We start from the raw sequence: 60,193 nt of genomic DNA on the forward strand, positions 1-60,193 counted from the left end.
CCATGGGCCTTCAGCAGACCGAGTAACCCCTTGCTTGAGCCAGCGACCTTGGGACCTTGGGTCCAAGCTGGTGAATTTTTGCTCAAACCAGATGAGCCCACGCTCAAGCTGGCGACCTTGGGGTCTCGAACCTGGGTCTTCCGCATCCCAGTCCAACGCTTTATTCACTGCGCCACCGCCTGGTCAGGCAGGGAAAATATTCTTAAAAACGAAGTTCAGGAATTCTGAGTTCCAGACTGCCAGCCCTCTCATTACTAGCCTTGCTTTTTCTTTTCTTTCCTTTTTTTTTTTTTTTTTTTTGACAGAGAGAGCGAGAGAGTCAGAATGAGGGACATATAGCGACAGACAGGAAGGGAGAGAGATGAGAAGCATCAATTTGTATGAGTGAGACGGCACTCGATAGACCTGCCGGGACACTCCTCCAGGAGAAGTGCACCGGGTTACAGACTAGGGGTGAGTTATATAGTGTTTGGGAAAGCCTGAGGGGATACTGATGCAAAAGTCCTGGTATGTCCGGAATGCTCCTCCTTGGGGGGCTTCGAGCATGTGGGTGTTGAATCAAAAGTCCTGGTATGTCCAGAGCCCCTCCTTGGGGCGGCTTGTCAGCTTTTTGGAATTTCCTCAGTCTCAGGGGCGATAGTCCAGTAAGGGTGAGGTCTGACAGATAAGCGGAACATCAAGAAGGCAGTTTAGAATACACATATCTATCACAATTCTTTGTTGCAGCATCTTAGTTGTTTATTGATTGCTTTCTCATATGTGCCTTGACTGGGGTGGGGGGTGGTGGCTACAGCAGAGCGAGTGACCCCTTGCTCAAGCCAGCGACCTTGGGCTCAAGCCAGTGACCTTGGATTTCAAGCCAGTGACCTTTGGGCTCAAGCCAGCGCCCCCGACCCCATGCTCAAGCCAGATGAGCCCACGCTCAAGCTAGTGACCTTGGGGTTTCAAACCTGGGTCCTCCGTGTCCCAGTCTGATGCTCTATCCACTGAACCACCGCCTGGTCAGGCTAGCCTTGCTTTTAATTTTTTTTTAATTTTATTGACTTTAGAAAGAGAAAGGCAGGGGGAGGAGCAGGAAGCATCAGCTTGTAGTTGTTTCCACATGTGCCTTGATGGGGCAAGCCCAGGTTTTCGAACTGGCGACCTCAGCATTCCAGGTTAATGCTCTATCATCTGTGCCACCACAGGTCAGACTCATTACTACCCTTATAAACCTGGGTAAGCCATTTCATCGCTAAACCAGGGGCCTGGGAAATGGGTCCTTGCAGGGGTCGTCAAACTTTTTATAAAAACCGCCCACTTTTGCAGTGCTGGTCAACCTGACCAGCACTGCAAAAGTGGGCGGTTTTTATAAAAAGTTTGAAGACCCGTTGTGCATGGTGAGTTTGCCAGCAGTGGTTGGTGCCTTCTTCCTGGTACATTCCACCTCTGGGCCCCACCTACTGGAGTGCCTGTTTGGCAAATGCTGGGGTTAAGCTTTACAAAGACCTTTGTAGCTGCTGCCTCCTCCCTCACAATCACTTTGCCAATTAATGTTTTCTACTAGCAATATATAACTACAGCCTGAACTGTGGTGGTGCAGTGGATAAAGCGTGGACCTGGAAATGCTGAGGTTGCCGGTTCAAAACCCTGGGCTTGCCTGGTCAAGGCACATATGGGAGTTGATGCTTCCAGCTCCTTCCCTCTTCTCTCTCTCTGTCTCTCCTCTCTCTCTCTGTCTCTCCCTCTCCTCTCTAAAATGAATTTAAAAAAAAAAGAAAAAAGAAAAAATATATATAACTACAGTATTTTCCCACACTTTTGCCAACATTTGATATTAGCAAGTAATCATTTTTTACAATTTGATGACTAAACAATTATTGAACTTTTCACCTTGTTTTCCCCATCTGTTGGAATGAGCTGTCTGAGGATTAGATAAGCTATTGTATATATTTAAAATTTGTTTCTTTCTTCCTTACTGGGCTTTGGATTTAGAGTGATGTTAACCTGATTTTGAATATCAGCTCTGTCACTTTCAAGCTATATGACCTTGGACCAGTCATTTAACTTTTCTGAGCCATAGTTTCTACTTCTGTAAAATTGAGTTAATACGGGAAGTTTACAGTTGTTTGATTGGAAAATAATACAATAATTAATAAGTAATACAAGAATAAACTTTCATGTGCTCACAAGTGTAAACCTACTTTTTTTTTTTTTTTTGGTGAGCCATTTGCTTTAATCCTAGCTTGCACCCGGCGGGCAAGAAATACACACAGTGGGAAAACACTTCCCTTTCCATTCAGGGCTCCCAAAGCCACTGACTTATCTGAGTTTCCTAGAATAAGAGGTTTCTAGCTCACCAGACTTACTCACCTCTGTTTCCCATCTCCTTCTCCCTGCACAAACTGGCTTCTTCCTCAGCACTCCACCATCTTGGCTGCTTCTACTGGCCTCCTCCACGTGGACTTTCTCTGTTCTCCTCTCTAATGCTAATCTCAAGAACCGAGAGAGCAAGCTCCCGATCTGCCCTACTTTATAGTGTAGAAATCCAAACCTTTAATCCAATATACAAACAAGGAAGTCTCTGATACAAAGTCACTTATCTGAGGCATAATGGAATTCCTCATGAGAGTGCACAACCTCACATCATGCAGTCAGTCCAGCGTGCGGGGAAAAGCTTAGTTTTAAAACTAAGCCTTAGGCTGTAACCACCCTGCCTGCTTACAGCCTGTCTCCACACCCAATGCAAAATATAAGTGAGCAAACATATATATCATATTTACAAACTTATTTGACCAACAACCTGTTCCCCATCTCCTTCTCTCTGCACAAACTGGCTTCTCCTTCAGCATTCTGCCATCTTGACTGCTTCTCCTCTCCTTCACATGGCCCTTCTCTACTCTCTTTTCTCTGCTCTCTTCTAATGCTAATCTCAGGAACCGAGAGAGAGCAAGCTCCCGGTCTGCCCCATTTTATAGTTTAGAAATCAAAACCTTTAATCCAATATACAAACAAGTCTCTGATATAAAGTCACTTATCTGAGGCATAATGGGATTCTTCATGAGAGTGCACCACCCCACATTATACAATGAGTCAAGAGTGTGGGGTAAAGCTTAGTCTTAAAACTAAGACCCGGCCTGCTTACAATCTGTCTGCCACACCCAATACAAACTATAAGTGAGCAAACATATATATCATATTTACAAACTTATTTTACCAACACCCCTTAACCAGTTTGAGTTGGGAATTTTGTTCTTTTTTTTTTTAAATTTTTTTTTATTTATTCATTTTAGAGAGGAGAGAGAGACAGACAGAGAGAGAGAGAGAGAGAGAGAAGGGGGGAGGAGCTGGAAGCATCAACTCCCATATGTGCCTTGACCAGGCAAGCCCAGGGTTTCGAACCGGCGACCTCAGCATTTCCAGGTTGACGCTTTATCCACTGCGCCACCACAGGTCAGGCCGGGAATTTTTTTCTTTATGTCAGTGTTTGGTTGCTGGTCGGCTGGCATCAGTTTGTAGACAAGCAGTTGAAAACCACCACCTTAAGTCAAGGATTACCCTCTCCCAAAGAATGCTCAGGGCAAGTCTGGTTTATAGCTTGATTCAACCACTCCACAGTCAATAGGAAGGGCACCACGTTGCCATAAAAACACTGAACACTCAGTCTGGACGCATCCTTACCCTCCTCAGGTTAATCTAGATTTGTGAGCTTTGAAACAGAGTCAGTGGGATAGTGTCAGTCTCTCCTCATGAAGGGTCATAACATATCCAATGCCAAGAGATTAAAATAGAGCCCTTCACTCTGAGAACCAATGGCTTTGAGGGCTTCCTTCTGTTGGAATCCATGGGAGCTCGGAATGACCAGAGTAACAGGCTTTATTGAAAGGAAGAAAGGAACCCTGCCAGACACTTCTCCAGGGAGAAGGACACCAGTACAGACTAGGGGGAAAATTTTTATAGGGTTTGGGAGAGCCTGAGGAGGTACTGAGTCAGAAGTTCTGGTATGTCCCCTCCTGTGGATTTATAGTTTCGGCTTTCTGGAACGCTCCTCCTTAGGGTGGTTGACCAGCTTCTTGGAACTCTTCCGCCTCCGGGGCGATTATCCAGTAGGTAAGGGTGAGGTCAGGCAGTCAGGCAGAACAACCAAAGGGCAGTTGGAATTTCTGGTGAATTCATATATCTATCATTTCTCAACTCTTCTGGTCTGGCAGGGATTCAGGACAGGTTAGACTGCCGGCCAATCAACCTACAATTGCTTGTCCAGGCTTCATTCGGACAGCAAAGAGGGATCATCCAGGCGGTTAGTACCCTGTCCCAGGTTTCAGCACCAAATGTTGGAATGCATGGGAGTCTGAAAAGACCAGAGTAACAGGCTTTATTGAAAGGAAGAAAGGAACCCTGCCAGGCACTTCTCTGGGGAGAAGGGCCTGTAAACCTACTTTTGCCCACTTTGTCCTTCAGAGTTTTTTTTGTTTGTTTGTTTGTATTTTTCTGAAGTTGGAAACAGGGAGGCAGTCAGACAGACTCCCGCATACGCCCGACCGGGATCCACCCGGTGCGTCGCTCTGTTGCATCCAGAGCCATTCTAGCGCCTGAGGCAGAGGTCACAGAGCCATCCTCAGCACCTGGGCCAACTTTGCTGCAATGGAGCCTCGGCTGCGGGAGGGGAAGAGAGAGACAGAGAGGAAGGAGAGGGGGAGGGGTGGAGAAGCAGATGGGTGCTTCTCCTGTGTGCCCTGGCCGGGAATTGAACCCAGGACTCCTGCACACCAGGCTGATGCTCTACCACTGAGCCAACCGGCCAGGGCCCCTTCAGAGTTTTTTTTTTTCCTTCAGAGTTTTTATGAGGAGGAATGAAAAAACTATGCCTAGCACCATGCTGTCACGTATTGGTGTTTGATACATGCTATATTATTTGATATTATTTGGACTTGAAGTGTCGTCCCTTTCCTAAGCGACAGGAAGTGAGGGCTCCTATGTCTGCATACAGAGTGTACCATATGTGCTACAAAAAAACCTCTCATGCCTGACCTGTGGTGGCGCAGTGGATAAAGCGTTGACCTGGAAATGCTGAGGTCGCCGGTTCGAAACCCTGGGCTTGCCTGGTCAAGGCACATGGGAGTTGATGCTTCCAGCTCCTCCCCCCCTTCTCTCTCTCTGTCTCTCCCTCTCCTCTCTAAAATGAATAAATAAAAAATAAATAAATTAAAAAAAAAAAACCTCTCACGATGAGCTTTGACTGCAGATTACCACATTTTGTCATGGATCCCAAAACTCTCAACTACCTGAAAAGCTGTTTATACAGCATTATCTGGTGGTTTACCTGAGCGAATGAAAAGTCCCAGCTTCTCAGGGGTTTCTGAGGAGGGCATACCCCCTTTCCTTGCTTGGGCTATACCCTGCTTCCTGGGCCAATAGGCAAAAGAATATGGACTTGAAATCAGGGAGTCCTGGGTTTTAGCCCTAGCTGTGTGACCTTGGGCAAGTTACTTAACCACTCTGAGCCTGTGTCTGAGAAATGGGAAATAAGGTTGTTGTGAGCATTAAATGAGATAATCTTTATAGAGAACCTTAGCAAGTTGCCTGGTCATGGTCAGCACTCCATAAAATTTAAGGATGTGCTGTGCTTGCTGTCCATGCCAAAGGAGGAAGAAACCCAATTAGACATGCCTTTCTAAGCCATCGAGGGTCTCTCTGGATCTTTGTAGGAGTTTTATATGGTAAGGAGCAAAAGGAGAAGAGCTTAGCAGTCTGGGAAGAAGACAGGTTAAAACTTGGATGCCTCATTTTCAAAATCCCTTGTATATCTAAAGGGGTAATTTGGTATTTCATTGTGTTTTAAAGATCAAAGTCTCCATATTTGTAGTTCTTCATATTGTTAATGGCAAATGGCACCAAATGTTAGACCTTGAGTTTTTTTTTTTAAACAGGGTTTTTATTTATTTTTTATTTTATTTTATTTTTTTATATATTATTTATTGATTTTTTTTTTTTTTTTTTTTTTTTTTTTAGAGAGAGAGGAGTGAGAGAGAGAGAAGGGGGAGGAGCATGAAGCATCAACTCCCATATGTGCCTTGACCAGGCAAGCCCAAGGTTTCGAACCGGCGACCGCAGTGTTCCAGGTCGACACTTTATCCCACTGCGCCACCACAGGTCAGGCTTATTTTTAATTTTTTTTATTTTTACAGAGACAGAAAGAGAGTCAGATAGGGACAGACAGGCAGGAATGAGAGAGATGAGAAGCATCAATCATCAGTTTTTTGTTGTGACACCTTAGTTGTTCATTGATTGCTTTCTCATATGTGCCTTGAACCGTGGGGCTACAGCAGACCAAGTAACCTCTTGCTCAAGCCAGCGACCTTGGGTCCAAGCTGGTGAGCTTTTGCTCAAACCAGATGAGCCTGCGCTCAAGCTGGTGACCTCAGGGTCTCAAACCTGGGTCCTCTGCATCCCAGTCTGACGCTCTATCTACTGCGCAACCACCTGGTCAGGCTAGACCAGGGGTCGGGAACCTATGGCTCACGATCTAGATGTGGCTCTTTTGATGGCTGCATCTGCTCGCAGACAAATCTTTAATAAAAAAATAATGTTAAAAATATAAAACATTCTCATGTATTACAATCCATTCATTTCCTACTGCTCATGTTCATGGTTGCGGGTGACTGGAGCCAATCACAGCTGTACTCTGGGACAACACCAAATTTTTATTGGATAATGCATAACGTACATGGGTCGGTCGTTGTATGGCTCTCACGAAATTATATTTTAAAATATGTGGCGTTTATGGCTCTCTCAGCCAAAAAGTTTCCCAACCCCTGGGCTAGACCTTGAGTTTTGGCTAAGAAAGAATTCAGAGCCAAGACTCAAATACAAACAGAAGTTTATTTATAAAGTGACAGAGGTGGAAGAAGTGAGCCATAGAAGAAGGGACCCAGTTGGGCTCTGAAGACTCAGAAAACAAGTAACAGAGGCAAAAGAGGGGCTCTTGGAAGGAGTGGGAAACACGCCGTTGAGACAGAGAGAGTGAGAGCGCACGCATGTGCACTGGGACCTTCATCTTAAGGGCTTTTATCTGGAGGTCTCAGAGGAGACCAACAGTTAAAACTTTCATCCACTTTCCAGGTGTGTCTCCTCAGGGTTGGGTCTCCACTGATTGGTTGGCACCAGGACAGTTGATCCTGATGTCAGCCAAGGCATCACCTCGAGGTCCCACCCTACAATTGTGTGTTACTAGGCACCCGGGGCTTTTTACCTTGGTGACCTTCTGTATCTGGCCTATCGTTCCTACTCTGCTCATGTTTAACTGCCTACTGTATCAATATCACTACTAAAATCTATATTTAATGTTGAATTTTATTTGAAAAATCGTACAGTATCGAAGAGTACAGAATGAAAACTAAGCCTTTCTTCTACCCAGGCCCAAGTTCTCCTGGCCAGCAATCATTAACAGTTCTTTTTTTTTTTTTTTTTTTTGCAAGAGAGATAGAGACAGACAGGAAGGGAAAGAGATGAGAAGCATCAACTCTTAGTTCTGTCACTTTAGTTGTTCATTGATTGCTTCTCATATGTGCCTTGACTGGGGGCTCCAGCTGAGCCAGTGACCGACTCCTTGCTCAAGCCAGCCACCTTAGGCTTCAAGTCAGCAACCATGGAGTCATGTCTATAATCCCATGCTTAAGCCAGTGACCTTGGGATTTTGAACCTGGTCCTCAGTGACCCAGGATGACCCTCTGTCCATGTGTCACCACCTGGTTGGGCTACAGTTTCTTTCTTTTTTTTTTTTTTACCTTGTTGCTGTCTTCCAATCACCAGCTAAGGAGCAAGCAGGGAATGGAGTGGGTACTGCTGCCAATCATGAACAGTGTCTTGTGATTCCGTTTAGACATGACCTGTGCATGTACCCCAGGACCATACAGGAATGTGTATAAGCAACTAGCAATACAGTATGTCAGAATAGAAATAACTGCCCCAGGATATCCCTCCCGCTCTTTTACTCTTCCCATTATTCTGCACTTCGTTTACATTTATCAGTATTTCTTAGAGATCATTCCATAACTGTACACATGGATCTGCCTCATTTCCTCTATGGTTAATGATGGTCCACTGTAAGTGTGCATTCTGCTGTAGTATTGTATCTAACCAGTCCCATATAGCTTGACAGCCGGGTTGTTTCCTAGCTCTTTCTACAACAAGCAATGCTGCAATGAATATCACTCACTAGGTCTTTGTTCGTAAGTGGGAGTTTAATCATGAAAGTTACACACAGACACATATGTATATTTATAATCACCTGTCGTGAAGGATTAGCTATGTTTGGGAAGCTGATCTAGAAGATATCCTTAGAATAATTCCTTACCAAATATTTCTCACCACCCCCTACTCCCCCCCACCCCACTAGACTGTATTTTCTGGGGTTTTGGCCAGGTTTCCCACTCTGATTTTCGGAACTTTGGGGAGAATTGGCAGAAAGAGAAGGGTGAACTAGCGTCCTGGAGGAGTTGCAGAGCTTGGCAGTGGGAAGACCAAAGGAGGCGGGTGGGACTCTTCCTTAATGACTAAGATAACTAGAAGGTTCTCTATTGATTTTTTGGCTAGATCATTGTTTGTCACGTAGGGCTCTCCTGTATGTACCTAGCCTCTGCCAACCAGATGCAAATAGCCCCTCTATCAAGTTGTTGGCCATGTCTCTTGGGGCAGAATCTCCCCTGCCTCCCCTACCTTGAGAACCAGTGCTCCTGGTGAATTACTTATTGAACATTCACTAAACATCGAACATCTGGATCCTGAGGGTTTACAATGGCAGTAGGGAAACGACCGTAGGAAGATGTCAACTTGCTCTCTCCTGTGGAAGACAGCAACAGCCACCTGAGGTCTTGTTCACATTTTACCTCTGGTATTCCCTCTCTTCTTCCCATTCTTCCCTCCCTCCCTCTTTTTCTCTTCTTCCCATTAACCAACACAGTACTCTGAACAGTCTCATTGTAAAACCTGCAAATAATACATTATCCTTATTGCTTCCAGCCTAGGGGATTCCCTAGGTAGGGGGAATGACTGTTGTTTTAAATCTAGACTTCTTCCTATGCACTTAGATACTATTTTAACCTACAGACATCAGGAGGGTTTGTGTGTTTGTGTGTGTGTGTGTGTGTGTATTGTATTTTTCTGAAGTGAGAAGTGGGGAGGCAGGCAGACAGACGCCTGCAAGTGCCTGACCCGGAACCACCCGGCAAGTCCACTAGGGGGCGATGCTCTGCCCATCTGTGGCATTGCTCCACTGCAACTGGAGCCACTTTTTTAGTGTCTGAGGTGGAGGCCATGGAGCCATCCTCAGCGCCTGGGACCGACTTTGCTCCAATGGAGCCTTGGCTGTGGGAGAGGAAGAGAGATAGAGAGGAAGGAGACGGGGAAGGATGGAGAAGTAGATGGGCACTTCTCCTGTGTGCCCTGGCTGGGAATCGAACCTGGGACCTCCACACGCTAGTTCAATGCTCTACTGCTTGAGCCAACCAGCCAAGGCCTTGTTTCAATTTTTTTTTTTTTTTTTTTTTTTTTTTTTTTTTACAGAGAGAGAGTCAGAGAAAGGGATAGACAGGGACAGACAGACAGGAACGGAGAGATTGAGACGCACCAATCATTAGTTTTTCGTTGCGCATTGCGACACCTTAGTTGTTCATTGATTGCTTTCTCATATGTGCCTTGACCGTGGGCCTTCAGCAGACCGAGTAACCCCTTGCTCGAGCCAGTGACCTTGGGTCCAAGCTGGTGAGCTTTTTGCTCAAACCAGATGAGCCCGCACACAAGCTGGAAACCTCGGGGTCTTGAACCTGGGTCCTCAGCATCCCAGTCCGACGGTCTATCCACTGTGCCACCGCCTGGTCAGACACCTTGTTTCAGTTTTTAACACGAATGAGGATTCACTATGTTTTGTTGAATTTGATTTTTTTTCAATTAACAATCCAATTAACAACTAGGGACCTATCCACCTCTGCACAACTCTCATTCTTTTAAAAACTGTTTCACTCCTGGGAAACGGGCCACGGCTGGAAAGGGGGCCACCCCCTTGCCCGTCACGTAATGCATGTTTGTGGGGAACCTGGTGCTAAACCATTCGTAGACGACCTGCTTCTGGGTCGGGGTTTCGTACGTAGCAGAGGGAGGTAGCAGAGCAGCTCCCTTGCTGCGATCTATTGAAAGTCAGCCCTCGACACAAGGGTTTGTTTTTTTTTAATAAAAACTGTTTCACGCCTGACCTGTGGTGGCGCAGTGGATAAAGCATCGACCTGGAAATGCTGAGGCCGCCGGTTCGAAACCCTGGGCTTGCCTGGTCAAGGCACATATGAGAGTTGATGCTTCCAACCCCCCCCCTTCTCTCTCTCTGTCTCTCCTCTCTGTCTCTCCCTCTTCTCTCTAAATTGAATAAATAAAAATTTTTAAAAAAAATAAAAAATGCTTCATAGTACTATATTAGGTGCATATCAACAGTTAGTTTGCAAAGCGATGAGCAATTACTCTTTCAGTTTAAATAGTCTTAACAAAGCTGACAATACTGTAATGTACACCCTGTACATGCTTCTTTTATATTAAAAAATATGGCTATCAACGAAGAAGTGGGGTATACACAATTTAGTAGAGATTGCCAAACAGCCTTACAATAAGAGCTGTAATCGCTTAAAATTAACTCCAAATGAAATTAACACTAGTCTTGACCCCTATCACAGGCCACTTGGGTTAAATTACCAACCTGTGACTTTATTTATTTATTTATTTATTTTTAAAATTTGAGAGGGAAGGGAGGGAGGAAGAAGAGTGGGAAGCATCAACCTCTAGTGGTTGCTTCTCTTCTATGCCTTGCCCAAGCCTGGGGTTTTGAACCAGCAACCTCAGCATTCCAGGTCAATGCGTTATCCACTGCGCCAGCACAGGTCAGGCCCAACCTGTGGACTTAAGTTTCACCAATTTGCTCTCATTAGCATTTCAGTTTGGAGCATCATTTTGTAAAATGCAAATTTATTAGTCAAACTTTAAAAACTCTTTCAGGAGCTCTCTGCAGCTCTCAGAATAAAGGTCAGCTGGACCTGTGGTGGTGCAGTGGATAGAGCGCTGACCTGTAATGCTGAGGTCACTGGTTTGAAACAGCAGCCTTACCTGGTCAATGCACATATGGAAGTTTTTTTAATTTAATTTTATTATTTTTTTATTATTTTTTTATTTTTTTTACAGAGACAGAGTCAGAGAGAGGGATAGACAAGGACAGACAGACAGGAACGGAGAGAGATAAGAAGCATCAATCATTAGTTTTTCATTGCACGTTGCAACACCTTAGTTGTTCATTGATTGCTTTTCATATGTGCCTTGACTGTGGGCCTTCAGCAGACCGAGTAACCCCTTGCTGGAGCCAGCGACCTTGGGTTCAAGCTGGTGGGCTATTTTTTGCCTCAAACCAGATGAGCCGCGCTCAAGCTGGCGACCTCGGGGTCTCGAACCTGGGTCCTCTGCATCCCAGTCCAACACTCTATCCACTGCGCCACTGCCTGGTCAGGCTTTATTTTTTTTATTTTTATTTTATTTTTTCATATATGGAAGTTGATGCTTCCTGCTCCTCTCTCCCTTCTCTCTCTCTCTCTTCACTAAAATAAATAAAAGGAAATAGTTTTAAAAAAATTTAAAAATTATGTGTTGCGGTAAAAAAAAAAATTACTAACATATGGAGCTAAACTCCTTTGGTGTTTAGGTTTATTCTGAAAATTGTTTTGTTAAAAAAAAAAAAAATAAAGTTCAAATTCTTTAGCAGAGGTAACACGATTCTGGAGGTTCCCGACTCCAGAAAACCAACAGCTTCTCTCCTCCGTGCTGAGTTCCCTCCGGTGTCTTCACAGCCTCAGACACCTGTTTCCGGATTTTGGGAGCTTCCGGCCCAGCGCAGGGCTCTCCTCCGTGGAATGGGTGACAGCGAGCAGGGACAGAATCTTGATCATCCCTGATTCCAGTCCCTGGAGCTCAACAAATGTTGAAAAGAGGGATGCCGCTGCAGGAGGCTTGGTAGGGGTTGGGGGACGGAGGGGCGACTTAGCTCCTGGGGCCAGGCCCGCACTGGAAGGTGAACAGGGACTCGCCTGGATGCCACCAAGCCGCTGCATGCGCCCCTTTCTCTTTCAACTGAAACGCTCCACGTGCTTCATTTCCAAATTTCTCTGCAAAACTTAACGGGAACCCCTCCCGCAGGGTCACGTGCCTGGAATGGGACCGGACTTAGGCATGTCTTTGTACAATATTTCTATGTAAAATGCTCTTGGTCACCAACAGAGGGCCCAGCAATACACTTAGAGACGTGGTCTGGATCAGGCTGGAGCGCCACTTAGCCATTTAACTGTTTCGGGAATTCTGTCCACACAGGAGTTTGACAAGTTACCTTTTAAAGATGGAATGCCCTGTAGAAATAAGCCCCACTCCCACAACGATTAGAAAACTGAATGACAATGGTGGTGACGCACAGGATGCTGCCTAGAGGCCCAAGATGGTCAGGGAATTTACAAAGTGCCGTCTCTTGGCAACAACAAAAAGGGAAATCTTTAGTTGACCACCCACAAGCCGACCTTCGGGCCGACCTGCACCAGCACTTGCCAAAAACAGGACAGAAATTTCTGTTCTCCAACTCAACAGCAGTTTTCACGTGCGACATTTTACAAGATCGTAGGTACACGATGGGTGTTACTTTCTCCTTTGGTTTTTCCCTTAATATGTAGTTGTCCAACCGTAGTGCTGACTAATGGTGAGAGCCAGCAAGTGCCCTTAGGCATGGAAATGAAAGAAGAAACGAACAACGGGAAGCTTTACCACTTGATGTTCCTGGTACCAATCTGCGGAAAAGGCAGGAGAAGGGCCTCAGAGGCCAGACCCAACAAATCGGTGAAAGGAGTAAAAAAGGACATAGCCCGGGACAGGACAGTCTCAGGACCGCTCCAGAAGGCAAACGGCCCTAGGGCTCGGTCTCCTTGGTGCAGTCCAACCCCCGCGTCAATCAGCTCCTGCTCGCATTGCGATTGGACGAGAGCTTCTTTGGCCTCCCTGGCTCCCACCTTCTAGTTGCTTGGGGTTTACTTCCCCAAAGTACACGGGCCCCACCTTGTGGAGCAACCGCTCCTGCATTGGAAAACGGATCTCCGCCCAGGGGAAGACCTTTTAACGAATGGGAGCGGCCTCACGCCTTTATTGGCTACTATGGGTATCGGTCAAAGATCTATCCGCCCTCCTTTGCATCGTACCTTTAAGTAATTGGTCTTTTTCTGTGCCCATCTGTTACTAGGGAAACGAAATCTTCACCATCTCATAGGCATGAGTCAAAGCCAATCAAGAGTCACGCCTTGATCCTGAATCAACACCCAATTGCTGTTCGGGGAGCCCAGAGGACGCAGTTGGGATTGGTCATCAGTCTGCCCGACCTGGCCGCAACAAGTTAGGCTGAGTCGCAGCTATATAGACCGGCGACGGAGCACGCGTGTGTGCGGACGCAGTTACGTGAGGTTTTTTTTCTCCTTTCTCCGGTCTGTGGAGCAAAGCTTGTTCCTCTCCCGCTCAGCCTCGCAGGTACGCTGGGGCATGGGCGGGGCTGTGGGGCCCGGGGTCGAGGACAAGCTGCCGCGAGTGTGAGAGGGAGGAGAAGACTAAGCGGCGCCCTCCCGGGGCGCGCCCCCGTTTCAACGGCCGCAGGCGGGCGCACGGGCGCGCGGAGGCTCTCCGCCTCCCCCCGCCCCCCAACCAGGCCGGCGCCCGTGGCCGTGTCCGCCGCGTGCGCGTGCCGCGCCCAACTGCCACGCGGGGCGAGAAGGAGCCACGGCCACCGCCCGGGTGCCTGGGGCGATCTCCGGGGCCGGGGGTCCCGCGCGGCCAGTTCGCCCGCTTTTCCCGCGCGTCTCCCCACGCTCCAGCCGAGTCGTGCCTCTGCTGCGGAGGGACTGCAGCTTGGCCTGGGCCAGAGAGGCTTGCATTTAGGGGTGGGCGCGCCCCGAAAGTGCGATAAGGCTTTTTCCACCTGGGCTGCGGGAGCGCCGCTCTTTGGTTTTCCAGGGAGGAAAGGGGGAGCAGCGAGCGCACGGGTAGCGAATGGTACTTACTCATCTCGTTTCTAAGCCGTCATTGTGTGCCTCTCTTTTACTCCCGGGACGACCTGATGAGGTAGGTTCGGTGATTTTCCTCCCTGGACAGCGGGCTCGGAAGTCCAGGGGACTGACCTGCTCAAAGGCACACGCACGGAAAGGGGCAGGAATTTAAACCCAGCTCTCCTGGCTCCTGGTCCCTGAGCCTGTTTCATTCTTTGTCCCATCGCCCTGCGTGGCCCCCAGGGCACACGTGGGCCCCCGGAGCACTGGTAGTCCCTGGAGGCAGCATCAGACTCGAAAGGCCGACCGCTGCGAAGGCTGCAGCGGCATTTGCACTTGAGCTAGTTCTGGGCTTCCCGGGAGACCGGGGTTGGACGTGGGCTAAAGACAAAGGAAAAGAAAGCGTTTGGGCTTCCTTTCTACATGTATCCGCATAGAAAGATGATGGATGTGCTGCCCCAAAAGCTTCTGGAAAAGATAGAATAAAATGAATTAAGTGCAAGTGAACGCGGACAGTGTTCCTCGTCAGATTTGATACTCACAGCATGATGCTGGGGAAATTCCCGCCAGCAGGAAGTTAGGCTGATATTAGACCCTGAATCATTTTTCCTTTCTTTTTTAATCGGAGCAGACTTTTGAGAAAGACTTCGAGAACATAGTTTAACTTCCTCGTTTTATCGAAGAAAACGAGGTTCAGAGCGGAGAGTTTCAGATCTCACCAGCATGTGCAGGTTAAAATTTGAAATTGGAATGGAAAGGATGGTACTCAATTACAGTATGAATTTGACTTCCGTGGAACGTAGGCCAGGTGAATTAAGGGGTGATGGAGACGTGTTGGAAATCTTACCCTTGTGGGCAGTTGGGATGTTCTGTGGCTGACAGGCTGTCCTCATTCAGCAGTCAGTAATACATTATTTTGTATTTACTGTCAAGGCTCCTATGTATAGGTAAAGGTAGAAGACACTTTAAGTTTAAGTTTCTATTTTTCTGGTAGAGTTATCTTTTAGTTTTTTGAAAGCCAGTCTACTCCCTGGCTTAATGAAATCATAAATGTACCTGTGTTGCAGATCCAAGTGTTGCGTCTATCACAGATGTCTCTATTTGAGATAAAACTACAAAAAAAGTTTGAGACTAATTCTTCTGAATTAATTTTTATTGGAATAGCTTCCAGCCTTTTTTTTTTTTTTTTTTTTTTTTTAAGAAATGTATCTATTTTAGGATTGGTCTTGATTTTTTGCAGTCAGGGAGAACACAATTTAATCTTTGTAAGTAAGTTTAAAACTATGAGAAAGCTTAATATTTGTAAGTGTTTCCATTTACCCAGTAGTTTCTATGTTTCTTAACAGAAAGTAGCAATAGATAGTGATTGAAAGTTTGTTTCAATCAAGTTGTAACCTATGTTGGTGTTGCTATAAATGACTGATTGCTTTAGAAGGTAACGTTGTTTTACATGGAACTTGCCTTCGTGTAGCAATTCTCACATAGATTTAGACACAGTTAACTCTAGAGGTATTAGCATTTTAAGTTATCAAATGTTAAACACTGTAATGACCTACATTGAAACTTAAGTTGGAGTCTTAATTAATTTTGTTACTGCTTGAGGTAAAATATATCAATGATACTATCTTACGCATTAATTGAGGGAAAATTTTGTTACTTCCCCCTTTTAAATACTTATTAAAAACAACAACAAAACACTGTTCTTGGCCTTAGGCAGATAGTTATTAGCTGGGTAAGAATATGAAAACTGGTATTTCACAAATTGGTAGCCCAGCTGATCTAGGGTGTATTCACTCATCAAGAACAAATGAATTTTAGGGAAATTGTGAAAATGTGAGACAGTCCTGATTCCCAGCCAAGTCAGAAGTTACCTTTTTTTGTTAAATCCTTTCAGTCTAAGCTTTTGTACCTCTTTGAACTGGTAGAAAAGTAGGCAGTTCTTTGTTCCTTAATTCATTTTGCAGTTCTCAGCTGACAGTCGGCTATGGAGAATCAGGAGGTTTTGTAATGTTTGTGGGTGACCTGCTTTGCAGCAGTTCGCTGTAATTTGCATTATTTTATTTAACTTGTTTTAGTACTTTGCATAGAAAATTAAAGGGCAGAGGTAAGGTTTAAATTTCTCTAGGTTTGTGACATTGTATATGTTCCATAGGAGGATGGAAGGGGCCATGCATGTTTCATTAAAAGATGAAATTTAATATAAAGCCTGAACTTGTGACCTAAACCAGTATTTTTGTTTTTGCCAGTTTAATAAAATTACCCACTTGAACTTTCAACAAATAGCTTTTGAAAAATAATATTTCATAATTTACATTGCACATTATATTCACTTAATTGTGCTTTAAGACTGCTTTGGACAAAACTGAATTGACTTTACAAAGGGAGGTAATTGTCGGTGTAGGTAGGTTAAAAAACTTTGTTTTTTCCCCCCCTCTGGCTAGTCAGTTCTTAACATCTACTCAGCAAAACCTTTGGTGCAATACTGCTTTTCCAGCCATAGAGTTAAATTTAGATTGAGCAACTGAAATCTCACTTGTAGGTAATCACACTGTGCCTTAACTCAAAAATAAGCTTCCTGTTTAATGATTAAATTTAAAAATTTTTTAAGTATTATTGGACATTGGTATCTGGCATTGATCAGGAAACCTAAATGGCAAGTGGGGTAATAATGCTGAAGAGCTAGGAATAATTGACACATGAGGGTGGGTTTTCTAAAGCACAAATAGACGTGGAAACTATTTCACAGGCTGTGGCCTTAGTACGTGATTAGAGAGCTCCCCTTCTGTCTCCGGCCAGTCTCATACTGTTGCTGAGCTGTTAGCTTGTCTGGGATATTACAGGTATTTAACAAAAAGTCAATATTACATGGTTTAGAGAAAGAAAGCTGGCTTCCTGGGTGGGACCCTCGGTGGCTGGTAAAAGGCTGCATAACGGCATTATTGCATGTTTGTATGCCCCTTCCCATATTTTATTTTATTTTTATTTTTTCCATATTTTATTTTTTTAAAAAATATTTTATTCATTTGAGAGAGGAGAGAGAGAAGGAGAAGGGAGGCACAGGGGGGAGGAGCAGGAAGCATCAACTCCCATATGTGCCTTGACCAGGTAAACCCAGGGTTTTGAACTAGCGACCTCAGCGTTCCAGGTCGATGCTTAATCCAATGCGCCACCACAGGTCAGGCACCCTCCTTCTCATATTTTTAAAGTGCTTCCATATAGTTTAGGGTTTCTCGTGTTTTTACTTAAAATTTATAATCTGATATCTATTAGTTGTCTAAACTGTTTTGTAAAGTATGTGGTATCCCTAGTAGGAAACTGTAGATCATCAATACGTGCTAGCTGTTACAGAAGAATAGAAGGAATTGAAATCTGGAAGGTGAGGGTGTGACATCTACCTGTCCCAGGCTGTGCCTCAAGTTTGTGAACTGTGAGCTTGCTCTTAAGGTTTCCTGGAGTGCATCCACTTATGCTGTATGATATCTGAAGAATAGGAAATTCATGTTTTTTAGAAATTTCATAGGTGAGGCATTAGTATTAACTATAAAATATTTTTTTATCTTTTTTTTTTTTTTTTTTTTGTATTTTTCTGAAGTTGGAAACGGGGAGGCAGTCAGACAGACTCTCTCATGCGCCCGACCAGGATCCACTCTCTCATGGCATGCCCACCAAGGGGCAATGCTCCGCCCATCTGGGGCGTTGCTCTGTTGCAACCAGAGCCATTCTAGCACCTGAGGCAGAGGCCATGGAGCCATCCTCAGTGCCCGGGCCAACTTTGCTCCACTGGAGCCTTGGCTGCGGGAGGGGAAGAGAGAGACAGAGAGGAAGGAGAAGGGGAGGGGTGGAGAAGCAGATGGGCACTTCTCCTGTGTGCCTTGGCCGGGAATCGAACCCAGGTCTCCCGCACGCCAGGCTGACGCTCTACCACTGAGCCAACCGGCCAGGGCCAATATTTTTTTTATCTTGATAAGAAAGAACAGATTGTTGCTTTATTGTAAACCCAGCTATTTTTTTTCAGAGAGGGAGAGAGATGAGAAGCGTTAACTCATAGTTGTGGCACCTTAGTTGTTCATTCTTTTATGTGCCTTGACTAGGGGCTCCAGCTGAGCCAGTGACCCCTTGTTCAAGCCAACATTCGTGAGCTTCCAGCCAGTGACCTCTGGGCTCAAGCTAGCCACCATGGAGTCATGTCTATAAGCCTGTGCTCAAGCCAGCAACCTTGGTTTTTTCTTTTTTTTTTTTTTCAGAGACAGAGAGAGAGAGAGTCCAAGAGAGGGACAGACAGACAGGAACGGAGAGAGATGAGAAGTATCAATCATCAGTTTTTTGTTGTGACACCTTAGTTGTTCATTGATTGCTTTCTCATATGTGCCTTGACCACGGGCCTTCAGCAGACCGAGTAACCCCTTGCTTGAGCCAGCGACCTTGGGTCCAAGCTAGTGAGCTTTGCTCAAACCAGATAAGCCTGCGCTCAAGCTGGCGACCTCGGGGTCTCGAACCTGGGTCCTCTGCATCCCAGTCTGACGCTCTACCCACTGCACCACCGCCTGGTCAGTCAACCTTGGGGTTTTGAACCTGTGTCCTCAGTGTCCCAGGCCAGTACTCTGTCCACTGTGCCACTGCCTGGTTAGGTGACTAACAATTTTGGAGTGGGAAAGGGATGCTAAAAACCAAGGAAAGCTAGTGAATTGTTAAGTTTTCTAATTTCTGTCTTGAAGTTTTTGTCTTAGGAAAAGTTGATTTTGAGATAAATTTTAGAATTACAGAAGAGTTGCAATGCAGAGACATTTAAAAAAACTTTTTATTTATTTATTTGAGGGAGAGAGAGAGAGAGAGAGAAGCAGAAACATTGGTTTGTTCCACTTGTTTATACATTCATTGGTTGCTTCTTGTATGTGCCCTGACCGTGGATTGAACCCACTACCTGGTGTATAAAGACGACACTCTAACCAAATGATACCTTATATAGCCTCACACAGCTTCCCTGATGTTACATAATCATGTTCATTTATCAAAACTAAGACATGGATATTGATAAAATATCGTTAGCTAAATGATTATCCTTATTTGGCTAATGTCCTCTTTCAGTTCCTAGATCTGCTTGTCTCCTTAGTCTCTCTTCTCTGGTCTGTAACAGTTTGTCTTTCCTTTGTCTTTTATGGCCCTGGCACTTGATCTCAATTTGGGTGTGTCTGAGGTTAGGGATTTTGGGAAAGAATACCACAAGGTGTCTTAACCTTATTACATCGGGGGTACATAATACCATTACTGATTGAACTTAACCTTGATCACTTGATTGAGGTGGTGTCTACCAGGTTAGAATTTATCCCCTTTGCATATTCTCCTTATAAAGCTAGTTGCTAAGAAGGAGGAGGATCTGTGGATTTATGGACATACTAAAGCTGCCGCTGTAATTACTAGCCACTTCGAAGCTGTGCAAATATTCTGTTTCTGTAAAGTTTCCCCCCAGATTTTAACATGAGTGGTCTTGCCTGTAGCTGTCGTGTTCTGAGGGCAATTCTTTATTTCCTTCTTTCTTTCTCTGCTGTAAGCAGTTGTTTCCTCTTCCCGTTGACTTATTTATTTATTTACATTTTATTAAGACATTATTTCTTTTCTTTTTAAATTTATTTATTATTCTTCAAGAGAGAGGAAGGGAGAGAGACAGGCTGAAACATGAGTCTGTTCTGTCTGTTCTTTGCCCAGGGATTGAACCCACAACCTTTCTGTATCGGGATGATGCTCTAACCAGCTAAGCTATCTGGTCAGGACAGACCTTATTTTCTTATACAGTATATTACTTTTTTTCATGGATATTTTATTTGGGTTGTAATCCATTGCTTTCCTAAACTTATTTTTGCTGTTTTACTTTATTGTCTAGTGTCAGCTCTTGTGCCCTTTTGATGGATCAGGATTACCTATGCCTTTTTTTTTAAAAGCATTTTTTTTGTTTACCAACTGTTTCAGACTCATCTTATATTTTTCCTGTACTGTCCTAGAATCAGCCATTGCTCCAAGGAGCTGTCAGGAAGAATTTTGAAGGGAGGTGACAGGTGGTAAATGTGGAGAGTTCAGAAAGTAGATTGAACAGTAGACCAAGTGGTGGTGATCCTGCTCTTCCTCTGAGCACTGACATTGGCTCTCAGTTACAGTTTCTTAGGTTCTGGGAAAATATTTTTGTTTCTCTACTAACCCAAATTTCAAATGTTTGAATATATAGCATAACCTTGCAACAAAATGTACGACAATTCATACTCAATGTTAGTATACACAAAACCTTGTTTATTTTCCCTTAGTGTTTTTGATAAATAATTAAAATAGAGTAAAAAGATACCGCTTAAACACCATCGAATTCAGAATTGACAGTTACCGTTTTGCATCACTTTTTTATGTATGACTTTTTTTCCTCCTGTGCAGGTTCCCATCCCATTTCTTCCCCTGAGATGACCTTTCATCTTTCCAGGCTATTTTATTGGTGGGTTAAAGTTTAAAAATAACAGAGCTTAGGCCCTGGCCAGTTGGCTCAGTGGTAGAGCGTCGGCCTGGCATGCGGGAGTCCCAGGTTCGATTCCTGGCCAGGGCACACAGGAGAAGCCCCCATCTACTTCACCACCCCTCCCCCTCTCCTTCCTCTCTGTCTCTCTCTTCCCCTCCTGCAGCCGAGGCTCCATTGGAGCAAAGTTGGCCCAGGCGCTGAGGAGGGCTGTGTGGCCTCTGCCTCAGGCGCTAGAATGGTGCTGATTGCGGCAGAGCCACGCCCCAGATGGGCAGAGCATCGCCCCCTGGTGGGCATGCCAGATGGATCCCTGTCAGGCACATGCAGGAGTCTGTCTGACTGCCTCCCCGTTTCCAACTTAAGAAAAATACAAAAAAAAAAAAAAAAAAGGACATATGAGAGAGCAATCAATGATCAACTAAGGTGTCACAATGCGCAACAAAGAACTAATGATTGATGCTTCTTATCTCTGTTCCTGTCTGTCTGTCCCTGTCTATCCCTCTCTCTGACTCTCTCTCTGTCTCTGTAAAAAATAACAGAGCTTTATTGAGATATAGTTGACACACACCAAACTGTACATACGTTGGGTGTACAATCGGATAATTTTGGCATTGTTTATGCCATGAAACCAGCACCACAATGAAGATAGAGAACATCCTCATTCTCCTCCAGGGTTTTCTCACACCCCTTTGTATTTCCTCTTTCTTATCCGCTCCCTCACTTCTGTCCTCAGAAATCCCTAAACTGCTCTCTGTGCTGAAGATTAGATTGCACTTTGTGCAAATTTTTTGTAAGTGGAGTCAGACAATATGTGCTTTATTATTTTAGTGAGAGAGAGAGAAACAGGTAGGGAGAGAGAAGAGAAGCATCAACTTGTAGTGGTGACACTTTAGTTTGTTCATTGATTTTTCTCATATGTGCCTGGGGCAGGGGAGGGGGCTTCAGCCGAGCCAGCGAGCCCTTGCTGAAGCCAGAGACCTTGAGGTTTAGAACCTGAAACGCCAGCATCCCAGGTAGACGCTCTATCAACTGCACCATCACTGGTCCGGCTTATTATTTTTAATTGTTGAGTAATGCTATTCTGTAAGCATACCATACTTTATCTGTTTACTTCTTGGTGGACATTTAGTTTGTTTCCAGCTTTTGGCTATTATAAATATAGTTTCTTAAGCAACTCCCTGATATTTATTTATTTATTTATTTATTTATTTTAAACATATATATTTAAAGATTTTATTCATTTAAGAGAAGGGAGCGAAAGAGAGCGAAAGGGGCGGAGCAGGAAGCATCTACTCCCATATGTGCCTTGACCAGGCCAGTCCGGGGTTTTGAATCGGTGACCGCAGTGTTCCAGGTTGACGCTATATCCCCTGCGCCACCACAGGTCAGGTACTACCTAACATTTCTGAGGTGTTTGTACCACTTTTATTCCCACCAGCAGTGTTTGAGGGTTCCATTTCTTTGGTATCCCGGTCAACACTGTGTGGCTTTTTATTGTAAATTTTAGTCACTTTGTCAGGTGTGTAGCGGTTAACTATTTTTTTTAAGTATTTATTGATTATAGAGCGAGGAGAGAAAGAGACAGTGAGAGGAGGAGCAGGAAGCATCAACGCATAGGTAGTTGCTTGTATGTGCCTTGTGTCCAGACAAGCCCAGGGTTTTGAGCCGGCAACCTCAGCGTTCCAGGTCGACGCTTTCCCCACTGCGCCACGACAGCCAGGCTTGCACAGTAGTACCACTTTGCAGTTTTATATGCCCCGTGTGTTTATCGTAGATGTAGGGATTTTTATGATGTGAATAAACTACAACTTAATCCATTTCCAGTCTGGCACACATGTACATTATTATCTGCCACTTATTTTGTTTACTTATTATTTTATTTTTTTAGTGGGAGAGACAGAGGCACAGACAGGAAGGGAGAGAGAAGAGAAGCATAAATTCTCCATTGTGGCACCTTGTTCATTGATTGCTTTCTCATATGTGCCTGGACCGGGCGGCTCCAGCAGAGCGAGTGACCCCTTCCTCAAGCCAGCAACTATAGGGTCATGTCTATGATCCTGTGCTCAAGCTGAATGAGCCTGCGCTCAAAGCTGGCGCCCTCAGGGTTTCGAACCTGGGTCCTCTGTGTCCCAGGCCAATGCTCTATACATTGTGCCACCACCTGGTCAGGCTTTTTTTTTTTTTAAAGATTTTATTCATTGATTTATAGAGAGGAGAGAGAGAAAGAAAAAAAGGGGTGGGGGAGGAGTGGGAAGCATCAACTCACCGTTGCTTTCCTTAGGTGCCTTGACCAGCCAAGCTCAGGGTTTTGAACTGGCAACCTCAGCATTTGCAGGTCAATGCTTTACCCACTGTACCACCACAAGACAGGACAGGCTTATTTTACTATTTTAAAATGAGAGGGAAGGAAGGGGGGGAGAAAAGCATCAATTGTTATTTCACTTATTTATGCGTATGTTGGTTGATTATTTTTTGTGCCCTGACTGGGAATCGAACCCACAACCTTGTTTTATCAGGACAACACTCTAACCAATGACCAAGAAACTACCTGGCCAGGGCTACCTGTCATGTTTTAAAACTAGGGTGGCAATCAAATTCTCTTTATGTTTTGTGCCCACAGTGAGTTTCTCTTGTATATGTATCTAGAAGAGAATTGCTAGATTGATTCATCAGAATGTTCTTGTTTTTATTAGCTAACTGCAGAAGAGTTCTCCACTGTGGTTGTACCAGTTGACACTCCTTTCAACAATTGTTGCAGGTTCTCTTTTCCTGACTTCCTTGCCAGTATTCGGTATTATTTCAGTACTTTGGGGGACTCTCCTGTGAGAAGTGATAGGTTTAATCTACATTTTAATGGTTATTTAATCTTTTATTTGTTACTCATTTGCTTTTCTGATAAATCCCTGTTCTATTCCCTTGGCCTGTTTTTCTCTTGATGTGTATGAGTTCTGTACACATTATGGATACTAACCTTTTATCATATGCTGCATTTGAAAATTTTTAACCTGGTATTTACATATCATGAATTATTAAAGCATTTTGATATTTAGATTTTGTTAGACAGTAAACTCTAATATATATATTTTTTTTTTTTTACTTTTTTTTTTTTTTTTTCCTGAAGCTGGAAACGGGGAGAGACAGTCAGACAGACTCCCGCATGCGCCCGACCGGGATTCACCCGGCACGCCCACTAGGGGCGACGCTCTGCCCACCAGGGGGCGATGCTCTGCCCCTCCGGGGCTTCGCCATATTGCGACCAGAGCCACTCTAGCGCCTGAGGCAGAGGCCACAAAGCCATCCCCAGCGCCCGGGCCATCTTTGCTCCAATGGAGCCTTGGCTGCGGGAGGGGAAGAGAGAGACAGAGAGGAAAGCGCAGCGGAGGGGAGAAGCAAATGGGCGCTTCTCCTGTGTGCCCTGGCCGGGAATCGAACCCGGGTCCTCCGCACGCTAGGCCGACGCTCTACCGCTGAGCCAACCGGCCAGGGACTTTTTTTTTTTTTTTTTTTTAACAGAGGCAGAGATAGACAGGGACAGACAGACAGGAATGGAGAGAGATGAGAAGCATCAATCATTAGTTTTTTGTTGCGCGTTGCGACTTCTTAGTTGTTCATTGATTGCTTTCTCATATGTGCCTTGACCGCGGGCCTTTAGCAGACCGAGTAACCCCTTGCTGGAGCCAGCAACCTTGGGTCCAAGCTGGTGAGCTTTTTGCTCAAGCCAGATGAGCCCGCGCTCAAGCCGGCGACCTCGGGGTCTTGAACCTGGGTTCTCCGCATCCCAGTCTGACGCTCTATCCACTGTGCCACTGCCTGGTCAGGCTGTGGGCTTTTTTTTTATAGTTTTTTCTTTTTCTTTTCCTTTTTTTTGGGGGGGATGTGATAGAGACAGAAAAAGAGAGAGGGACAGAGAGACAGGAAGAGAGAGAGATGAGAAGCATCAATTCTTTTTTGCGGCTCCTTAGTTGTTCATTGATTGCTTTCTCATATGTTCCTTGATGGGGGGGGCAGCTACAGCAGAGTGAGTGACCCCTTACTCAAGCCAGCAACCTTGGGCTCAAGCTGGTGAGCCTTGTCAAACCAGATGAACCCGCGCTCAAGCTGGCGATCTTGAGGTTTTGAACCTGGGCCCTCCGCATCCCAGTCTGATGCTCTATCCACTGCGCCACTGCCGGTCAGGCTATAGTTATTTCTTTTTAAAACCAAGAATTTCTCAAGAGATCTTGTCTTACTTTGAGTTGGTTTTAACTAAATGACTGTCTTCTTCTTTGCCAGTTTTTCTCTTTTGTACTTGATCTTTCTGTTTGAACGTATTTAACTTCCCTTTTCCAGGTTGAATTGACCAAAGCAATGGTTATGGAGAAGCCTAGTCCCCTGCTGGTCGGGCGGGAATTCGTGAGACAGTATTACACACTGCTGAACCAGGCCCCAGACATGCTGCACAGGTAGAGGTTGTTCTTCCTGCCACAGATGCTGTGTTTTAGTATGTGGGTCCTTATCCTGGAGATCCTCTAATTCATTGTACACCTGTAGAGTTGTTGTATAATAGTGATTTGTATAAGTACCAATAAATTATAGTTGCTAAAATGATAGAATTTTGAATAGAATATACAAATATTATTAAAAATTAGACTTAAGTAATTAAAACTTCTATATTATCAGAAAAATAATGCTTGAGTATTTACAGGTATAATATTCATGCTTTGGCTTTTGTTTTTTGTTTTGCCATTTTTGGTGAGTTATGAATTTTTTAGTAAGATTGTATTGAATACTGAAGACTATTTTTGTAATAATATACTTTTGTGTTGATGTGCTTTATTTTTTTTTTAGTTTTGTTCTTTTTCAAATGAGAGGAGGGGAGATAGACTTCCACATGTGCCCCTAGTGGGGTCCACCCAGCAACCCCCATCTGGGGCTGGGATTGATGCTCTGCCCATCTTGGGTCATGATTGCAACTGAGCTATTTTTAGCGCCTGAGGTGGAGGCTCTACTGAGCCATCCTCAGTAGCAGGGGCTGATGTGCTCGAACCAGTCTAGAGATGGCTGTGGGAGGAGAAGAGAAAGAGCAAGAAGGGTGGGGGAAAAACAAGTGGTTGCTTCTCCTGTCGTGCCCTGTCTAGGAATTGAATCTGTGACTTCCACATGCTGGGCTGACTCTCTACCACTGAGCAAACCACCAGGGCCTGTGTTGATGTGCTTTAAAAAATTGGGGTTATCTTTTTAGTGGATACTGCACATGCTTGTTATAGATTAAAACATTATGAAATAAAAATGAAAGTAAAACCATGCTAACAATTTTTCTATGTATATGCAAACATTTCAATTTACTGTCTTAGCATTTTTATTTGATTATCTGGGATCATTTTACATGGGTAATACATATTTAACTTTAATTTTAGTATCCACAAAGTTTTTATTTTATAGAGATGTAGCATATTTTAATCCCCTGATGAGTTGCTTCCATTATTTTCCCTAATAAACAGTGCTGCATGATACATAAGTCTTTTAAGTCTGTTTATATGGACTTGTTAAAATATGTATTTGCTGGACAAGAATTATTTTTCCTCTATACTTTGACCAGTTTGCATATTGGATAACAACACATGGTTATTAGATGCAAAGGAAAAATTATAAATTTTTATACTGTATTAAGTTTTTAAAAATTAAATTTATTGGTGTAATGTTGGTTAATAACATTATGTAAATTTCAGGTGTACGACTTTATAGTACAATATCTGTATACTCCATTGTGTGCTTACCACCCAAAGTCTAGTCTCCTTTGTTACCATATATTTGACTTTACCATCTTCTTCCCACTCCCCTTACCCTCTGGTAACCACCATTCTGTTTGTTTTTATGAGTTAGTTTGTTCATTTGTTGCTTTCTGTGTTACATCCCACATATGGGTAAAATCCTACTGATCTTGTCCTTTCCTTTCTGACTTATTTCACCTAGCATGATACTTTCAAGATTCATTCATGTTACTGTTGATGGCAGTATTTTATATTTTTATGGCTGAATAGTATTCTACTCTGTATATACATACATACCACATTTTGTTTTTTATTTATTTATTTATTTATTTTTTCTGAAGTTGGAAACTGGGAGGCAGACAGACTCCCCCGCATGTGCCTGACCGGGATCCACCCGGCATGCCCACCAGGGGGCGATGCTGTGCCCGTCTGGGGGGTCGCTCTGTCGCAACCAGAGCCATTCTAGCACCTGAGGCAGAGGCCATGGAGCCATCCTCAGCGCCCGGGCCAACTTTGCTCCAATGGAACCTTGGCTGCGGGAGGGGAAGAGAGAGACAGAGAGGAAGGATAGGGGGAGAGGTGGAGAAGCAGATGGGCGCTTCTCCTGTGTGCCCTGGCCAGGAATCGAACCTGGACTCCTGCCGCCAGGCCGATGCTCTACCACTGAACCACCTGGCCAGGGCACATACCACATTTTGTATATCCAATTATTTGTCAAAGGACACTTAGGTTGTTTCTATGTTTTAGCTATTATAAATAATGCTGCATAGAACTCAGTGGTACATAATCTTTACAAATAAGTGTTTTCAAGTTTCTTGGGTAGATAAATCAGAAGAGGGATTACTGGGTCACATGGTGGTTCTAGTTTTAATTTCTTGAGGAACCACCATAGGGTTTTCCACAGTGACTGTGATAGGGTTACCTTTTTTTTTTGTTTTTAAAGATTTTTGTTTATTGATTAGAGAGAGGGAGGGAGCGTCGGGGCGGGAAGCGGAAGGCATCAGCTTGTAGTAGTTGCTTCTCATATGTGCCTTGACAGGGCAAGCCTGGGGTTTTGAACTGGCGACCTCAGTGTTCCAGGTCGATGCTATATCCACTCCACCACCTCAGGTCAGGCAGGAGGGTTTCTTTATAAATTCACTTTGAAACCTTATTCTGAAAATGGAAAATCTCTCTATCTTTAAGACTTGACAGTTTCCAAAAACACTCACCTTGATCTTTTCCAAAACTTTTTAGTAAGACATTGTACAAGAGTTAACCTCATTTTGCAGATAAAGATGCTAAGGAGATAAAAAAAATGGCTAGTATTCATTTGACTGTTAGTGATAGAAAAAGTCTCCAAAGTTTATTTTTCTTTTTGTTGTGTTTTAGGTCAAAATTTTATTCTGTGCCCTTAGAAATTATGTAAATTTGAATTTAAGAAGGAGCAGGAGTTGGAAGAAACTAAGTACATTCAGATATTTCTTGTCAATATTGTTATTTATTGATTATAAGACATCTTTTTGTTCCCACATTTCATCTCTGAGGTACATCTTAGATATAATGAAAAGTGGCTTAGGCAGCAGTGAACTGATTTCACTGGCTGATATGCCCCCCTTTTAATAACTAACAATTAAAAGATATACTTGGGGTCTTGTGGGCCCAGTTCTTTCCCCTTTTAGGAGATGGGGAGGTGGAGTCCAGATATTAAATGGCTTATTTGTGAAATATTGTTTCCCCAGAGTACAGATAGCAAGAAATCCTTAGACCTGACTGGATAGCTCAGTTGCTTAGAGTGTTGTCCTGAAACACTGAGGTTGCTGGTTCAATTCTCAGTCAGGGCACATACAGGAACAGATTGATATTTCTGTTTCTCTGTCTCTTTCTCTCCCTTTCTCTCTCTCGCTAAAATCAGTAAATAAAAATTGAAGAAAAAAAAATCCTTAGCCCTGACCAAATATCTCAGTTGGTTAGAACTTCATCCCAAAGCACAATGGTTGCTGGTTTGATACCTGGTCGGGGCACATACAGGAATAGATCGATGATGTTTTCCTGTCTTTCTCTCCTTCCTCTCTCATTAGAAATCAAATTTAGAAAAAAATAAAAATAAAAAGAGCCTGACCAGGCAGTGGTACAGTGGATGTCAGACTGGTGGAGTGTCAGACTGGGATGCAGAGGACCCAGGTTCGAGACCCTGAGGTCGCCAGCTTGAGCGCGGGCTCATCTGGTTTGAGCAAAAGCTCACCAGCTTGAGCCCAGGGTCGCTGGCTCAAGCAAGGGGTCACTTGGTCTGCTGTAGCCCCTGGTCAAGGCGCATATGAGAAATCAATGAACAACTAAGGTGCCGCAATGAAGAATTGATGTTTCTCATCTCCCTCCCTTCCTGTCTGTCCCTATCTGTCCCTCTATCTGACTCACTGTCTCTGCCACAAAGAAAAAAAAAAAGAAAAATTCTTACAGCATGGTTAACCCTGGGTTTGCTTTCCTGATTCAGTATAGTATTGTAATGAAAATAAAGCAATTGAGGATAGAGAAAAAGGAAAGCTTTGGGAAATCAAATCTGCAGCTTACATTGCATCAGCAAAAGTGATTAAAAACAGCTGCTGAACCCCACCTGCATGATGTGTTGTTGGGTTTTAATGGGAATTCCCCACATGCATTCTAAGATGCAAAAGGACTCTCCAAGTCTGTGGCAAGTATAAATGTCCTCATCTATATCAAAACTGCCTGCTTTCTTCTTGAGAGAAAACAGGAACTTTTGTTTTATTTTAAGTGGTCTTCCTGACATGAACTACAAGCTCCTTCCCAACATGATATCATCCTACCTTAAAACCTGGAAGTTGTGACTTGTAAAGTAAGTCTTCTGCCTTATTGACCAAAGCCATTCCCCTTCCGCAGCGTTAACTGACATGTGGAGTATGGATCAGTGATTACATATAAAGATGGAGAAGGAAAGACATTCCTGCCTCCAAGAATCTGCCATTGAGGCAGTTAGATACCAAACATGAAAAATAAACCTGGTCTTGGGCTACTTGAAGATGACAACTCAATGATATTCCTGTTTTACAGATTTTATGGGAAGAACTCTTCTTATGTCCACGGGGGTTTGGACTCAAATGGAAAGCCTGCAGATGCGGTCTATGGACAGAAAGTAAGCACACCCAGCTTTATGTAGGCTGGTAATCAGCTAGAAAATAACTCATTGAATTGAATTAAATGTATGCTTAGTGGATTTGCTGATATTTAAAGATCAAGTTTCTCAACTTTTTAGAAATTTAAGTATTCAGTAACTTTGGTAATCTGATAGTTATTGAAATGCTTTGGTGTTGCATTTGCTCATTTTGTATGATGTATTCTGAAGGTTTTTGTGTATTCAGAGATAATTGATTTTAGCATGAGATTCTTCTGTTATAAACATTTTTAGGTACGTTACTTGTTTTTTTCTTTTTGTATTTTTCTGAAGCTAGAAATGGGGAGAGACAGTCAGACAGACTCCCGCATGCGCCCAACCGGGATCCACCCGGCACCCCCACTAGGGGCAACGCTCTGCCCACCAACGGGTGTCGCTCTGCTGTGACCAGAGCCACTCTAGCGCCTGGGGCAAAGGCCAAGGAGCCATCCCCAGCCCCTGGGCCATCTTTGCTCCAATGGAGCCTTGGCTGTGGGAGGGGAAGAGAGAGACAGAGAGGAAGGAGGGGAGGGGGTTGGAGAAGCAAATGGGCGCTTCTCCTGTGTGCCCTGGCTGGGAATCGAACCTGGGTCCCCCGCACGCCAGGCCGATGCTCTACCGCTGAGCCAACCGGCCAGGGCCAGGTATGTTATTTGGGACAATATTTAAAATGCTCGAGGTGGTCCCAAAGAATATACTGTATTGAGACAAATTAAGGGAGCGTTTGAGGTCTTGCTCCCTGACGTGTCATCAGTCTGGCTCAAATAAGTGTGTGTGTGTGTGTGTGTATGAAATCAGAGTTGGATCTGTGTGGTGTGTAGTTTAAACATGTAAATTCTCTACCTGTGTTGTGTTGGGAGGGTTTTTTTTTTTTAATTTTTTTTGTTGGAGATTATGTAAATTTTTAGGAAATAACCCCATGCCTCTGTGTCTTAGGAAATCCATAGGAAAGTGATGTCACAAAACTTCACCAATTGCCACACAAAGATTCGCCATGTTGATGCTCATGCCACTCTGAATGATGGTGTAGTGGTCCAGGTGATGGGGTTGCTCTCTAATAACAACCAGGCTTTGAGGAGATTCATGCAGACATTTGTCCTTGCTCCTGAGGTATGAAAAAAAGAAACAATGAATGGTCGTGCATCTCTTTAAGAACTATTCATTTTGAAATTTCAAATTTATAGAAAAGTTGTAACAGTGCAATAACTCCCACATACTCCTTACCTAGTGCTACTGTAATCACTTGTCCATACGTTTATAATTATTTTTTCTGTTAAAACTATCCTTTTAAATTTCAAACCATTTGAGAATAAGTTGGAGATATCATGCCTAGTTATCCTCAGATACTTGACTGAGCATTTTCTGAGAATAAGAAACTCTCCTCTGTAACCAGAGTACAATTATCAAATTCATGAAGTATTGATGTAATACAGTTATCAATCTGTAGTCCATATTTAAATTTGGGTTATCTTCCCAGTACTGTCCTTTATAGTAATTCCCACGGCTCAAGATTGAGTCCAGGAATATAAGTTGTATATAGCTGTGATGTCTCTTCTTTTGGTTTTCATGACATTGCCATTTTGAAAGAGCATGACCCAGTTACTTTTTAAGTGCCTCAGTTTGAATTGTCTGGTTCTTCTTGTGATTAGATTTAGGTTGTACACATATGTGTCTTTCATTGCCTCACATTAGGGACACTCTTGATGTCATTCAGTCCTATTATTACTGATGTTAACTTAATCATTTAGCTAAGGCAATGGTCAACAGGTTTTGCTGCTGTGAAGTTAGGTTTTTTTTTTTTTTTTTTTTTTTTTTTTTTTTTTTTTTTTTTTTTTTTTTTGTGAGAGGGACAGATAGGGACAGATAGGGAAAGACAGGAAAGGAGAGAGATGAGAAACATCAATTCTTTGTTGCGGCATCTTAGTTGTTAATTGATTACTTTCTCCTATGTGCCTTGACTGGGGGGCTACAGCAGACCGAGTGACCCCTTGCTCAAGCCAGTGACCTTGGGCTCAAGCTGGTGAGCCTTGCTCAAACCAGATGAGCCCACACTCAAGCTGGCGACCTCAGGGTTTCGAACCTGAATCCTCCGTGTTCCCTCTGTCTGCTCTATCCACTGTGTCACCGCCTGGTCAGGCAGTATTTTTACTTTTCTATTTAGTAAGTAAATTGTAGGTGATTCTTTGAGACTCAGTAAATAACACTGTTCTTTATCAAACATCTACAAGTTTTTTTATTCGTTGATGATTCTTGCTGGAACAACTTGATTGTAGCCTCTGATGGTTATAATTGATGATTTTCTGATCCTGTCATTCTATATTTATTAGTTGGTATTGTACTGTAAAGAACTTTGCCTTTTTTTCCTGTTATCACTAGTGGAGTCTTTGTTTATATAATGGATTTAATGATTGCTAACTTTACACTGATGTCTAAAATGTTGTAAACAGCTTTGTGCAGTGGCAATATTGTAGCAATGAGGTTTATCTGAGGCATGGTTATTAATAATTGAAAACGTTTTCTAAAATGTCTCAGAAATGGTGTGAACCCTTTTTTTTTACAGAGACAGAGAGAGAGTCAGAGAGAGGGATAGACAGGGACAGACAGACAGAAACGAAGAGATGAGAAGCATCAGTCATTAGTTTCTTGATGCGCATTGTGACACCTTAGTTCATTGATTGCTTTCTCATATGTATCTTGACCGTGGGCCTTCAGCAGACCGAGTGACCCCTTGCTTAAGCCAGTGACCTAGGGTCTAAGCTGGTGAACTTTGCTCAAACCAAATGAGCCCACGCTCAAGCTGGCGACCTCGGGGTCTCGAACCTGGGTCCTCGGCATTCCAGTCCGACACTCTATCCTCTGCGCCCACGGTGTGAACCCTTTTGAGCTGGCTTCTATCTACGTGTATGTGTGTGTGTACATATATATGTATATATGTGTGTGTGTGTGTGTATACATGTATTTTTTTGAGTACTTGGTCACCTTGTCACGCACGATGTTTTAGACTCATTTTGCATTGCTTCTGTTCCGCCCCATAGCCTCAGCCCCCAAATCGGCTGTTTTCTTCAAGGATTCCTGGTTCTTTTCGTTGTCATGCTTATCATGAATAGACCACAGATTTATGTTGAATAATTGCATTGGTACTGTTTTCCCAACTAGTCCAGACTGAACCACAGCAGGAAGCCTATTTGCATGTGAGCATGTGGAAATAGCTCAGTAAAGACTTGCCTATTAACTGTTTTCTCTAGCATTACTGTTAAGATAATTTTCTGTTTAGGATAGTGAATCTAAAACCCCTAATATTTTACTGTTTGAATATAAAATAATTCAGTCGTCTTTGAAAACTGACATGAGGTCATTTTAGTCATGCTTTTTAGAGGAAGGCCCAGAATATCTGCAATGTAAAATTGTAGCTGGACTTCTAAATGTGCACGGGGTTATGGAGGGTATGAAAGGGAAAATCTAACATCACTTAGTTTGGTGCATTATTACTATCTCATCTAATACTCAAAGCTCTAAGGCAGGGGTCCCCAAACTACGGCCCGCGGGCCACATGTGGCCCCCTGAGGCCATTTATCCAGCCCCCACCACACTTCTGGAAAGGGCACCTCTTTCATTGGTGGTCAGTGAGAAGAGCATAGTTCCCATTGAAATACTGGTCAGTTTGTTGATTTAAATTTACTTGTTCTTTATTTTAAATATTGTATTCGTTCCCATTTTGTTTTTTTACTTTAAAATAAGATATGTGCAGTGTGCATAGTGATTTGTTCATAGTTTTTTTTTTAGTCCGGCCCTCCAATGGTCTGAGGGACAGTGAACTGGCCCCCTGTGTAAAAAGTTTGGGGACCCCTGCTCTAAGGTATATGTTGGTATCCATTTTTATAGACGAGGAAACAGTCTTAGAAGTTTCTTTCCTATTTATGTTTATTTTGTTGATTTTAGAGAGAGAAAAAAGGGGAGGGGGAACATTAATCCATTTCTGTCTGTGCCCTGAGAAGGGTTTGAACTGGCACCCCTGTGCTTTGGGATGATACTCTAATCAACTGAGCTATTTGGCAAGGGCAGACTAGTAGTTTAGCAGAATAGTAGTCGACGTAGTTGGATTTAGACTTGAGTGTATTAATTTTTCTTTTTAAGATTTTATTTATTGAGTTTTAGAAAGGAGAGAAAGAGAGAAGGGGGGAGGTGAGGAATGGGAAGCATCAACTTGGAGTTGTAGTTACTTGTCTTAAGTGCTTTGTCCTGGCAAGCCTGGGGTTTTGAACTGGCGACCTCAGCATTCCAGGTCGACTTTTTATCTACTGCGCCACCGCAGGCCTGGTGGTGTAGGCTAGTATTTCAGCTACCACCTTTGAGTCCTTGTATCAATAGTATTAGATACAGATTCAGGAATTTAAAATATTTGCTGGAGTTGACAATAGGTTATCAGTTGCTCAAGAAATGATTTGAGGTGTAGACTGTGGCATCTTATATACTTAGAGCTATATTAATTTTTCAGGTATCCATCTGGTGGTGTTTGTATTTTTCTGAAGTTGGAAACGGGGAGGCAGTCAGATAGACTCCCGCATGCGCCTGACCGGGATCCACCCGGCATGCCCACCAGGGGGCGATGTTCTGCCCATCTGGGGCGGTACCAGAGCCATTCTAGCGCCTGAGGCAGAGGCCATAGAGCCATCCCCAGCGCCCGGGCCATCTTTGCTCCAATGGAGCCTCGCTGCGGGAAGGGAAGAGAGAGACAGAGAGGAAGGAGAGGGGGAGGGATGGAGAAGCAGATGGGCACTTCTCCTGTGTGCCCTGGCCGGGAATCAAACCCGGGACTCCTGCACGCCAGGCTGACGCTCTACCACTGAGCCAACTGGCCAGGGCCCATCCGGTGGTGTTTAAGTGTAGTTTTTAACAGCCATATGTGGAGTAGGGTCTTTCAACCTGGGCACTATTACTATTTTGGGCCAAGTGAGTCTTTGTTGTGGCTGGCTGTCCCTGTGCATTGAAGGATGCTGTGCATCGTCCTGCCCTCTGCTCAGCAGTTGCATTCCCCAGTGCGAAAACTGAAATGCTTGCTTGGCTCCGGGTGGGGGAGGGAGGGCAGTAATGCCCTCAATTGAGAACTACTGGTGCAAGGTGATTTGGTGTTTTAAAAGTCTGCTGAATAAGTAAAAACTTTCTGTTGGCATTGCAGGGCTCTGTTGCAAATAAGTTCTATGTTCACAATGATATCTTCAGATACCAAGATGAGGTCTTTGGTGGCTTTGTCACTGAGCCTCAGGAGGGTAAGTTACTTGCTTAAATTTTTGATGGTATTAATTGACCTGAAGAGAATATGGGTTTCTTGAATGTTTTTATTATACTGTTTATTCTTCATTAATAACTTTTCATTGTCAAGATATATGAAGGCCTAAGTTTTTAACCTGTTTGAAGCAAACAGGTTAGTCTACTTCATGGATATTGGTAGAAGACATAAAACTGCTAAGGCAGAAGTAGACAAGTTATTATAGCAAAAATAGTAGCATTTTTTGTCAGTTCCCACAGGACATTGATGTCTAAATGATACCTGCATGGCAATGGCATGCATTATAAGAATGGAACCTTAAGTTTAGGAAACCTAAATCATTTAGAATGGGCAGTAAACATGCCTATTCTTTGCTCTTGAAGAAGATATTTTCCAAGGTTGTTATGTAAATAAATATTCTTAAAAGATAATCTGAAACAAAGGGTAGTCACTGTGTCAATTGTAAGATGTGTGAAAACACAAGAGACCCATGGAGAATTGTCTGAGAACAATTCTTGTATGGCTGAGATGGTTCTAACTGCTTTGTATTTATTCTGTAGTACAACAGCCTTATAGATAAGTACTTACGGTACCATTCCCATTAAACAGATTAGAGCATTACAATACTAATAACTAATTTGCATGATTTTATATTGTTAGGTAGTAGGGCCTGTATTGGATTTCTAGCAATATAACCTCAGATTCTGTGCTCTTAACCTGACACTACAGTTGCCTTAATTCTGTCCTTAAAGCCTATGCTGTGATTACCAAATTGCCTTATTTTCTTTTCCTTTTCCTCTCTTTTCCTTTCCTTTCTTTTTCTTTCTTTCTTTCTTTTTCTTTTTCTATTTTTTTTTTTATTGAGTGAGAGGAGGGAAAGCAGAGAGACATATTCCCATATGTGCCTCTATAGGGATTCGACCAGGATCCACCTGGCAAGCCCCCATGGGGCAATGCTCTGCCCACCTGGGGCCCATTGCTCAGTTGCTCAGCAGCTGAGCTATTTTTAGTGCCTGAGGCAGAAGCCACAGAGCCATCCTCAGTGCAGGGAGCCAACTCAATTGAACCAACCAAGCCATGGCTGTGGGAGGGAAAGAGATGGGGTAGGTTGGGGTAGCCTCTCCTGTGTGCCCTGACCAAGAATCAAACCCAGGACATCTATATGCTAGGCTGATGCTCTACCACTGAGCCAACTAGCCAAGGCTGAATTGCCTTACTTTCTTTTTAAATATATATCTGCTTTTCTTCTTTTGTTGCCTTTTTTATTATGATGAACATTGTAAAAGTGAACATATTTGTGAATTAAGTAAGCACAAATTACTTTAAATTTCTTTTCTCATTTAGAATCCGAGGAAGAAGTTGAGGAACCTGAAGAAAGACAGCAGACACCTGAGGTGGTACCTGATGATTCTGGAACTTTCTATGATCAGCCTGTCAGGTAAGGAAAACTTTGTCCATCTGTCTAGAGCTGCCTGGTCTTTCCCTTTATTGGAGAGCAATCACATATTCTCAGAATTATCTCAGAAAATAATAACTTCCCAAAAGAAAGTTTTTATTTTATTTAATTAATTTATTTGTTTTTGTAATTTTGAGCTTCCAAAAATCTATAATGTGTTTAATATAGTTTGTACTAGGAGAACTACTTAAATATATAGTGCCCACCAGTTGCTTTCTTGGTTTAGTTTTTTTCTGGGTGGAACATTTTACCAAGTAATTAAGACATGAAGCCACTGCATTGAGAGCTTTGTAGGGGTGGGGATTTAAAGTGTACAAGGACTTATTTAGAGGTCAGACATAAATCGATAGAAATTCAGATGTGATTTGTAGCAGTAAAGAATTTCATTAATTAATTCAGGCTATAAATGTGAGGCTGTATCTTAGGTGTTTTCTTTTATTCTGCAGCCAGAACAGAAATGTGTTTGATACAGTATTTATTTGTTGCCATGTGATACCAGTAATGTTACTATTTAATGGCTAAAGGATATTTCCAAATGTTTCTCAAGGTGCACTAACGAACTAATCACAGCATTCACTTGGGTTGCTGGTTGAAAATGATTTGTTGCTCCACAAACCTACTGAATTAAAATTTCAGGGGACAGATATCTGCAGCTGTACCAAACTGATTTATATGGAAGTTTAAGAACTATTATTCTGAATCATAGCTAATGTCTTTTTTCTCCTATTTATTATAAGAGGGTTTTTTTTTGTTTTGTTGTTTTTTGGTGGTAAAGCCACATTACAAAATTTACCTTCTTAACCCTTTGAGTAGTATGAATGTTTATGTACGTCCTCGTGCCTCCTGACCATCCAGAGTACGATCGATTTATTTTAAAAATGTGTAAGCCAACATTAAAAAAGGCAAATGTATGTTCTTCTTGTTTCCATAAGTTGGTTATCAAACAAACATGATTTTAAGTTATTAAAACTGGAACTAGAACTAATTTCATGTTTTGAAAAAAAAACTCACTCCTGGGGTCAGCAAGCATGAAAAAAACACACTACTCAAAGGGTTAACCATTTTTAAGTACACTGTAAGTAGTGTTAACTATATGCACATGGTTGTACAACAACACATCTCTAGAACTGTGTGTGAGAGAGAGACAGGGAGAGGGACAGACAGACAGGAAGGGAAAGAGATGAGAAGCATCAATTCTTCCTTGTGGCACCTTAGTTGTTCATTGATTGCTTTCTCATATGTGCCTTGACCTGGGGGCTACAGCAGACCGAGTGACCCCTTGCTCAAGCCCATGATCTTGGGCTCAAGCTGGTGAGTCTGGCTCAAAACAGATGAGCCTGCGCTCAAGCCAGCGACCTGGTCGTTTCGAACCTGGGTCCTCCACATCCCAGTCCGATGCTCTATCCACTGCATCACCGCCCGGTTGGGCTCTAGAACTTTTCATCTTGCAGAGCAAACTACCTTTTTTTCTTTTTCTTTTTTTTATATTTTATTTATTGATTTTGAGAGAGAGAGGGGGGAGAGAGAGAGAGAGAGAGAAGGTCGAGGAGCAGGAAGCATCAACTCCCATATGTGCCTGGACCAGGCAAGCCCAAGGTTTCGAATCGGCAACCTCAGTGTTCCAGGTCGACTCTTTATCCCACTGTGCCACCACAGGTCAGGCCGCGAACTACCTTTTGAACAACTGAACTGCCCTTTTTTCTCACAGCCTGTTAAGAGTTTTCTGATGTGTGATAGGTAAATTATAATAATTTGGGGATTCTGAGAAACTGGTTTTGTTCATTTTGATCCATTTTGATGCATTTGCTTATGAGAATTGAACCAATCTAACTGGAAAGATTCGCTCATGAGTGCTTTTCTAAAAAGTTGTTTTAATACTTGGACATATATTTCTTAGATCTGTTTTGGGTCCAGGTAATTAATAAATACCTGGGAATTTTTGCTAAATCAGTGGAGGCTGAATGATATTTCTCAAATTTTCCTGTGAAAGCAATGACTTGGAAGAACACTTAGAAGAACCTGCTGCTGAACCAGAGCCTGATCCTGAGCCAGAGCCAGAGCAAGAGCCTGTACCTGAGATCCCGGAGGAGAAGTGCGAGCCGGTGCTGGAGGAGGCTGCTCCCGAGGACGCGCAGAAGAGCGCCTCCCCCGCCCCTGCTGACGTCGCGCAGACGGCGCAGGAGGACTTGAGGGTGCGCAGCGTCTGCGTTCTTATTCTAGTTCTAGTTTATTTTAAAATCTCTCTTCTTTATGATTGCTTGGGTGAACTTCTTTTGGTATAGTTTTATATTGGTGGCTCAGGGAAATAGCTTACATATTGAGCCATGCCTCAGATAAGAAGATGGCATATTGCTTTATGAAATCAAAAATAATTTTTTCCCCCTCTAAGGAAAATTGATTAGAGAGAGACATCAACATTGGTTTGTTGTTCCACTTATTCATGCTGTCGTTGGTTGATTCTTTTTTTATTTTTTTAATTTTTTTTATTTTTTACAGAGACAGAGAGTGAGTCAGAGAGAGGGATAGACAGGGACAGACAGACAGGAACGGAGAGAGATGAGAAGCATCAATCGTTAGTTTTTTGTTGCGACACCTTAGTTGTTCATTGATTGCTTTCTCATATGTGCCTTGACCGTGGGCCTTCAGCAGACCGAGTAACCCCTTACTGGAGCCAGCGACCTTGGATTCAAGCTCGTGGGCTTTTGCTCAAACCAGATGAGCCCGCCCTCAAGCTGGCGACCTCGGGGTCTCGAACCTTGGTCCTCTGCATCCCAGTCTGATGCTCTATCCACTGCGCCACCTCCTGGTCAGGCCGTTGGTTGATTCTTGTATATGTCCTGACCGGGGACTGAACCCGCAACCTCAGCATGTTGGATGACGGTCTTGACCAGCTGAACTGCCCAGCCAGGGCTGAAACTCGAATACTTTTTAGACCAGAAATTCCTGATGCTGTTTTATCACCATATCAGCAACCCCTCATCTTTTTAATATTTCATCTTTTAAATTGCAAATTATTACTTGCTTGTTATGATGAACAAATTGTAAACGTATCTTTAAAAAATAATATGAGCCTGACTCATATGAGTCACATCAAGATGATGTTAATTGAACTCACAGAACCTTCATTTTTGATACTCTGAAGAAATATGTTTTTGGGTGGTATTTATCGGGGGGGGGGGCGTCAAGGTTCTTACAATATCATTTATGTGTGTCTGACAGTTAATTCAAGTGTCTAGGTGGTAGGAATTGTTCTAAGTATGGTACCTAACTGTATAATGGATAGGGTTCTTGGTCTCCCCTTTAGCTAGGAATTGAGTAGGAAAGAAACTGATGACTAGCTTGTGGGCAGAAAAGTAGGTTGGCTGGATTGAGTGTAGATATAGGTGATTATCATAGTAATACTACTGGAGAGAGGTAATGATATTTGGATTAGGGCCATGGCGGTGGAGATGGAAAGAAGATAATTTAGAGTGAACTAACAGGCCTATCATGCAATGCACGTTCGTGGGGAACCTGGTGCTAACCCATTCAGACCTGTTTTTGGGTCGAGGTTTTCTGCAGAGCTGAGCTGTTCCCTCATTGCGATCTAGTGAAGGTCACCCCTATACACAAGCATTTGTAAAAAAGGGGGAAAAAAGCTAAAAAAACAAACAGAAGTTGGTGATTTTGATATGGATTCAAAAGGTATTTAAGGTAATTCTAAAGTTGGTGTAATTGGATCAGTGTTTGTGTTGTCAATGTATAAAACCAGAGCGTCCTGGCCAGAGAGTCGGGTGGTTAGAGCACTGTCCCGAAGCGCAGGGGTTGCCGGTTTGATCACTGGTCAGGGCACAGACAGGAGCAGATTGATGTTCTTGTCTCTGTCTCTCTCCCCCTCTCCCTTCTTCTCTCTCTAAAATCAAAATGAACATTTAAAAAAACCCCAAAATACTAGACTTTTTAAAGAATTGTTTATTTGAGCCAACCTGATGACAATTGCTGGGAAGCAAAATCGCAATGGCTTGAGAAAAGGCTCCAGAGGAAGGCAGTTTCACCACTTATTTTATACATTAGAATCAAAGGGGAAGACTTAGGGTGTAGCATTGGTGAGAGATTAGGGAGGCAGGAGAAAGCAAAGGGAAATCCCTGGACTTGGATGCAAAGTAAACTGAATAGACACATACTTCTACATGTGTGGGTGTAGGATAGCTAAGTAATAACAGCAGTGAGGGGATTTGTGGTCTCTGCTCTAGTGGCTGTGCTTTGATATTTCAAAGAGATGTTATTAGGTACGTTATCTTAGATGCAAAAAAAGCCAACAGACAGGCTCAGTTAATGTGAAGACTGACCTTGTTAGGGAAGATACCGGCTTAGGACATGACTACCTGCCATTTTCTGGTTAGAAACTTTTCATTTCAGATTATCCTATGTGGTTACTCTAGGTCTTTTTTTTTTTTTTTTAATTTTTTTTTTTTTACAGGGAAAGAGAGTCAGATAGAGGGATAGATAGGGACAGACAGACAGGAACGGAGATGAGAAGCATCAATCATCAATTTTTCGTTGCAACACTGTAGTTGTTCATTGATTGCTTTCTCATATGTGCCATGACCGCGGGCCTTCAGCAGACTGAGTAACCCCCGGCTTGAGCCAGTGGCCTTGGGTCCATGCTAGTGAGCTTTTTTGCTCAAGCCAGGTGAGCCCATGCTCAAGCTGGCTATCCTGGGGTCTCAAACCTGGGTCCTTCCGCATCCCAGTCCCACGCTCTATCCACTGTGCCACCACCTGGTCAGGCACTCTCGGTCTCTTGAGTTTGTGAGGCTGCCATGGCCTCCCCTGAGCTTGTCAGATTTAGTATGTGACCCTTGTTTTTGCCCACAGTATCATAGCAGTCCTAAGAAATTTCAGTACTAAGTTTGTAAGTAGAGGAGGAAGGACTCTCAAGATACTTATCAACTCCATCCTGCCTCTGAAAATGTGATGCATATGTTATGTACCAGAAATTAGAGCTTGATAACCTTTATGTTGTTTTGATGTATGGTGTAACCAGCTGGTGTTGGTGTTATATTACCTTAGACATTTTCCTGGGCATCGGTGACTAGTAAGAACCTTCCACCCAGTGGAGCTGTTCCAGTTACTGGAATACCACCTCATGTTGTTAAAGTACCAGCTTCACAGGTGAGTTTCTAAGTAAGCTTGTATATTAAGGCACTTTCACTTGTATTTTCTGACGAGATCGGGCGTGTTCAGGGTGGTATGGCTGTAGACGCCTTCACTTGTATTTTCTAGTTTAAACCTTATTATTAGCTAAGACATTTCACAAGAAAAAAGTAAGCTTGCTTTCTTTTTACACAAAAGTAAACATAAACTTTTCAGCCTCGCCCGGAGTCTAAGCCTGAATCTCAGATTCCACCGCAGAGGACTCAGCGGGATCAAAGAGTTCGAGAACAACGAATAAATATTCCTCCCCAGAGGGGCCCAAGACCAAGTAAGAGCTCAGAAGGGTGACTTTCCTGGTTTAGGGGATTTTGAAGTGAGCTTGTTTGGGGTGTGGTGCTTGATGTTTGTTAACTAAAATTAAGAAATTGTGGAGTTGGTGTTATTTTTATTTAGTGTAGAGAGAAAAACAATAGTCACTGAAAGGTCTTTGTCTTTCATTGCTGTTTTGTTTTCTCTTCAGTTCGTGAGGCTGGTGAGCAAGGTGATGTTGAACCCCGAAGAATTGTGAGACACCCTGATAGTCACCAGCTCTTCATTGGCAACCTGCCTCATGAGGTGGACAAATCAGAGCTTAAAGATTTCTTTCAAAGTAGGTGTTTGAGTTTAACACTAGATTCATCTGATGCTTTACTACCCAGTAGAAATAGAAGAGCCACCTATTATCATTTAGCACAGTGACTCTAAACCAGGGGTCTCAAACTCGCGGCCCACCAACAATTTTGTGCGGCCCGCAGACTAATCCACGAAGTTCAAGAAAAGTGTTGCGTAACAGTTGCCTTTTGTAGACCTAGTGCGGCCCGCCGAACGGCTGTGATCTTGCTCTGCGGCCCACATGCTGAGTTGAGTTTGAGACCCCTGCTCTAAACCATCATTTCAGCCTGTAAGAAACATACTAGAGATGGCATACATGTTTCTGCACTCAGTCTTGGAAGTCATGTATCGTTAACACTTGTGGTACATCCTGTTTTGGACTAGCCACATTTCAAGCGCTCTATTGCCATGTCATGTTGAATAGTGTGCATGTAATGTTTACAAAAGTTTTTTGAGACTTTGTATTTCACTTGCAGATTACGGGAATGTGGTGGAGCTGCGCATTAACAGTGGTGGGAAGTTACCCAATTTTGGTTTCGTTGTATTTGATGATTCTGAGCCTGTTCAAAAGGTCCTTAGCAACAGGGTAAGTAGTTTTTCATCTTAGTTTAAAAAAAAATACATATATTAGCTCTTTGAATATTCATTCTTATAACTATGTTTTAAATGTAAAATGCAATTATTCCAGTATTTTTGGGTAGTATATTTAATTATGTTCAACCATTAGTATCAGAAGAACTGCCTGGGAGTTCAGAAAAACAAAGCTTCTGTCTAAATGTAACTTAGTTATTAAATAAGTGAATGATAATGAAATAACTAATAGTTACCAGTGCACTAAGCTTTATGCAAATTCTTTTTCTTGGTGGTGAACATGAAATACAATGTTCCTATTAGCTAGGATAACCATCCTAAGAGCCTGTTCGCCCAGAGCTGCCTGGGTTGTATAATAATGAGGAGCTTCTTTCATTCTATAGATTGTCTGAGTTTGTAATCACCAGACCTGGAAGCACTTTTAATTTTCCATTTAAAGTTTTTTTTAAACCCTGGCTGGATAGCTCAGTTGGTTAGAGCATTGTCCTGAAGCCCAGAGGTTTGCTGATTTGATTCCTGGTCAGGGCACATACCTGATCTTCCTTTCTAAGATCAATAAAATAAACATTAAAAAACATTTTTTTAAATTTTATTTAGAAAATGAACTTGAACAAGGTGACATTGATAAATAAGAGTACATAGGTTTCAGGCAAACATTTCTATAGCATTTGAACTGTTGATTCTGTTGTATACCCACATTACCCAAAGTCACATCATTGTTCATCACCTTATATTTGTCCCTCTTTAAATATATTGTTAAAAATTTTTAGTGAGAGAAAGGAAGAGAGACAGAGAAACATCTATTTGTTGTGTCACTTATTTATGCATCATTGGTTGATTCTTATATGTGCCCTGATGGGGGATTGATACTGCAACTTGACTTATCAGGACAATACTCTAACCAACTGAGTTATCTGGCCAGGGCTTGGAATCACTTACTAACATTACTGTTAGTCTGGGCCCCGGCTGGGTAGCTCAGTTGTTTAGAGCGTTGTCCCCATACACCAAGGTGTGGGTTCAACCTGGGCCAATGAATGCAATGAGTGAGTGGATGGGTGGAGCAACAAATCAATGTCTATCTCTGGAACCAGTAAATTAAAAACAATTTTTTTTAAAGTGTAACAACTCTGTTTCTCACCCTTCCTCTCTCTCATCAGTAAACATTACTGTTAGTCTAATTACGGAGGGAGGGATACGTCGAGTCAGAATCGTTGTACTGTGTAGTTCCTTAGGAGCTTTTTTCTCCCATGTCTTTCATTAGCAAGAAACACTTCTTGTGTTAATAGTAGAGAAGTACAAAGGGGTAAATAATTGTTAATTTACTGAGATGGGTGTGGGATCTTAAAAACTCCATTTAAAAAAAATTTAGGTGAAATTTATATAACAAAATTGTCTATTTTTTTGTTTTTTTGGTATTTTTCTGAAGTGAGAAGAGGGGGAAGGCAGACAGACAGACTCCCTCCCACATGTGCCTGACCGGGATCCACGTGGCATGCCCACCAGGGGGCGATGCTTAGCCCATCTGGGGCGTTATTCCACTGCAACTATAGCCATTTTTTTAGTGCTCGAGGCAGAGGCCATGGAGCCGTCCTCAGCGCCTGGGCCAACTTTGCTCCAATGGAGCCTTGGCTGTGGGAGGAGAAGAGAGAGATAGAGAGAGGGGAGATAAAAGAAGGGTAGAGAAGCAGATGGGTGCTTCTCCTGTGTGCTCTGGCAGGAATCGAACCCAGGACTTAACACTCCAGGCTAATGCTCTACCTCTGAGCCAACTGGCCAGGGCATCTTTTTATTTTTTAATGAGATTTGTTTTTTACAAAATTTTCTTTTCAAGCTAGGGGAGGTGAAGGATAGACAAGGACAGACAGACAGGAAAGGTGAGAGATGAGAAGCATCAACTCATAGTGTGGCACCTTAGTTGTTCATTGATTGCCTTCTCATATGTGCCTTGACTGGGGGGCTCCAGCCAAGCCAGTGACTCCTTGTTCAAGCCAGTGAGCGTGAGGTCATGTCTGTGATCCCATGCTCAAGCCGATGACCTCGGAGTTTCAAACCTGAGTCCTCAGCATCCCAGGTCAAGTAAACGCTCTATCCGCTGCGCCCTGCCTGGTCAGGCTGAATTGACTTTTTTGAACTAGCCTGCGTACTCCTGCACACCTAACTACCTTTCCCTGTATTTGGTATTGGGAACATTATAGGTTCTGAATTTGAAAAAATAATTAAACTCTGAGAACATGGTTTGTAGGCTTCTGTTTCTTTTAGTAGCCTGGTTTGAACTAGGATGGTTGGTGGCCCGTCAGCGCTGTGTGTAAGTCTTCTCACCTTGACTCCTATAGCCCATCATGTTCCGAGGTGAGGTTCGTCTGAACGTGGAAGAGAAGAAGACTCGAGCTGCTCGGGAAGGGGACCGACGAGACAGCCGCCTGCGGGGACCCGGAGGCCCGCGAGGTGGGCTTGGTGGAGGAATGAGAGGCCCTCCCCGTGGAGGCATGGTGCAGAAGCCAGGATTTGGAGTGGGGAGGGGAGTTGCTCCGAGGCAGTGACTTGCTCCTCACTGGTCTTCACGCAGCAGTACAAACCCGCTCCTGTGAATGGTGAATCCTCGACCACCCTTGATATCTTGCAGTGTGACCCTGCTCTCCTATAAACTGCTTAAGTTTGTACAATTTTACTTTTCGTGTTAATGGTGTGTGTTCCCTCCTCACCCTCCCCTCTCCTCGCCTTTTATTCCTTCACTTCCAATTTTGTGGAATGATATTTTAGGAACAATGGATTTTTAAAGAAGAAGAAGAAGAAAAAGACTGACTATCCTTGCTTTACTTTGCATATACAGACTGGATTATTTTTTAACAGCCATTTCCCCAAAGGAATGTGTCTTGCTTATTACTGACATTTGGTATGTTTCATTCATTGGGATATTTCTTACTTATTTTCTACATGTTTCAAAAGCCTTTGAGAAATACAGGATTTGATAAACATTTTGAAGGTAGAAATACCCAAATTGTTTCTTCTGAGTGTCATGACTGCTTTCTGGTGTGGAGAAAGTGCCATTGGGAAAATTGACAATTTTGAATCTTGCTGGTATGGTTAAAAATGGAATAACAGATGTTAGTGAAGCTTTTTCCTTTTGATATGTGATCACAAAACAATTTTAAAATTTACGGGTTTTGCCACTGAAATTTAAATTGTGAGATAGGTTTTAAATGTCTAGAATGCAACTGCTTTGCTTTTCTTGAATTGTTAGGTGTTGTTTTGAAGCCAAGTTTTTTTTCATGTTTAATTTGTATTGGTAAAGAACCAACAAAAAAATACCAGCCCCTCTCCCCAACACAAAACCAGAGCAAAACTGTTGTGCCTTCTATTTCTCTTTGATTCTAGTCTTGGCGATTGTTTAAAGAAAAACAATAAAACAAAGTCTAGATTTGTTTTTTTTTTTTTCAGGTTCAGAGTATGTTGGGAATTGTAGAATCCCTCTTTCGTCTTGTATGTCTTCTGTTCATTTGTTATGCCTTATTCTGAAATTGAGTCTCAAACTGGAATGCCTTTGAGGACAGATGCTTCTTCTATAGAGGTCCTTTGACCTAAATAGTTCAGCATTTTACTTCAGCGTCTACTCAGAATTCTGATCAACCCACAAGAAGGAATGGGATTTTAATATTGGACTCTGACTCTGCTGATGTGCTGGAGTGTCTGCTAGTGGTTTTCCTTTAAATCATAGCCATATGGTAAATTTTCTATTTTGTTAATGGTTCTCTTTTCTCAATGGGCATGCAGTGGGTGTTTCTTGGAAATGGCCAATTTTTATTAAAATATTTCTGGAAGAAAATTTAATCTGGCAATGTAGACTAATACTCGTTTTACATAGTATGTTTGTTGAATGCTGTGCTGTGTATGAGGTGGGTGAAGTTTTGTTAATAGGTTTGAAGCAAGCCTTTGTGTGCTGTCTTTCATTACTAATGGAAGGGCAATGAGGTTGTCAAATTTAGCTTAATTTATTTTCATCTTCTTAGCAGTGTTCATCTTTAGGACTCTTGTTTGAGGATAGTATGAGTAAGAATAAGAATGTTTGTTTTTCTGTTACTGGGAAACTAGGTTTGCTGAAGGGTGTAGTCTTAAACTAAAATGAAATTTGATGTTATCAGTTGGTCCTCAGTACCACAAATATTTGAAAATTGGCAGCATCTCCTTCATATAAAGAAACTTATATAATTGAGTCACATGGCTGTTTTGGGGGTCAATTTATTTGGTAACCACTTCATTTGACCCAGGCCAGTGATGATTAGAAGAAATTCAGCTTGTACTTCTGTAGCTTATATTAAGCTTGTGGTGGGAAGAAAAAAAAATTAGCCTGAGTTATTTCTGCAGCAACTGTAAGGTCATAAATTATGGATAACCTAGAAACCATTTTCACAAGTGAATACCAAACCATACATTTCAAAATGAGATCATCCTGCTTAGAGGTTTAAAAGCACCAACTAGATGCAGAGATACTCGATTTGGGGTTGTAGAGGACATTTGGAAACATGTGAGATTGGTGAGGGGGTAGTTGGAGGGGGACATTACTGCATCTGGCATTTATTGGGGGAGGGGCCAACAATGTGACATGTGCTATAAAAATGGATCAACTGCATTGAAAACACTGGGGGTCCCTACTTCTGTAAGCATGGTGGGCAGAGTGTTGAGTTACAACTGGAGTGAAGCCTTGTTGTTTTTTTTTTTTTTGTTTTTTTTTTAAATAAAGCCTCAGATAAATAAAAAGAAGTAGGCAAATAGATAGGAGATATGTCTTTCAGGAATTCTAGTAACATCTACTGTAAGTAATCTCAGTTTCCTTTGTACCAATTGTGTGGTTTTAAAGGTTTGGAGGGGTAACAATATGCTAGATGCCTTTTGAAACTTGTTACAGGGAATTTGACTCATAATCTCAGAAAACAAAAGTTTGCTTTAATAATTTCAACTCATCAAAATTTGGGTGATTGTGGAGTTTTGAATAGCATTGGACTTGTATAAATAGGATTTAGCATCTTGGTTGACACTATTAAAATCCTGTTGTCATTGTTTACATTATTATTGATGGAATAAACATGGTACCGTAGAGGTACATACATTTACATAGGTAGACAGTGCAAATTAAATAGGTTGGTTAGGATTTTTCTGTATACAGCATTGGCTTGTCCTGTTCAACCTTTTCTGGTTTTAAAATACAATTTTTCATCTGTAGGAGTGGCCTAATGTGCAGCCTTTCCTACAGAGCTTAACATCCTTCCCTCATTGACTCACCTAGTGTCACACTGAGTGGGAGTAGGCTGGCTCACTGTGCTTAGTCTTTTAAGACCTTTTGGAAATAAGTAGATCTTGGGACTTAAAAAAATACTTTTGTTTACTTTTATAGTGATGTTGGCCTTGACTTGTGTATTCCTATGTTCCCAACTTTCTGAGCTATTGCTGGGGAGCAGTGAAATGGATAATCCATCCATAATTATTTGACTTTGAGTAGGTTATTGCCACAGCGTTAGTTGAATTGCACTTTAGTTTTAGGTTGGAAAACTAATTTTCACATTGATAGTGTGGGTTAGTACTCCTCTCCCCAAAGGAATAGATAGAGGAGAAATGGCATTAGAACACCACATGACTAACCTCCAAGCCATCCAAGCAGCAAGGGGTAGATTGGCCTCAAACTGATGCCTTTTCTTAAGAACAAAAATGCCTAACCATTTGCGTTTGAATGACATTGAGATAATTGGACATGACCATATAATTACTACAGCATAGAGAGACCAGCGTCTATAAAACATTCATAGAAAGGTTGGCATTTCCCTTCCCCATTTCCTTTAGGGTAAACAGTGTAAGTAAACAATGGTTTTTATAGGGTTTCTTTTGATGTGCAGACTGGTAACAATAATAATAACTTGTTCTTAGATTATTTTCTTACCTGGTTTGATAATACATTTAGTACAATCTTGAAATCTGGATATGGATGATAAACAATATTTTTATTGTAGCATAATCCAGGTGAGTTTATAGCAGTTGTGTTTTGTGCTTATAATTGCCATCCTCTGATAATTTCCTTCATCCTTTTATTTGAAAAATCCTTGTATTTAATGAGTTAGTGGAAAAAGAGGCACTTTATAGAAAACAATGTTAGAATCTATATGGAAATAACCTTCCTATAAGGTTTAAATTTGTAGACAATTTGTTTATGCTGAGTGGCCTATTTCTTTTATGTACATGGTTGCATTTGTCAAATCTACTGATATAAAGATGCCTTTTATATTGAAGTTTTATTTCTGTGCTACTTAAAAAGAATCGCCGCAGGAACTGCATACAAATGACCTTTAATTCAACAATTTTGTACCTTGAAAGAGAAGCGACTTCAACATTTATTTGAATATAAGGTCTAAGCTAACTGCCTAATATATCCCAAATGGGCATGGGACAATGAAGGTAGACTTCCACAAATATTTTAGAAATTAAATATGTTAGCAGTTTAGCAATGTCTTGTGTGAGATGAGGTTGTAGATTAAAGTTGCTGATCAGGTAATGCCCACATAGTCCTAGATAGTTATGTAAGGATTTCTGGTTTTAAAGTAGTAGTACATTTTGGGATTTGTATTTATAAACTATGATGCTGAAGTTCTGGGGACCATAGGCAGGCTTGTGAACTCTGACTAAACTAAAGGAAAAATGGTGGCACGTGAGATAAAACTTTTATTTCCGTCCTTTTTAGTGAACATGTATCTAGTTCAGGATAATGCAGAAATTAGACCGCTGGCGCTCTCATGAAACAGTCTCTCCTGGTGGCCGGGGTGAATACAGAGTCAGTCAGAGGTGGCCTGAGACCACTGGCTTTAGTTTAGATTTATGCTAGTACCTGGCTTAGAATCAGGGCTCCTCGCTTTTTGATCATGTTACTTGTTTTGAAAACCTTGGGTAGTAGTCTCCCCTCCTTCAGATTCCACTTGAATCTGGTAGTTTTTTTTTTTTCTTTTTTTTTGTTCCCCATGAGAAGAAAATAGGATTGGCACTCAGTTCCACTGTTTCCTTCTGGAAACCATGTGGCTTGTCCCACTATAGAAACTTATACATGTGTCCTACTTGAGATGTGGCCAGTGCCACAGATTCCTAAGGGGCTTGCATCCATCCGATGTGTCTTATTTTCTTAAGAAAAGTAAAGTATGTTGACTTAAAATTCATTATTGAATTACTTTAACCAGAAGTCTCTCACAAACCTGCTTATGGGAAGTGTGGCTTTTCCTTTGGTAGCAATTGCAGGGATTATCATATTTCACTTAACCTGGATGGAAATAGTTTTAACTATTGTTAAAATTAACTACACTGGTTACCGAAACTTCTACAGGCTTTCATGTCACCTAGTCGACTTTTGATTTGGTTTAAATTCTTAAATATTTTTGTGAAGAACATGTCTGATGTACTGATTTGGCACTGTTAGATGAAGACATACCTGAAGCTGACGTAGTAGGGAGAAAAAAAGGACTTCCTTCTTTAAAGAGCCAATGCATACGGAAGTAGATCATGTAGAACATACTTTGTTAAAAAACAAATTCATATGGGTAAATATTAGATTTTGAGGACGAGTAGGGTGAAGGTGGAACTTCGCTGATGATATAGGAATCATTTGTGATTTTTATGGAAAAATCATTATTTTAAATGAGAAATAATAGAATGTTCCTGTAAGTTGTCTCCCTGTCTGATTATTACCAGAAGACATAGGAGAGGCTCCTAGAATTCTTTGAATCCCATAGAGAACTAGTACTGGAAAGGACTAAAGTGATTCGTACAATCCCTTCATTTTTCAAAAGACATAGGTGGCTCAGAGAATTGATTGTCAGTACAGAGCCCCCAGTTGGCTTGTAGAAGTAACATGGAACACCTTCAGGGGTCACTTGTCTGCCCTTGCTTTACTGTAGGGATCCAGAGCTGTCCAAGGTCAGGATGTGGGGAGAAGGGGAAGGAGCCACTTTTATATGCTCACCCAGTTGCTTCGATATGGCTATTTTCATACCTAGGTTTTCTCTATTTTCCTAGAACCGTCTGAATGCCCACTTATATACCAGGGCCTGTTGTCTAAGGACATTAACATGTGCTCCCCTCAGGGATGGGTGTACTACTAGCTGTCAGAAAGCTATTGGGTATCCTAATGTGTTAATAGCTGAAACTCAGCTGTAATTTTCTCCTAAATCTGTCAGCATTTTACATTCTGTACATTGTGGTGCTTTTCCCACCTTGTATTGTTATAACTGTAAGCTCCTAAGGGGCAGCAATTTGGTCTTAGGCATGTACCCTGTTCAGTGCCTGGCAGTGCCATGTATGTATCAGGGTCCTAATCTTCCTCTCCAGTGATCTCTCCCATTCCTCCTGGACGGGACACTCCAGCCATCCTGAGCTACTTCTGGTCCCTCTAGTGAGCCAGGCAGTCCTGGCTCCGTGGCTGCAAGTGCCTCTCTTTCCTGAAAATAGACTTGGTCAGCCTTTCCCTCGTCCAGATCCCTTGCCATCAGGCATGTTTTTGAAGACCCAGTTCAAGAACTAAGAAAAGATTAACAACAGGAGTAGGGAACCTCTATTTGGTGGTTGATCGGCCACAATTTGAAATGAGGAACAAATTCATTCTCATCTTCTTACCTCCACATTGTCCCTCCTATTTGATATTCTGTCCCAACCTTCATTTTAAAAAAAAGTGTTCCCGGGCACTTTTATACTTTTCTCCTTAACTCACAACTATGCTGTCAACTTAGAATTAGATGTACCTGAATGTGTTTTACCACATGATTAGACCACAGCTCCTAGAGGACAAGGACCGGGGAATCAATCCCTGTACTCCACCAGAAGGTACTGTGACCTACGTGAAAGAGTCCTTAAATGATGACTTGTTGCGTTGAGCGAATTAACATATTTCTGTTTCCGATTTCACAAGGGAGGCATGCCTAGAGAGAGGACTTAATTGAATCCATTTTGGGCACTATGACATTTGGTTTCTATGCAGAAGAATTTTATGTGCCAATTTTCATTTCTTTTCACAAACCTACCCCATTGTTCTTTTGGTTGGTTGTCATCGCCCATGCCCCAGGTCGAAGTCATCCGCTTCCTGTTCCTTCCTTCCCACATGCAGTGTCCAGGAAGTCCTGTCAGTTCTACCTCAGCAGTCTGTCCCATCTCTTTTCTCCTCACCTGGGTAGTGTCCGTGGCCTCTTCGCTTCCCTCCCCACTTACCCCGGCCTACTTCATGCCCGATGCTAGGTTCATCTTACCGAAATGTAGCTCTGTGTAGCCGGTGTGTGTGCTCTGTCTCCCCCTCTAGACTGTAAGCTCCTACGGGCAGGATCTGTGTCTGAGTCACCTCTGTATCTCCCGTAGCGCACATATCAATAAATATTTCTTGAATGAATAACATAAAGCCTCGTCTTAAGTGAATGATATTTTCCAGATGATACATAGGTTCCTTTGGGGAGGGGGGGTGATCGCAGGATTTTAAAAGTTCTCTCACATATAAAGTTGGTTGAATAACAACTATGGATTAACCACACAGAAAATTTCAGAAAACTTTAATTTTTTTTTCCATTGGAATCAGCATGGATATGTGTGTATGGATGGTTCAATAAATATATTTTTATATACATGTATCACAGAAATTTTACATTCCATCATCAAACTGCAGAAATAGATTTTTTTTTTTACAAGCCAAAAAATAACTGCCATAACTTTTATGACTTCATGCAAAAAAGGGAAGAGTAAGGGGCAAAAGGGAATTTGGTTGGTCAAGGTATAGAGTCCTGTAAGAAGTAAAAATGTTACATTAAGGAAGCGATTGCTTAACACGCTGCTTAAGGTGGTAGCCAGACAAATCCTTAACTGCAGCTTTAAGGCCAGACCCAGTTTATACATATGTACAAAGGAGTTTCCATATAAAAGACATACTATCACATTTTCTTCTGGGAAAGGATGAGGAGCTTTGTGAGTAATTCTGACCCAGTTTTCCAGGCCAATTAATTAAGATTTCTCCAGGCTACTACTTAGAACTAGCCTAACTGGTTAGCTGTCAGTTACTGCTGTTCTGTGGGCTGTGACTCCTGTCGTCCCTTCGTGGAAGTGTGAATGATCTTGAATGTCTTCCCTCACAGGTGATCGAGCACTTTGTAGCTTAACTAGTTCACACTGCCCAGCCCACCGTCTGTTTCGCATCTCCCTCAAGTACTGGGATCACAGAATTGTAACTTTCAGTTGTCTTACCTGTGAGACCACACAGCCAGTGCTGGCATTGTGACCTGAAGAATTACACGTGCTGTTCTGTTCTTTGGGGTTAAAAATAACTTTTTGAACAGTTGTAGTGTAATGAAGCAAAGTGAGGTTTCAGGTATCATCCCCTGGAGCTGTTGAAAGTTAATGCTTGCCTGCTCAAGGCTTATAGGAGAAGCAACTAGTACGAGTTCATGGTTCCTGTTCCTTTCCCCTTTTCCTTCTCTCCCCGTCCCCCCCCCCCGCCTTTGCCCTCTCTCTCTCTCTATCTCTCTCTCTCTCTCTCTCTTTCTCCTTTCTCTCTCTTCCTCACCTCCTTTTCCCTATTTAAAAAAAAAAAAAGAAAGTTAATACTGAACTTCCACTCCCTGTGTGTTGTGACATAACTTAAATTGGAAGCTATTTTTATTTTTTTGGGGGGGGGGGGAATGAGATGCAAAATCACTTGCAGAAGAATCTTAACACGGATTTACTCTTCAGCCTAAACATCAAATCAGGTAACTTTTAAGACAAAGGGTAGGTCTTTTGTGCAAATACCTAAATGAATGAAATGGGGAAAGCGTGAAGGGTGGGTCCTTCAGAGATGACCTCCAGCTATGCAGAAATCAGTGGCTTTGTCAAGGTTGGGGTGAGACTTGAGATTGGACACTGGTTCTGTTGGCAGAAACTTCCTTAGTGGATAATCTTGAGTCTAAAATAAATGAATTTACTAAATTTATGTTAAATAATGTAAATAGCCTTTTCTCTCAGTAATTGACTAAGCCTTTATTTGATGTTTTAACTCATTTTGGAATGTTTTAAATCAGAATAATAATACTTTTTGTTAATGTTGTTTTAGCTATGTATGATCTGTATATCACTAGTAGCTCTGTCCACCGCCAGTTCTTTACGGGGCAAATTTCTAAATACGGCTCCAGCGTGTTCACAGTTATGGCTGCAAAGATCATTTGATCTCCTCCTATGGGTTCCCTGGGCCAGTCAAATTTGAGAAAGGTCTCTGGAAATGGCCTTCCTGGGAGAGAGGACCTAATAATTTGTTATTTGGAAGCACATCATTATGTCTGTACACTGAGAAAGTAAGCAATCACTTTCCAGTAATGCACCAGCTGCACTTCACCTGAATGACACTGGTTATTCAGTGCGGTCCCTCCTCAGTCTAGAGAAGAGACGTTGGCCAACAGGTCATTGTGACATCCACACACTGAGACATGGCCACCCTTTGGCAGCCTTATGTAGAGGGCTATGTAAGGAAGGGTTTTGTCTTGGTCACTTTGTGGTTCGCTTTGCACATTTCAAGTCTAATTACAGAAGTGGAAGGTGTGTATTCTGTCCAGTTTTTGAAACTTGAATGGGAGGTGGCTGAGGTCCCTGCTATGTTAGTCTTGAAAGGAGAACTTGGCTGTATAATTTTCTTGTTTTGGGGAGACGGTTGCACTACTGTTTGTGTAATATGCATAAGAATTGCGCTGGGTAGACATTTCCTCTCTGTCCAATAGACTTAGGGAGCAAGGTGCACCTTGTCAAGATTTAGCCTACTCATTTTAACTATTGTTAGTGCTGAAAATACTATAATGGGTTAATTATTGGAAAATTGAACCATTTAATTATGAAGTAGTATGAATTTTAAGTTTATGGTATAAAACTGAAATTTAATGCTCAGAAGTGCATTATGAGAACATCTAGTTTTTAGCTCATACACTATATGCAGGTGAAATGGCATGCTGAGAGCATGGTGCGCACACCTTTGATGAGGTAGAAATCACTAATGTGGAAAAAACTTGAGTTTCGCAAACTACTTATTTGACATGTAAGCACCACTTTTAAAAAAGATTTGGAAAAAAAAAGAAAAAAAAGATTTGGGCAAATTATTTACTTGAGTAGGTAATACTAATCTCTTTCCCAATATTCTTCCTAAAGAGTTTACCCAGGGAAGGTAACTCTTTCTGATAGAAAACTAGTTATTTTACATACTAGCAGTGATTTGATTAAAAACCAGTTACATTTTGTCTTTTAATAAAAATTCATATTTGGCTTTTTTCCTTTTCATACCTCCCTCCCCCTGGACATGATTTGATGCTTTCAGTAGGGAAGAGGCTCTCTAGGTTGGGAGAATTCATTTTAGATGCAGCCGAAAATAAAAAGGACATGCTAGACTATCTACTTCCAGGTCAGCTCTGTTTAATAATTCAGCTAAACAAAAGGTAATGGTCTCTGTACCACAAGCTCTCCTTTAGAAATACCTGCTAAATATTGGCTTGCTGTTTGACAAAAGAGAAAGCTAGAAGTGACTTTCAGAGTCACTGTAGACTAGCTTAGCTCAGTGTAGAGCCGCCCTCTCATCCCCTTTCCAGTGCCCACCTAGCACAACCTAAGTGCTTCCTATATGTTGGGTTGAATGAAGACCCTTGAAGATGTGAATTTCTAGTGGGTATCTACTGAGGTGAAGGAAGAGGTAAGTTTCCTCCAAATAAGTGTAGGAAAATCTAGATCAGGCTGGAAGTGTCAGCTACTGGAGAGGAGATAAAATGAGCTGCTCGGCCCATGAAGGAATACCCTGTTGGTCTGTCTTTGAAATCTACCATATTGCCATTGTTCTGCATTTAAGGTTGTTAGGATGTACTCCAAGTCTCTTTCCAGCTGTGCCTACCATTCGTTATGCTTTAACCAAACTGGATAACCACTGTGCCTTGTATGTGCTGCTGGTTTTTTGCCTCCATGTTTTTGCTCATGTTGTAACCTCCCTCTGCTGGAATCCTCTCCCCCCAATCCATCAAAATCTCATTTGTTCTTGGAGGTGCTGAAATACTATAAGGCAGGGGTCGGGAACCTTTTTGGCTGAGAGAGCCATGAACACCACATATTTTAAAATGTAATTCCGTGAGAGCCATACAATGACCTGTGTACTTTAGGCATTATCCAATAAAAATTTGGTGTTGTCCCGGAGGACAGCTGTGATTGGCTCCAGTCACCCACAACTGTGAACATGAGCGGTAGGAAATGAATAGATTGTAATACGTGAGAATGTTTTATATTTTAACATGATTTTTTAATTAAAGGTTTGTCTGCGAGCCAGATGCAGCCATCAAAAGAGCCACATCTGGCTCGTGAGCCATAGGTTCCCAGCCCCTGCTATAAGATGTTAAGTATTGGAAAATTGAACTACTAGTGGATTAAGTATTAGGAAATTGAACTACTTAGAAAATGGTCCTTAGGTTTTGAAATATTACAGGATTTATTTTATTTTCTGCCCACTTCATGGCGCCCTCCTTTCTCCTGTATAGTTCCCGCATCCCTCAGCCATTATTTTGGTATTTCTGTTGTCCCCACCTGTGTTGTAAGGAAAGAGGCTGTGTTTCATCCTGATGCCCTGCTTTCATAGTAAGCTGTTTTGCCACCATTGATTTAACAAATAGTAGGTGGATGGATGACAGACAGGTGTGAGGAGGTCAAGCCCGAAGCTGAGAGTGAGACGGGAAGAAATATGCTGGTCCTGGCTATGACACTGACTATTGAGACTGCCTTCCTGAGGTTCCAATTACAACTCGGACTCTGAAAGGCTAAGCTGCTTACTGCATGCAGAAATGAGACATTTCGGAAACTGTAAGGGCAAGTACGTAGCAGTTACCTGGACGCCCACTGACCCTGACTTGAGGTCACTATGCAGAGTCCATTCATAGTGCCACTTAACCTCCCCAGCATCCAGAGCTGTGCAGGACTGGCCCTGAGAACAGTGGCTAATGCACCCTGGTATCACTGTTGCAGCTCACAGTCCTGTCAGGCCAAAGGCCAAGCTTCTGGGTTCAGGTGACAAGACAGGGATGGGACCAAGTGGGTCCTAGGAACCGCAGTAAGCAGAGGCCTCATCCCAGGAACTGGTTGGGTTTGGTTTGTACACATCAAGTTACCTACGGGATTGTTATGTGGGAGACAGAAGGATGTGGACACAGCAGCAGCTTCTACTTAAATGTTGGGGTGGGGAGTCTAGAAGCAATGTTCCATATGTTTCCCTGTGAATCCATTTTTCCTCTTCATTTCCAGAGCTTGGGTGGGGTGAAGAGTCATTAGAAGGCTCTCCTTTACTGGAACTTTGGGCATGGTGTCTTTAATATTTAATACTCTAGTTTTAATGGTATCTCATGGGTATCTCTTACCCGAACACCTGCTGGAGGGAAGTAGTCCTTGTATTTAACCCTTTGAAAGGTGAGCAAGACCACGACCATATAAATCCAGCTAATAAACTGCTCTGGAAAAGAACCTTTTGTCTCAAGTCGGAGCTCAACTGTCCCATGCTCCAAGAGACTCTGGATTGCCCTGTGAGACGATCTCTCACCTCTGGATTCTGTCTCATCTGTTACTACATCTTCCCTTGAATCAGGGAATTCGTATCCATATCATCTCTCACTTAAGTAAATTTGTTTTGTAATTAGGGGGAGTGCTTACCTTTGGTCCCGTGCCTTGAATTATTTGTAGTAGGTTCTTAATCTTAGTTGAATGACGTTTTAGGGACTCCAGACTTAAGAAAGACTTACAGAAAAGGTCTGGTTCCTACTCTTGGTTCTGGCCAAGCACAAGCCATTCCCGGCACACAGTGATGTCTTACACAAGACTATAAACGGAGTGGTCTCACGACTCAAATGTCACCGACTCCCATCCTACTTGTTGCTGACTCCTTGCTCTCACAATTCTGTAGCTAGAACACGACCCCCACCCCCATCAGCTCTAAGTCCTTCATGTACCAAAAATTGGATTAATAGGCTGACAACCTTTTAAGGTGGGCTGATAGAGTCATATTGCTTATGACCAAGTTCTGAGAAGATAAAAGACCAAGGATTGTTTTGTTTGGTTTTTGATCAAGATGTCTGATTTCCAGAGCAGTAGAAGATAATGTTCCTTGGCATTTAACAGATTATAGGAGTTAAGTTTTTGTATACTGGAATGTACCTAGGCAAAAGGCTCCATGTTTTAAACAGTTGTAACATTCACTTAAGTTAAAACGGATTAATAAATGTCTTATATACATTCTGCTTTTTAATGACAAACATCAATTGTTTTTAAATCCAACAATTGGCAAGATCTTTATAATAGGTGGGGTGACTAAGGTCACAGGGTGACCTTGTGGAGGGTCAAAAATAGGTAAGTGCAAGAAGTGAACATGTCATGCTAATTTCAAAATCTTGGCTTCTCATTGTCTATAGACTCATGTCCAGACTTAGGCAAGGCTTTGACTTGGGCCAGTAAAATGAACTTGAGGAGCCTAAGTGTCCTCAGTTGTAAAATGAGAAGATCCAGGGTCACTGTGGGAATTAAATCATTGAATGTAAATAGCAGTATTGTGATGGTCGAGTTGATTCACAATCCTCTACGAGCTAACTCCGGAGTGACAGCTATTTGCAGAGTTAATACAGCACTTTCTATTCTATTCCGTTGGTGCACAGATATCTGGACCAAAGGGATGTGGGTGCTCGACAAGTGTGGTTAGGACTGGAATTTCGGTCTCTGCACTGCGTGTGCAAGCTCAGAGGTGGGCATGGTGACATTCACCAGTGAGGGACTTTTTGAGCTAGTCAGGAAATGTCACTGTCAGCTGCCCTGAGGGCAGGCAGGCTTGCCTTTTGGGAGCCCGTCTCAATCCTGAAAGAAAGCTCATTGATGACCTCTTGTGGCAAACAGGAAGAAGTGACGAATTGCAGAGAGGTTGAGAAAATGAGAATGCTTTCACAGTTTACAATGAGGAGGCGGAGTTAACATTCACTATGTAATTGTATCTAGATATTAGACCTGTGATGTGGATATTATTGTCCCCAAATACATAAAGAAAGTGAGGGTCAGAGGTGTTGGTCTTGCTCATATACATGCCTTTCTTTGGAAGCTGCACCTCCAAGCTCGTGCCCTTTCCACTGGACTGGGAAAACCTCAAATGGATTTAGGGGAAAGCTGAGATGTAAGGTGGGACCACCTTAGAGTCTGCTGGAAGTCCTGTTTATTTCCTGCAATTAAAAGACAACTGGAGAAATGGCCTTTTTAAAAAAAACAAAAAATTTCACAGCTAGGAAAACCCTTCAAGCTCAACTAATTCAATACTCCCCTTTCCAGATAGGAAAATTGAGGCCCTGAGGGGGAACGGAGGGGAAGTGTGAAAGAGTTTTCCCATGGCGCTCTCTGCTAACCACCTAGAATATACAGTTACCATTTTGCTGTATTTGTTTTACTGAGCAGCTATCCATTCTACTCCCGATTTCAATCTTTTTTTCTCAGATGCTAAGAAAGAGTGGCTAGCTATACAGTAATGGTAGGACCCATTGGTTGACCATACCGTTTCCATATTATTATGGGTAATAATGCCGTTTTTTTTACAGTATTAATTTGAAGGCTTCATTTTTAGCTTTTAGAACATTAATTCCAGGGCCAGCTGAAGGGAGAATGAGAACAGTTTGTCATGTCACCCTGTAAGCATTTTGAAGAGATCCCATTGATACAAAGCATAACCACATCCCTGTTGGGAAAGACAGGAGCAGTGTTTTCTGACTCTAAAGAGCGTTTGTCGGAGCTACAGGAGTGCGGGAGCAATTTCAGAAACATCACTGCCAGGGTAAGGTTTTGTTTGGGGGTGGAGGTGGGGTGGAGAGCTGGCCCAACTCCAGCCACACCTGCTGTAATGTTTTTATTAGTGTAGCTGAGCTAACGGTATGAATTGAGATGAACCGCCCCAGTGGTCTGGAGCAGTCCCATTTTTTTCTGCCTGTAACTACAGCTAAGTCAACAGAGACAAACAGGAAAATATTCTTAGGTCTTGCTGGGAGTTTCTTGTCATATTTAAATTATGTATATTTGGGGGTGGGGTGGGGACGAGAGTCCTTGCAGTTATTCCCCTAGGGGGACGGCACAAGTTCTGCTCTGATGCGATTCTCTTTGATTCTTCCAGAGGCTCTGGCAGGCAGAATTCAAACAGCTGCCACGGAAAATGGGTGACAGCTTTCACAGGCCATGCGTGCTAAAACCCCGCCTGCCATGTCCTGTTGGATGGGGTTCTCAGGTGAGAAGCTAGTCTAACAGGCAAGTCCCTCACTGCTGCTAGACACCGTGACTTTGATGGCAGAAGAGTTGAGACTGTCATCTCCGCGAGGGCCAAGACTCCTCCTCTTTCTTAAGCTCTCCCTCCCTGCCCAGCAGAAGGGTCTGGGTGGGTTCTCAGTCCGACACTGAGAAGGGGAAAGAACGCAGCATTTGACACACCTGCTCTTGCCCTTCCCTTTCTTTTCTTTAACCCATGACAGTATCCAGAGTTGGGCTTGGAAAAGTGTCCCTCAGCTCCCTCCTTTTACAGGACAGTAAGCAGGCCGGAAAAGGTGAGGCAGTTTACCTGTGTTTCCATGGTG

General features: G+C 42.6%; 1 protein-coding gene and 1 pseudogene across 3 annotated transcripts; both read left to right on the top strand.

Annotated features, from left to right (window-relative positions):
- Window positions 1–13,282: 13,282 nt before the first annotated feature.
- Window positions 13,283–48,666, top strand: G3BP1 (G3BP stress granule assembly factor 1). 3 transcript variants are annotated; one of them, XM_066273068.1, is made up of 12 exons: window positions 13,283–13,563; window positions 24,898–25,010; window positions 29,367–29,448; window positions 30,403–30,576; window positions 34,643–34,733; window positions 36,077–36,170; window positions 38,179–38,380; window positions 41,241–41,342; window positions 41,541–41,652; window positions 41,845–41,973; window positions 42,452–42,561; window positions 44,900–48,666. In XM_066273068.1, exons 2-12 carry the CDS (start codon window positions 24,916–24,918, stop codon window positions 45,104–45,106), a joined length of 1,398 nt encoding a protein of 465 aa, XP_066129165.1. In that variant the 5' UTR covers window positions 13,283–13,563; window positions 24,898–24,915; the 3' UTR covers window positions 45,107–48,666. The 3 variants fall into 3 exon arrangements, with proteins under 3 accessions (XP_066129165.1, XP_066129166.1, XP_066129164.1); XM_066273067.1 differs by lacking the exon at window positions 13,283–13,563 and adding an exon at window positions 13,821–14,151; XM_066273069.1 differs by lacking the exon at window positions 24,898–25,010.
- LOC136336882 (U4 spliceosomal RNA) lies at window positions 31,912–32,028 on the top strand (annotated as a pseudogene).
- Window positions 48,667–60,193: the final 11,527 nt, after the last annotated feature.

This window comes from Saccopteryx bilineata, chromosome 4 (assembly GCF_036850765.1).
Source record: "Saccopteryx bilineata isolate mSacBil1 chromosome 4, mSacBil1_pri_phased_curated, whole genome shotgun sequence".
NCBI lineage: Eukaryota > Metazoa > Chordata > Mammalia > Chiroptera > Emballonuridae > Saccopteryx > Saccopteryx bilineata.

Coding starts and splice junctions, on each gene's coding strand:
- G3BP1 (XM_066273067.1), top strand. CDS start 14,080: ATGGTACTTACTCATCTCGTTTCTAAGCCGTCATTGTGTGCCTCTCTT. Junction 25,011..29,366: donor GCCCCAGACATGCTGCACAG/GTAGAGGTTGTT, acceptor CCTGTTTTACAG/ATTTTATGGGAAGAACTCTT. Junction 42,562..44,899: donor AAAAGGTCCTTAGCAACAGG/GTAAGTAGTTTT, acceptor TGACTCCTATAG/CCCATCATGTTCCGAGGTGA.